Source organism: Pristiophorus japonicus, chromosome 5, assembly GCF_044704955.1.
Source record: "Pristiophorus japonicus isolate sPriJap1 chromosome 5, sPriJap1.hap1, whole genome shotgun sequence".
NCBI classification, from domain to species: domain Eukaryota; kingdom Metazoa; phylum Chordata; class Chondrichthyes; family Pristiophoridae; genus Pristiophorus; species Pristiophorus japonicus.
In genome coordinates, this window is record NC_091981.1 from 302,408,317 (window position 1) to 302,480,405 (window position 72,089).

General features: G+C 48.1%; 1 long non-coding RNA gene across 2 annotated transcripts; it reads right to left on the reverse strand.

Moving 5' to 3' along the window:
* Positions 1-16,341: 16,341 nt before the first annotated feature.
* LOC139264043 (uncharacterized) lies at positions 16,342-58,769 on the reverse strand. 2 transcript variants are annotated; one of them, XR_011593288.1, is made up of 4 exons: positions 58,547-58,769; positions 52,109-53,957; positions 20,617-20,724; positions 16,342-16,891 (listed from the first exon to the last, which is right to left on the reverse strand). It is a non-coding gene; the product is annotated as an uncharacterized lncRNA (long non-coding RNA). The 2 variants fall into 2 exon arrangements; XR_011593287.1 differs by lacking the exon at positions 20,617-20,724.
* Between the last annotated feature and the right edge of the window lie 13,320 nt (positions 58,770-72,089).

The following is a 72,089-nucleotide window of genomic DNA, read 5'->3' on the forward strand; positions in this document are numbered from 1 at the left end:
TGCTCATGTCTGACTGACTTACATCCGTGTCCAGTTCCATGGATACTGGAAATCCTTCCAATTCGACTTTTAGCATGATCGGTGGACATTTTCTGGTGAAGGTGTGTACCCCGTACACTTCTGTCTCATTGGTTCGAGTCTCCAGTTCAGCCTGATCCACCATGGATCTGCCCTCCTCTGCAACTGGTGCTTTGCAGGGTTTGCAGCTTGTCTGCACATTCACTGGAGGTGTCACATTGTTCCACAGCCTTTGCACACAGTGTTTAAAACGGCATTGATGGGCTCGATGATCACCTCCACAACGCCAACAACGGTTAGGAACAAAAAATATTGGAGATGTACTCCAGTTGGTAGGATGTGACTAATGGTTTTCCCCAGGAATCAATACTAGGTGTTGTGACCCGGCTTTACACTATTTATCACCTGGATAAAGGAACTTGAGCTGTATAATCCATGTTTACACTTAGCACTAAGTGAGGTGGCAGTGAGTTGTGTAGATGGGGAGCCGAGAAGTTGCAAAGGGACAGAGTAAGTGTGTTTAAATCTGTGGCGATGGCAATCAATGTGTGGCATTGAGACCATCCATTTATAGCTAAAGATCGTTCAGAGTAAGTTATAAATTGTCAGCTTGGAATTGTGTGGGGATTTGGGGATAGCAGTCACTACAAGCAGTGGGGAGCTGCAAACCATGATTGAAAAGGCTAACGGAATGTTCACCACTGTATCTCCGGGTCTGGAATACAAAGTGGTTGGATAATGGGATCTATAAAGTTCCAGTTAGACTGCATCAGTTCAGGGCACCACACCTCGGGAAGGGGATATCGGCCTTGGAGGCGATGCAGTGCAGATTGACCAGAATGATCGCGGAGCTAAAAGGGTTAAATTGAGTTGCAAAGACTCGGTTTGTGTTCTCTCCAGGATAGAAGATTAAGAAATGAGCTAGAAGCTTTTATGTGGTAGGCCAAGGAAAGTGTTTCTAACCGTATTATAGGAAGGACGAAGGTGCAGAGGAGATTAGAAACATAGAAACATAGAAAATAGGTGCAGGAGTAGGCCATTCAGCCCTTCTAGCCTGCACCGCCATTCAATGAGTTCATGGCTGAACATGAAACTTCAGTACCCCCTTCCTGCTTTCTCGCCATAACCCTTGATCCCCCGAGTAGTAAGGACTTCATCTAACTCCCTTTTGAATATATTTAGTGAATTGGCCTCAACTACTTTCTGTGGTAGAGAATTCCACAGGTTCACCACTCTCTGGGTGAAGAAGTTTCTCCTCATCTCGGTCCTAAATGGCTTACCCCTTATCCTCAGACTGTGACCCCTGGTTCTGGACTTCCCCAACATTGGGAACATTCTTTCTGCATCTAACCTGTCTAAACCCGTCAGAATTTTAAACGTTTCTATGAGGTCCCCTCTCATTCTTCTGAACTCCAGTGAATACAATCCCAATTGATCCAATCTTTCTTGATAGGTCAGTCCCGCCATCCCGGGAATCAGTCTGGTGAACCTTCGCTGCACTCCCTCAATAGCAAGAATGTCCTTCCTCAAGTTAGGAGACCAAAACTGTACACAATACTCCAGGTGTGGCCTCACCAAGGCCCTGTACAACTGTAGCAACACCTCCCCGCCCCTGTATTCAAATCCCCTCGCTATGAAGGCCAACATGCCATTTGCTTTCTTAACCGCCTGCTGCACCTGCATGCCAACCTTCAATGACTGATGTACCATGACACCCAGGTCTCGTTGCACCTTCCCTTTTCCTAATCTGTCACCATTCAGATAATAGTCTGTGTCTCTGTTTTTACCACCAAAGTGGATAACCTCACATTTATCCACATTATACTTCATCTGCCATGCATTTGCCCACTCACCTAACCTATCCAAGTCACTCTGCAGCCTAATAGCATCCTCCTCGCAGCTCACACTGCCACCCAACTTAGTATCATCCGCAAATTTGGAGATACTGCATTTAATCCCCTCGTCTAAATCATTAATGTACAATGTAAACAGCTGGGGCCCCAGCACAGAACCTTGCGGCACTCCACTAGTCACTGCCTGCCATTCTGAAAAGTACCCGTTTACTCCTACTCTTTGCTTCCTGTCTGACAACCAGTTCTCAATCCACGTCAGCACACTACCCCCAATCCCATGTGCTTTAACTTTGCACATTAATCTCTTGTGTGGGACCTTGTCGAAAGCCTTCTGAAAGTCCAAATATACCACATCAACTGGTTCTCCCTTGTCCACTTTACTGGAAACCTACTCAAAAAATTCCAGAAGATTTGTCAAGCATGATTTCCCTTTCACAAATCCATGCTGACTTGGACCTATCATGTCACCATTTTCCAGATGCACTGCTATGACATCCTTAATAATTGATTCCATCACTTTACCCACTACTGAGGTCAGGCTGACCGGTCTATAATTCCCTGTTTTCTCTCTCCCTCCTTTTTTAAAAAGTGGGGTTACATTGGCTACCCTCCACTCCATAGGAACTGATCCAGAGTCAATGGAATGTTGGAAAATGACTGTCAATGCATCCGCTATTTCCAAGGCCACCTCCTTAAGTACTCTGGGATGCAGGCCATCAGGCCCTGGGGATTTATCGGCCTTCAATCCCATCAATTTCCCCAACACAATTTCCCGACTAATAAAGATTTCCCTCAGTTCCTCTTCCTTACTAGACCCTCTGACCCCTTTTATATCCGGAAGGTTGTTTGTATCCTCCTTAGTGAATACCGAACCAAAGTACTTGTTCAATTGATCCGCCATTTCTTTGTTCCCCGTTATGACTTCCCCTGATTCTGACTGCAGGGGACCTACGTTTGTCTTCACCAACCTTTTTCTCTTTACATACCTATAGAAACTTTTGCAATCCGCCTTAATGTTCCCTGCAAGCTTCTTCTCGTACTCCATTTTCCCTGTCCTAATCAAACCCTTTGTCCTCCTCTGCTGAGTTCTAAATTTCTCCCAGTCCCCAGGTTCGCTGCTATTTCTGGCCAATTTGTATGCCACTTCCTTGGCTTTAATACTATCCCTGATTTCCCTAGATAGCCACGGTTGAGCCACCTTCCCCTTTTTATTTTTACGCCAGACAGGAATGTACAATTGTTGTACTTCATCCATGCGGTCTCTAAATGTCTGCCATTGCCCATCCACAGTCAACCCCCTAAGTATCATTCGCCAATCTATCCTAGCCAATTCACGCCTCATACCTTCAAAGTTACCCTTCTTTAAGTTCTGGACCATGGTCTCTGAAATTACTGTTTCATTCTCCATCCTAATGCAGAATTCCACCATATTATGGTCACTCTTCCCCAAGGGGCCTCGCACAATGAGATTGCTAATTAATCCTCTCTCATTACACAACACCCAGTCTAAGATGGCCTCCCCCCTAGTTGGTTCCTCAACATATTGGTCTAGAAAACCATCCCTTATGCACTCCAGGAAATCCTCCTCCACCGTATTGCTTCCAGTTTGGCTAGCCCAATCTATGTGCATATTAAAGTCACCCATTATAACTGCTGCACCTTTATTGCATGCACCCCTAATTTCCTGTTTGATGCCCTCCCCAACATCCCTATTACTGTTTGGAGGTCTGTACACAACTCCTACTAACGTTTTTTGCCCTTTGGTGTTCTGCAGCTCTACCCATATAGATTCCACATCATCCAAGCTAATGTCTTTCCTAACTATTGCATTAATCTCCTCTTTAACCAGCAATGCTACCCCACCTCCTTTTCCTTTTATTCTATCCTTCCTGAATGTTGAATACCCCTGAATGTTGAGTTCCCAGCCCTGATCATCTTGGAGCCACGTCTCCGTAATCCCAATCACATCATATTTGTTAACATCTATTTGCACAATTAATTCATCCACCTTATTGCAGATACTCCTTGCATTAAGACACAAAGCCTTCAGGCTTGTTTTATTAACACCCTTTGTCCTTTTAGAATTTTGCTGTACAGTGGCCATTTTTGTTCTTTGCCTTGGGTTTCTCTGCCCTCCACTTTTCCTCATCTCCTTTCTGTCTTTTGCTTTTGGCTCCTTTTTGTTTCCCTCTGTCTCCCTGCATTGGTTCCCATCCCCCTGCCATATTAGTTTAAATCCTCCCCAACAGCACTAGCAAACACTCCCCCTAGGACATTGGTTCCAGTCCTGCCCAGGTGCAGACCGTCCGGTTTGTACTGGTCCCACCTCCCCCAGAACCGGTCCCAATGCCCCAGGAATTTGAATCCCTCCCTGCTGCACCACTGCTCAAGCCACGTATTCATCTGCGCTATCCTGCGATTCCTACTCTGACTATCACGTGGCACTGGTAGCAATCCCGAGATTACTACTTTTGAGGTCCTACTCTTTAATTTAGCTCCTAGCTCCTTAAATTCGTTTCGTAGGACCTCATCCCTTTTTTTGCCTATGTCGTTGGTACCAATGTGCACCACAACAACTGGCTGTTCTCCCTCCCATTTCAGAATGTCCTGCACCCGCTCCGAGACATCCTTGACCCTTGCACCAGGGAGGCAACATACCATCCTGGAGTCTCGGTTGCGGCCGCAGAAACGCCTATCTATTCCCCTCACAATTGAATCCCCTATCACTATCGCTCTCCCACTCTTTTTCTTGCCCTCCTGTGCAGCAGAGCCAGCCACGGTGCCATGAACTTGGCTGCTGCTGCCCTCCCCTGATGAGTCATTCCCCTCAACAGTACCCAAAGCGGTGTATCTGTTTTGCAGGGGGATGACCGCAGGGGACCCCTGCACTACCTTCCTTGCTCTACTCTTCCTGCTGGTCTTCCATTCCCTATCTGGCTGTGGACCCTTTCCCTGCGGTAAGACCAACTCACTACACGTGATACTCACGTCATTCTCAGCATCGTGGATGCTCCAGAGTAAATCCACCCTCAGCTCCAATTCCGTAACGCGGTCCGTCAGGAGCTGGAGGCGGATACACTTCCCGCACACGTAGTCGTCAGGGACACCGGAAGTGTCCCTGAGTTCCCACATGGTACAGGAGGAGCATAACACCCGACCGAGCTCTCCTGCCATGTCTTAACCCTTAGATACACTTAAACTGGTAATAACAATGTTAAAAGTTACTGACCAATATAAGAAGAAAAAGAAAAACTACTCGCCAATCACTTACCCCCTAGGCTGTGACGTCACCTTTGTTTTTTTGCCTTCTCCCTGTAGCTGCACCGGTACGCCTCTCGCCGACCCCGGACTCGCGCTGCTCCGAGCTCCCGCCTCCTCGACTGACTGCTCGAACTGCTCGACTCCCGCTGGCCTTTATAGGCCTCTCGCCGACCCCGGACTCGCGCTGCTCCGAGCTCCCGCCTCCTCTAGGATGCTACTTGAAATGGATTATGACGACAGATTGGATAGGTTGGGTTTGCTCTCATTGGAAGAGAGGAGGTTGAGGAGAGATCTCATCGAGGTGTACAAAATATTAAGGGGCCTGGACATGTAGATACTGGATTCTTTTCCCTTCAATCTGCTTCACGAATTCACTGACACACGAACACTTTTAGTCTTAGCAACATAAGACCTTTATTCTGTAGATTCTCCCGGCCGGGACCTGTTAAGATAAAGGGGAACACACTCGAGTCGAGTTTGTCCACCTCTGTCCTGACAAGCTACGTAACAGTACAAAAGCTCAACACTTATACATTGTTGCAGCAGAACACATTTGAGTGACACTTAGTTTATACAATCATTGGTCGATTTCCCCCATAGCATACCCAATTGCAGGCTAACAACTCTTTGACATAGGGCGGGCTCCAGGGATGTGTTTATTGTTTCGATTTCCCTATTTCATGGCTGGATATAGCAGCTCTTCATCTGACTCATGTCTGACTTTTGCTTTTTCACGTAACTCGTGTTTGACCACAACTCTGAGTAATCCTTTGTTTGTGTCGACAGGGCAAATATCGCAGCTGGACAATTTCTCTTGGCCATTTTCCCATGATCCCTTACTAACACATTCGCAAACCTTCCATCTACATTCTCAGACAGAGTGGATAATAAGGGTCTATTACCATTGGTGGAGGTGTCTATTACCAGGGGACATACTTTTAACGTGGTCGGTGGAAGGATTAGAGGATTTGGGGGCGGGAGAGGCGTTTCTTTATGCAGAGGGTTGTGGGGATCTGGAACTCGCTGTCTGGAAGAGTGGTGGATGCAGAAACCCTCACCACCTTGAGATAGTTGAATGGGCACTTAAAGTGCAGTAACCTGCAGGGTTACTGACCTAGAACTGGCCATTGGGATTCAACTGGATGACCTCGTGTTGGACGGTGCAGATATAATAAGTATTGCGGGAACTAGAATATGGTCAGGGTGATCTCTTGGACTAGTTTCGATTGCCTGGATGGGTCGGAGAGGAATTTTCACTTTTTTCTCCCTAAATTGGCCTGGGTTTTTATCTGGTTTTTGCCTCTCCCAGGAGATCACATGGCTCCGGTTGGGGTGGAGTGTAGAATGTTTCAGTATAAGGGGTGTCACAGTTGTGTGGGGCGGACTGGTTGGGCTGGGTGCTCTTTATCTTTCCGTCATTGTTCGTAGGTTTATATGTAACCTTCAGGGCTGCTGACCGAGGGCTGTGCAGCTTAGTCTGCTGCGCGGACACAATGGACTGAAATGACCTCCTGCGATGTAAGTTTGTTTCTAGTGGAGAGTCCCGATCAAGGAGCAGATCAATAAATAGAGCTCAGCGATTCGGTGATGTCAGGAGCTTGGTGGGAATCTGGAACTGTCTCTGAAATAGCTGAGGCTAGATCCATTAAATTTCCGAACTGATTGAGATTTTCTTAGGCAGGGTAGTAAGGGTTACAGAACCAAGGTAATTTGATGGAGGTAGTCAGCCGTGGTCTAATTGGAAGGCGGAACAGTGTCGAGGGGTTGAATGGCCTACTCCTGTCTCTCTGTACTGATGGTCTTCTGTCTCTTGTAGCTGGACGGGGTGAATGCCGTGTATGAAACGGATGTGTTGGGTCAGTTTGAGATCTTGGATGGAGCTTTGGGATCGGTGACCCGGGACAGCCCCTTCAGGTGAGAATGGGAGCACATTGAGCGGGGAGAGAAGGTGAGGAGCTGAATTCTCCAGCCGTGTCCGTTCTCTTGCAGGCTCCATGTCCAGTGCAGTTACAAGGGAAGCCAGGAGTCGGAACTGCAGGTGAAGCCCCGAGTTTACACCCTTTCTCCACCACTGCCTGCCACTGAGGCCGGGATCCTGGTTCTGGAGCTGAGAATAGCACGAGGTAGCGAGTGCTGCTGATGGCTAGTGTCCAACTTCAGGCTCTCTCCAAATAGTGCCCGTCCTTCATCTTTCTCTTTTCAGATGGTGGCTACCGGAGCTGGTACGTGGCCAGTGACTACCCGATCCTGAGTGTGCTCCGGGACCCCGTGTTTGTGGAGGTTCGTGTCCTGAATCGGAACGATCCGTCCCTTGTGCTGGTGCTCAATGCCTGCTGGGCGACCACCATCCCCGAGCCGTATTCGGGCCTCCGATGGGACCTCCTGGTGGGCAGGTAAGGCAGCGAGTGAAGGAGCTTGGGGCAGGCTGGGGATTGGGGAGGTGGCAACATGGACTGGGTAGGATCGAACGGGGCGATATTACAAATCTGAGATCTGGCTTTATTGGTTTAAATGTTCTTTGGAATGTACTATAATTTCTGATCTAGTCTAATCTCGGGACATTGGTTTGATGTACTGTTATAACCCCCTCTTTCTCTGTTCCAGGTGCCCATTTGTGGGCGACAATTACAAAACCCTCCTCCTCCCGGTAGACGGCGCTTCCCATTTGCGGTTCCCAACTCACCATAACCGGTTTGTAGTCAGCACTTTCACTTTCTGGGACCGAGTTTCGGGCCGGGCTCTGAGCGGGGAGGTGAGCTTCCTTCAGTGTTTCTCTGTCACTTGGTTGAACTTGTTCCCGGGGTGTCACTAACAGTGAGGAGACCCCTGTTGACCCTTTGAATGTAGAAGCATTAATCGCCTGACTGGGAGCTGTGGGACTGACCAGACCGCACTGTCTCTTTCCAGGTTTACCTCCACTGCAGTGCTGAGGTTTGCTGCCCATCCACCCGAGAGAACTGCACGGCTCCCTGCAGCCTCAGTAAGTAGCTGGGATCTGACTGGAAACTGAGCCTTGATGGGGAGGGTTGAGTGAGGGTCATTCAGCAGTGTAAACTTTAACCATAGGTTGAGTCGGGAGCTTTGAACCATTCCATGGCGTTTTATTGACGTGCAGGTACAGCAAGCAAACAGTTTGACCTTTATTACAAAAGAATTGAGGTAGCAGTAAAGAAGTCTTACTATAATTATCGAGCTTTGGTGAGAAGATACCCGGTGTACTGTATGAAGTTTTCTTGCCTAAGGAACGATGTAACCCCACTTTTTTAAAAAGGAGGGAGAGAAAACAGGGAATTATAGACTGGTCAGCCTGACATCGGCAGTGGGTAAAATGATGGAATCAATTATTAAGGATGTCATAGCAGCGCATTTGGAAAGAGGTGACTGGACCATGTCCAAGCCAGCACGGATTTGTGAAAGGGAAATCTTCTTGAATTTTTGAGGATGTTGCCAGTAGAGTGGACAAGGGAGAACCAGTTGATGTGGTGTATTTGGACTTTCAGAAGGCTTTTGACAAGGTCCCACACAAGAGATTAATGTGCAAAATTAAAGCAAATGAGATTGCGGGTAGTGTGCTGACGTGGATTGAGAACTGGTTGTCAGACAGGAAGCAAAGAGTAGGAGTAAATGGGTACTTTTCAGAATGGCAGGCAGTGACTAGTGGGGTACTGCAAGGTTCTGTGCTGGGGCCCCAGCTGTTTACATTGTACATTAATGATTTAGACGAGGGGATTAAATGCAGTATCTCCAAATTTGCAGATGACACTAAGTTGGATGGCAGTGTGAGCTGCGAGGAGGATGCTATGAGGCTGCAGAGTGACTAGGATAGGTTAGGTGAGTGGGCAAATGCATGGCAGATGAAGTATAATGTGGATAAATGTGAGGTTATCCACTTTGGTGGTAAAAACAGACAGATTATTATCTGAATGGTGACAGATTAGGAAAAGGGAAGGTGCAATGATACCTGGGTGTCATGGTACATCATTCATTGAAGGTTGGCATGCAGGTACAACAGGCAGTTTAGAAAGCAAATGGCATGTTGGCCTTTGTAGCTAGGGGATTTGAGTCCGGGGCAGGGAGGTGTTACTACAGTTGTACAGCGCCTTGGTGAGGCCACACCTGGAGTATTGTGTACAGTTTTGGTCTCCTAACCTGAGGAAGGACATTCTTGCTATTGAGGGAGTGCAGCGAAGGTTCGCCAGACTGATTCCCGGGATGGCGGGACTGACATATCAAGAAAGACTGGATCAACTGGGCTTGTATTCACTGGGGTTCAGAAGAATGAGAGGCGATCTCATAGAAATGTTTAAAATTCTGACTGGTTTAGACAGGTTAGATGCAGGAAGAATGTTCTCAATGTTGGGAAAGTCCAGAACCAAGGGTCAGTCTAAGGATAAGGGGCAAGCCATTTCGGACTGATGAGGAGAAACTTCTTCACTCAGTGGTGAATCTGTGGAATTCTCTACCATAGAAAGTTGTTGATGCCAATTCACTAAATATATTCAAAAAGGAGTTAGATGTAGTCCTTACTACTCGGGGGATCAAGGGGTATGGTGAGAAAGCAGGAATGGGGTACTGAAGTTTAATGTTCAGCCATGAACTCATTGAATGGTGGTGCAGGCTCAAAGGGCCAAATAGCCTACTCCTGCACCTATTTTCTGTTTCTCAGACAACATGAATCCTTGAGCCTGCTCCACCATTCAATAATATCATGGCTGATCTGATCATGGACTCAACTCCATTTCCCTGCCTGCTCCCCATAATCCCTTATTTAAGAAACTGTCTATTTCTGTCTTAAATATATTCAATGTCACAGCTTCCACAGCTGAGGTAGTGAATTCCACAGACTTAAAACCCTCAGGAAATTTCTCCTCCCCTCAGTTTAAAATGGGTGGCCCCTTATTTTAAGTTCATGACCTCTCATTCTAGTCTCCCCATCAGGCTGTACTTGCCTTGGAGGGAGTGCAACCAAGGTTCAATCGATTAATTCCTAGGATGGGGGATTTCTCATTAAACAGGCCTAATTTCAGAGTTTAGAAGAATGTGTTCAAATTGAAACTTAATTCTTGAGGGGCCTGATGGGAGGATGGCTAGCTTAGAACTAGGGTCAGTCTCTAAGTGTTCAACCCTTAATGAATGAGATGGACTATTGTTTCACTCAAAGGAGTTGTAAGAATTCTCCACCCCAGCGGGCTGTAGATGCTCAGAGTATATTCCAGACAGGTCAATAGATTTTTGGATTTGAAAGCGTAACCATATTTTTGAATGGCCTAATCCTGCTCCTGCTCCTATTGTGAAGTTTGACTTGTAGGGTGACAATTTACACCTCTTGAAACAAACATGAAATTAATATGGCAAGTGTTTTAATAGATTAAACACACTATTCAATAAAGTAATATACTTAGTAAGGAAGTCCGATTAAATTGTCTTTGTCTACAATGCCCATCAGTTACAGAAGGCATCAACTGTACCAGTGGGCATGGTGTGCTCCCTCCAAGGCCACCAGGCATGGAAACATGCAGCTGAAGGCAACCAGACCACCCCAACTTGTCTGGGTTCCCTGGACCTATAAATTGATATTTACAGAAGGCCAGGGGCAGCCTGAACTGTTCCAGGAACTTTCCCAATTCCATTAGGTGCAAGGCTATTTATTGATCCTGGGTGTATTGCTTGCTTTTGAGATTGTGGTGGAGGAAGTGACTAGTTATTCATGCTGCTCCATCAGATGTGGGGCAGGCTTGCTGGACCAGCTGATCTTGCTTGCCCAGCAATTTCATGTCTTTGGAATTGGGGCTTTCAAGACTGATTTTGTTGGGCAAGGGATATGACAGTGGTGCAGATTACCTGCCATCAAATACAATTGCTGAGCCATCTTGAGGGGCAGAATTGCTTACTCTTTGTCCTGCCTTCAATCCACCTGAAACTCTCTCCTTTCCCCAGAGAAACACAGAAGCTTGGATGCATGGGCTGGGACCCTGTTGACTGCTGATGATGGACCCATCATGTTCCTAGACGATGAAAAATCTGATGTCCTCTTCAACCAGGAAGGTAAAGCAGAAACTGAGTTACTTTGCTAGAGTTACTATCAAGATCCTTCTAGATGAGGAAAGTCACTTGATTGACAATCTATCACTTAGCCCAGATTAACCCTAAAGCCCCACCATTGTCTCATCCAATTGTTGAATAATTTTTATACCTTTGGTACTCAGTCCATTCCAGTTGGTAACTCATTGTAAAAACAAACTTGACCAGTGCTAAATATCCTTTACTGGTTTGAACTGGAGGCCTCATGCCCTATTTCTGTTTCAAGTGAACTCCTACCTTTTGCTTTTTCCATACTAATACAATCTAAAATTTGGAGGATGATTAGTGGGAATCCTTTACCTCAAGTGATCTAATTGGCCTGTCCCACTTGCAGAACCTCAGCACTACTTTAACCATTGGGATGTTTCCCTTGACTGGTCTGACCAGTGATTTTAATCACCACATCCTCTGAGTTTCTGACAAAGTAATTCAACATGTTGGTGGTCGATGATGGTTTGACTTAAACATGCAGCTCAGTCTTAATGTTTCAGCTATTTGTATATTGCACATTTTCTAATGTAGTAATTTTTTGTTTTGTGGACTCACTTTGTCCAACTAATCTATTATGTGCTTTCCCATTCCTCCTAAAATACCAAATTGGACTCTGGTCATGTAACCCTGAAACCCCTCCTATCATTGACCTCTTTCTGATCCATACCCAATATTTACACTGAATTCCCCATAGCTTTGAATTTCAGTAGAAGTCTTTCATGTGGAACATTCCTGTGCCTTGCAGTCTAGATAGAGCACAAGATTCTTGACATTCACTTGGTCAAGGAATTGGGAACTTCCTTCCCCCAATAGATGCTCCTTGCTGGCCAATCTGACATTGTTCAGTGACTCCTTATGCCAAAACTTCAAATCTGTGGTACTCAAATAACACACTTTGCTGCACTTGGACTTTGAACCTTTAACCAACTTTAACTTGTATTGGTCCTTATTTTGCCCAATTTAGCCAAGAGGGAATAGTGCTCATCTTCCCATGCAAATACTTGTGTCCTGCTGCAGAATATGTAGCAGACAGCTCTCTTGCTCTTGCTGTTCAAGTACTGAATGCGCTGCTCTGTCTGCTAATGTCCTTCTCCAGTCTTGTTGAAAATGTTCAGAGGGACAATATCAATTTCCCCCAATCTCTTCCCCTCAATAGGATGTGTTCAAAATCACTTGCCTTTAATTCCCCTGGCCCGTGCCAGCTCGTGTCAGTTTGCTGGTCTGGTTATGTTTCCTGCATGCTCAACATTGTGGCTTCAAAATCCCCTCTAACCCTGGCTTCTCTCCACAGATACTGCTGCTGATACCCCCTCCCGTGTCCTTCCTGGAGTAGCGGTTGGGGTAGCACTGCTCTCCGTGGCCCTGTTGGTCGGGACTGTCGCCATGTGGAAAATGGACCATGGCCGCAGGGTGGGCTCAGAGTGCAGCTCTCAAACTGTAGATGTGTCTGTTGGATAATAAACCGTTAGATAAACCCTGGTCTCATCATTGTAATAGTTTGATAATCTAACACCACCTGTCGGTGCTTAATCAGCTTTGTGTTTTCTGGTTGTGGGTAACTGAGCTCACCAGCTGTACCACACCAAGATTTCCTTTCCTGCCCATTGGTTGTTCTTAGCCCTTACTGCAATGCTGTGATCTTGGCCATGAGCAGCGTGTAGGCCGAACCTGTTGTATTTATTGTGAAAGTTTGGGGAGGGGGGGGGTTGACAGTTGCAGGGAGAGACCTCGAGCACAGCTCACTGCCATCTCAGGAGAGCAGTTACATCAACGCTCTTCCAGGAGGTGGCCGTGAGTTTGGTCTGAGCATTAGAATCAGTCTTGGCTGAAGCTGATGGACACATTGGGCTTTTGGTTGCGGCCACCCTGTGACAAAAATTCCAGACCTCCTGTAGTACAAGTGTTTTTCTGTATTATACTTTGTTTTAATTAACCCAACCCTTAATTCAGTCAAAATGCAAGATATGATCTGAAGCAGGGCCTAAACACCAGCAGTACTTGAGGCCACATGTGTGGTGGGGGGGCGGGGGGGTGGGGTTTGTAGAGGAAGGTCCCCTTTGGTGACTTGTATTACAGCTGGTTATCATTCACTGGCTGCCTGGATTGATTGATCTGCTATCTTTCTAATCATAGAAGTTTACAGCACAGAAGGAGGCCATTTCAGCCCATGTCCACGCTGGCCAACAAGAAGCTATCAAGCCTAATCCCACTTTCCAGCTCTCCGTCTGTAACCTGCAGGTTACGGCACTTTAAGTGCACATAAAAGTATTTTTAAATGTGGTGAGGGTTTCTGCCTCTACCACCCTTTCAGGCAGTGTGTTCCAGACCACCCCCTCCCCCCCACCCCCCAACAACTCTCTAGAAATTCCCCCCTCATATCTCCTAAAGCTTCTATAAATTTCTTAATTTATGCCTCCTGGTTGTTGACCCCTCTGCTCAGGGAAATATGTCCTTTTCTAGCCACTAGATTCTAATGGAAATAAACCCAACCTATTCAATCTGTCCTCATAGCTAAGATTCTCAACTCCAGGCAACATTCTTGTAAATCTCCTCTGTACCCTCTCTAGTGCAATCATGTCCTTCCTGTAATGTGCTGACCAGAATGGTACTGTACTCCAGCTGTGGCCTAACCAGTGTGATACATTTCAAGCATAACCTCCCTGCTCTTCTATGCCTTAGCAATAAAGGCAAGTATTCCGTATGCCTTCTTAGCCACCTTATCTACCTAGCCTGCTACCTTCAGGGATCTGTGGACATGCACTCAAGTCCCTTTGTTCCTCTACATTTCTCAGTATCCTGCCATTTAATGTGTATTCCCTTTCCTTGTTAGCCCTTCCAAAATTAATTAACTCACACCTCTGGATTAAATTCCATTTGCCACTGTTCTGCCCACCTGACCAGTTGACATATCTTCCTGCAGTCCATGGCTTTCTTATCAACCATGCAGCCAATTTTAGTATCTGCAATCATAATTATACCCCCTATATTCAAGTCTAGATCATTGATGTATATCACAAAGCAAGGGTCCCTGCAGAACCCCACTGGAAACATCTTTCCAGTTGCAAAAATACCCATCAACCATTACCCTTTGCTTCCTACCTCCAAGCCAATTTTGGATCCAACTTGTCACTTTGCCCTGGATCCCATGGGCTTTTACTTTCTTGACCAATCTGCCATGAGGGACCTTATCAAAAGCTTTGTTAAAATCCATATACACTACATTGTACGCACTGCCCTCATCAACTTTCCTTGGTTACCTCTTCGAATTTTATGTTAGTCAGACACGACCTTACCTTAACAAATCCATGCTGACTGTCCTGGATTGATCCATGTCTTAGTGAAGATTTATCCTGATGCTGCTGGTGATAACTTCAATGTACTTGCTGTTAGCTCAGTCCTAGTGTCTCTATCCACCCCCACTGTTGGCTCAGTCCTGGTCCATCCCTCCACCACTGCCCCCCAGTGTTAGCTCAATCCTGATCTTCCCCTCCACCCCACCTGCAATTGCTGTGCTGATTGGCTTCCCATTACCCAGTGCAAAGCACCAAATGGCCAGATTGGCCATATCTTACCCAGAAGGGAAAGTTAGTCCAAGATAATTGGCCAGGACGGTGGTGGATTGAGATGGAGTTTCTATTGATTGGTGGGTGGGGGGCTCAGACTTTGGAACAAAAGAATAATCTGGTTAATTGACAAGAGGGTAAATCGGGATTTCAATTGGTTTCATTGAAGAAGCCAGGAGAAATGATTGGGTTAACTTGGGTTAGTGTTACTTTGGCAGAGCCCTTGAAACCTTACTGGGTGTCTACCCACCCCTCCTTCCTTGAGAACTCCTGCTCTAGTTTCCTCCATCGGCCTGATTTATTTCCTTTCAAGGGTTACCTGCAATCCAGGTACGCAGGTGTCTTGAGGGTAGTTGTCCAATAATAGCAACCCGAGAGGTGAGCTTGAATGCTGTTGAGGCAGTTTGTGAAATAAAACCTAATCTAACTCGAGTGTGGGGATGGACCAGTGAAGCAAGGGGCTGCCGGAACCTAACTGGATCACTCTCCCCCACTGGAGAGGGGGACTTCCTGCCCCTCCGTGTCTGGCTTGCACAGGACTCCAGAGCCAGTGTGGTTACCTGCTCAAGCCCTGTGACGTTGCCGAGCAAACCATCCAGCAGTAAAAGCAGTCACTATAAAGCATTCCATGGGGTGGTGCTGTGAGCCCAAGGGTGCAGGTGCTTTCCATGGATGTGCAATGCATCATGTATACTCTGGGTGTCGTGCCTGTTCCTGTCCTAGCCAGGTTCGGTAAGGAGTACTTTCCAATTGTGGTCTCTGGGATGGGAAATGATTGGTTCAGAGGATACTTGATGAATTGATGCTAAAACAGTGTTCTTTAGCTCGCTCCTTAAACTGGATAATATTGCAGCTCCGTATTAGTGGGAAGTGGCCTGCACTGGAACAGTAGGACTCGCGCAATGTTCAGCTTGCTTCAATATTTGGACAACTAGCACAACATGAGGGGGCAACATTTCTGCTTCGGCCTGCGACAGTGACCAGGGAGAGAGATGGAAAGGTGGTAATGGGATAGAGTTCATGGCAGGAGCCAAGACAATGCAGCCAGTGGTGGGTTGGAGGAGAGGAAGAGCATATGTGGAAGCTGATATGTCACTGGATATGAGGCAACATGTAGATAAGTCTAAGGCAGGGGTGGGAGAGTCTCCTTGGAGACAAGTGTTTACTTGTGTGGGAACTGAAGACCCTCTCTCAACCCCCCAGCCCCTCACTGCACCCCTCTCCCTCCCCCGGACCCTCATTGCACCCCTCCCCAGACCCTCAATGCCCCCCCACCCCCACCTCCGACCTAAGTTTGGCAAAGGGAAGGGAGATTGGGCAGAGGCCGCTGAACAGATGATCTCAATGGCCAAGTAATCCCTGATCTTGTTGGTGAGGGCATGGGGCAGTTGGGGTCTGAGCCAGAGATGAGTTTCGCTATCCACCCTGATCAGAGTCGCGAGTTTAGTTATGTGGTTTGCAGATTTTAAATTATTTAAAGAGGAGTGAGATTGGAGCAGAAAATAAGGGAATCAGGTTTTGAGTCCAGTGAGTGTTAGTGTAAAGAACAGACACAGCAACAAGGATCGGCAGTCAGCTATTTTATTGCTTTATTCAGGCAGAAATGGCAGAAAAGTTACAGGTCACACACACAGCCTCACAGAACAGCAACTCTCCAATGCAGACAGTGAATGGAGAGTCAGTACAGGGGCCCTATCAGACAGGCAGTGATGGGGATAAACTGCACGGACTCCAGGATTAATCCTGGCTCGGCTCGGAACAGCAGATGTTACATTGGAGCAGGAATTGGATGAAAGGAGTGGGGCAGTCAGTGGGATGGGCCTGGGACTATGCCATCAGTCTGTACCCGATGTCCTGGGCACAGTGTTGTACAGACACTTTCCCCACTCACTGGTTCCCTTTCACTGACCACTGCCCCCGTGTCCGTGATTTCTCCACCAATGATGTTTTACTGATAGTCCATGTACTGTTTGTTCGCGGATGTGTTGCACAAACCCTTAAAGGGAGCCTCGTTGTGTAAAATCATTGCTGAAAGCAGGTTTGTCCAGAGCTGTGCCCAGGATCAGAAGCTGGAAGCACTAAGTGGATATTCCCCAACAAGCGGCGGTTTCAGTTTGGATCAATCTGGAAAACAAAATCACAGGACAAGCGTTAAGTTCGTGTGGGAATGAATCCTTCACATTGTGCACAACATATTCTTGCTGGGATTCTGGGCCCAACAGTCAGCCCATCCCCACTGCTCCCAAGAGTGTGTCACAGTCCTAATATCTGCCCATTGCTTCTCACAACCCTCCTGTGGGACCCCAAGGCACCCACCCTCAGATTTGTCCCCCCCCCCCCCGTCCTCCTCACTCCCCAGCTCTCCCATCCCACCTCCCTCACCCTCTCACCCTGACTCCCACCCCCGTCCTCCTCACCCCTCCCACCCCCGACCCCCCCCCTCACACCACCCAGTCCTCCCACCCCCCCCCCTGTCTTCCCACCCCCAACCTGCTCTCCCACCCCACCCCCCATAAACTCTCCACTGCATTTTTTGTCCTTTTCAAGTATATTATGAGGTGGGATCTGAGAGTTAGAACAGATCATTAGGCCCAACAAGCTTGCCACAGCTTCATAGAGACCTCTCTTCTCGCCTCCACCTCACCCTCTCTCAGCCCCACTGGGTCACTCCCAGTAATCTGAATGTCTAATCATAGAATCCTGTATAACAACAGTAACCACCTTCAAAAGTACCTTATTGGCTGTAAAGACTTTGAGATGTTCAGAGATCATGAAAGTCTTTATTTCCGTTAATAGTACAGCACAGAAGGACACCATTTGGCCCATCGAGTCTGCACCTGTCCTGTCGAAGAGCAACCCAGTCAGCCCCACTCCCCCCACTCTTTCCCCATAATTCGGCAACTTTTCTCCAAGTATTTATCCAACTTGTTTTTTTGAACGCTACTATTGCATCTGCATCCACCGCCCAATCCTAACCACTCGCTGAGTAAAAAAGGTTTTCCTCGTGTCGCCTCTGGTTCATTTGCCAATCACATTAAATCTGTACCCTCTCCTTATAAGAAGATAACAATATAATAAATAGAAGCAGGAGTAGGCCATTTGGCCTCTCGAGCCTGCTCCGCCAATCAATAAGTTCATGTCACTGTTGTTATACAGGATTCAATGATTAGACATTCAGATTACTGGGATTGACCCAGTGGGGCTGAGAGAGGGTGGGGCGGAGGTGAGAAAGGAGATCTCTATGAAGGAGTGGCAAGCTTGTTGGCCTCAGCTCCACTTCCCTGCCCGCTCCACTTCCCTGCCCACTCCCCATAAACCTTGGCTCCCTTAAGATTCAAAAATCTGTCTATCTCCACCATAACCATATTCAGGGATCCAGCTTCCACAGCTCTCTGGGGTAGAGAATTCCACAGATTCACAACCCTCAGAGAAGAAATTCCTCCTCATTTCTGTTTTAAATGGGCGATCCCTTATTCTGAAACTATGCCCCCTAGTTCTAGATTCCCCCGCGAGGGGAAACATCCTCTCTGCATCAACCCTGTCAAGCCTCCTCAGAATCTTATATGTTTCAATAAGATCACCTCTCATTCATCTAAACTCCAATGAGTAAAGGCCCAAACTGCTCAACCTATCCTCATAAAAGAACCCTCTCATCTCAGGAATCAACCTTCTGAACCTTCTCTGAACTGCCTCAAAAGCAAGTATATCCTTTTTTAAATAAGGAGAACAAAACTACGCAGTACAGTTGCAGCAGGACTTCTCTGCTTTTATACTCTATCCCCTTTGCAATAAAGGCCAACATTCCATTTATCTTCCTGATTACTTGCTGTACCTGCGTACTAACCTTTTGTGTTTCATGCACAAGGACCCCCAGGTGCATCTGTACTGCAGCATTTTGTAATCGTTCCCAATTTAAATAATAAAAAAATTTAAATTTTTCCTACCAAAGTGAATAACCTCACATTTTACCACATTATACTCCATCTGCCAAATTTTTGCCACTCACTTAGCCTGTCTATATCCCTTTGCAGATTATTTGTGTCCTCCTCACAACTTGTTTTCCCACCTATCTTTGTATCATCACCAAATTTGGCTGCTTTACATTCGGTCCCTTCATTCAATTCATTAATATAAATTGTAAATAGTTGAGGCCCCAGCACGGATGCCTATGGCACCCCACTAGTCACTGTTTGCCAAACAGAAAATGACCCATTTATCCCGACTCTCTGTTTTCCGTTAGTTAGCTAATCCTCTATCCACGCTAATATATTACCCCCAACCCGTGAACCTTTATCTTGTGCAGTAACCTTTTATGTGGCACCTTCTGGAAATCCAAATACATGACATCTACAGGTGACTCTTTATCCACTCTGCTCAAAGAACTCCAGCAAATTGTCAAACATGATTTCCCTTTCATAAAACCATGCTGTCGCTGCTTGACTGCATTATCGTTTTCTAAATGTCCCGTGACAGCTTCCTTAATAATGGACTCCAGCGTTTTCCCAATGACAGATGTCAGGCTAATTGGTCTGTCACTTCCTGCTTTCTGTCTCCGTCCTTTCTTAAATTGGTGCGTTACATTTGTGGTTTTCCAGTCCGCTGGTTATTGTTTTATAAAGGTTTAGCATGACTTCCAAGCTTTTGTACTCTATGCCTCTATTTATAAAGCCCAGGGTTCTATTTGCCAAAACATCCTCAGATCTAACATCTGGCAATCCATTTAACATTGTACCATGTAATATGCTTTGTCTCTCCTCATTCTTCCAACCAAAATGTATCACCTCACACTTTCCTGCATTGAATTTCCCCTGCCACTTGACCATTTATTTCACTAGCCTGTATATATCCACCTGAAATATTATACTATCTCCTTTGCTGTTTACTACACTTCCAAGTATCGTCTTAAATCTCTTATTTAAAGTCTCGTCATCGAGTGCAACCAGAAATCAAGCGCAGGCAGCAGAAAGAGCAAAGAAACCCAAGGCAAAAATAAAAAAGGGCCACATTACAGCAAAATTCTAAAGGGCAAAGTGTGTTAAAAAGACAAGCCTGAAGGCTCTGTGCCTCAATATGAGGCATATTCACAGTCTAAGGATAAGGGGTAAGCCATTTAGGACCGAGATGAAGAGAAACTTCTTCACCCAGAGAGTGGTGAACCTGTGGAATTCTCTACCACAGAAAGTTGTTGAGGCCAATTCACTAAATATATTCAAAAAGGAGTTGGATGAAGTCCTTACTACTAGGGGGATCATGGGGTATGGCGAGAAAGCAGGAATGGGGTACTGAAGTTGCATGTTCAGCCATGAACTCATTGAATGGCGGTGCAGGTTAGAAGGGCCAAATGGCCTACTCCTGCACCTATTTTCTATGTTTCTATATTTCTATATATTTGTAATAAGGTGGACAAATTAATTGCACAGGCAGCAATTAATGAATATGATATAATTGGCATCAAAGAGACGGGGCTCCAGGGTGACTAAGGCTGGGAACTCAACATCCAGGGGTATTTAACATTCAGGAAGGATAGACAGGCTGGGAACTCAACATCCAGGGGTATTTAACATTCAGGAAGGATAGACAGAAAGGAAAAGGAGGTGGCGTAACATTGCTGGTTAAAGAGGAAATTAACGCAATAGTAAGGAAGGACGTTAGCTTGGATGATGAATCGGTATGGGTGGAGCTATGGAATACCAAAGGGCAGAAAACGCTAGTGGGACTTGTGTACACACCACCAAACAGTAGTAGGGAGGTTGGGGACAGCATCAAACAAGAAATTAGGGATGCATGCAATAAAGGTACAGCAGTTATCATGGGTGACTTTAATCTACATATAGATTGGGCGAACCAACCTGGTAGCAATACAGTGGAGGAGGATTTCCTGGAGTGTATTAGGGATGGTTTTCTAGACCAATATGTTGAGGAACCAACTAGAGGGCTGGCCATCTAGACTGGGTGAGCTGTAATGAGAAAGGACTAATTAACAATCTTGTGCGAGGCCCCTTGGGGAAGAGTGACCATAATATGGCAGAATTCTTTATTAAGATGGAGAGTGACACAGTTAATTCAGAGACTAGGGTCCTGAAGTTAAGGAAAGGTAACTTCGATGGTATGAGACGTGAATTGGCTAGAATAGACTGGTGATTGATACTGTCATGTATTCAACCAGCATTGTAACCCATTTATAATATGAGCTAAGTTGTACACTGTGAGAACAATGACCACTAGGTGGTGAACTTGTGGGTGACACTCCTGACCTGGACCTTCAGGTATAAAAGGGGACGCTCCATCCACTTTCATCACTTGAGTGCTAAGGAAAAAAGGACAGGTCACAGATTGACCTTCTCTCAAGCATGGGCCTCTTGTGCTTTTATACTGTATAGTAAGGACTTATCAATGGGGACGAGAAACTGGCATTTAAACCATGCAAGCATGTCCACTAGCAGAACAGACGAGAGTTGGGACAGAGATTCAACATTGTTAAAGCAGCACGCAGTTCTCCAGGCAGACAAGGGCAATCGGGCATGCCCCACATGTAGTCGAACCCAGAGGGGGAGTTCGACAGAGACAGTGGCAAGCTGAACGGTGATTCACGCCATTGCAAGGGACAATGCGGCCAGTAATGGGGCCATCAACACCTGTTAATGGCGCACTCAAGGACAGTCACAGGGGCAGTCAGGGACGATCAACTGGCAAGGGACCTTTTGTTTCCAACAACAGCTCATGCGTGGAGGCACACACTCAGCTGGAGTTTGCAGAGATGAGCAAAATACCTGCAGAAATTGCAGAAATGGACACTGGGGGAAATCGCTGGAAGCTGAAGTTCAGCGAGATCATGTGGAGCACATATACAGTTCATACACCAGGACGACACTGATAATGATGAAAGTGCTCCTCAATGCCATCCCAGTATCAATGGAGCTAGACACGGGGGCCAGCCAGACCCTGATGGGTACCAAACAGTTCGAAAGGTTGTGGGCGTCCAAGGCCAGGAGGCCAAAATTATCGCCGATTGACGCACAGCTACGGACTTACACAAAGGAGATCATTCCGGTGCTAGGCAGCACCACGGTAGTCATGACCCACAAAGATTCGGAGAACAGGTTGCCACTCTGGCTTGTCCCGGGTATGGTCCCGCACTACTGGGGAGGAGTTGGCTTGCTGTCATGAACTGGAAATGGAGCGATGTCAATGCAATTTCCTCTGTGGAGCGAGTATCATGCTCACAGATCCTGGACAAATTTGACTCATTATTTCAAACCGGCATTGGCACTTTCATGGGGGCCAAGGTATTGATTCACATAAACCCGGACGCCAGGCCAGTACACCACAAGGCCAGAGCGGTGCCATACGTGATGCGGGAAAAGAAAGAAGGCGAATTGGACCGCCTGCCTGCTGAGGGAAGGCATCATCTCGCCAGTCGAATTCAGTGACTGGGCGAGCCCGATTGTGCCGGTGCTCAAGGCGGATGGGTCGGTCAGGATATGTGGTGATTACAAGGCCACCATCAATCGGGTGTCACTCCAAGACCAGTACCCGCTACCGAGAGCGGAGGACCTCTTTGCGACGCTATCCGGTGGCAAACTTTTTTCAAAATTGGACCTGACCTCAGCTTACATGACCCAGTAGCTGGCGAGTGAGTCGAAGAAGCTGACCAACATTACGACACACAAGGGGTTGTTTGAGTACAACAGATGTCCGTTCGGGATTCGCTCGGCCGCCGCGATCTTCCAACGAAATATGGAAAGACTCCTCAAGTCGATTCCAGGGACGGTGGTTTTTCAGGACGACATCCTCTTCACGTGTTACGATACTGAAGAACACCTCCACAACCTGGAGGAGGTGCTACGCAGACTGGACCGGGTAGGGCTGTGACTGAAAAAGGCGAAGTGCGTCTTCCTAGCTCCAGAGGTAGAATTCCTGGGGATGAGGGTAGCAGCAGACGGGACCAGCCCTACTGCGTCCAAGACGGAAGTGATCCAGAGAGCACCCAGACCCCGTAACACGATGGAGCTGCGTTCGTTCCTGGGGCTCCTGAACTATTTTTGTAACTTTCTTCCCAAATTTAGCACGCTGCTAGAACCGCTACACATGCTCCTACGCAAAGGTCACGAATGGGTCTGAGGGGACAGCCAGGAAAGGGCTTTAAATAGAGCACGCAATTTGTTATGTTCCAACAATCTGTTAACGCTATATGACCTATGTAAGAAACTTGTGTTAACGTGCGATGCGTCGTCCTATGGTGTTGGGTGTGTGTTGCAGCATGTTAATGCCAAGGGTCAGTTACAGCCAGTAGCTTATGCCTCCAGAAGTCTGTCCCAGGCAGAAAGGGGCTACGGGATGGTAGAAAAGGAGGCTATCGCATGTGTATATGCGGTAAAGAAAATGCACCAGTACCTGTTTGGCAGGAAATTTGAGCTGGAGACACATCATAAACCCTAATGTCCCTTTTGGCCAACAACAAGGCCATTAATGCAAATGCATCGGCCCGCATACAGAGGTAGGCACTCACATTAGCCGCCTATGACTACACAATTTGGAACAGACCAGGCACCGAAAACTGCACCGATGCACTCAGCAGGCTCCCACTAGCCACCACTGAGGGGGCTACCGAGCATGCTACTGAGACGGTCATGGCTGTTGAAGCTTTCGGAAGCGAAGGCTCACCCGTGACAGCCCGTCAGATTAAAGTCTGGACAAATAGAGACCCGTTATTGTCTCTAGTCAAGAAATGTGTGCTGAGAGGGGACTGGGCAGCCATGTACAGGGCATGTCCTGAGGAATTTAAACAATTTCACGGACGCAGGGATGAACTCTCGATTCAGGCCGATTGCCTATTGTGGAGAAAGCGCATAGTCACGCCCCAGATGGGCAGAGAGATGTTCATCAGAGAACTCCACAATGAGCACCCAGGCATTGTCACGATGAAGCCAATTGCCAGGTCACACGTTTGGTGGCCAGGGATAGACGCAGATCTGGAACTTTGTGTTCGCAGGTGCAACACGTGAGCCCAGCTGGGCAACGCACCCAGGGAAGCCCCCGTTAGCCCCTGGCCATGGCCCGCCAAGCCTTGGCCACGCATCCATGTGGACTCCGCAGGTCCTTTCATGGGAAAAATGTTTTTGGTTGTAGTAGACGCCTACTCCAAATGGATCGAGTGTGACATTTTAAATTCAAGCACATCCTCTGCCACGGTTGAAAGTCTATGGGCAATGTTCGCCGCCCATGGTCTACCGGACATCTTGGTCAGCGACAATGGCCCGTGATTCACAAGCACTGAATTCCAGGACTTCATGGCAGGCAATGGAATTAACCATGTCAGAACGGCACCGTTCAAGCCGGCCTCAAACGGCCAGGCAGAATGAGCAGTGCAGATAATCAAACAGGGGATGCTCAGAATCCAAGGGTGTTCCCTACAAAGCCGCTTATCATGCTACCTGTTGGCCTACAGATCCCAACCACACTCGCTCACAGGGGTTCCACCCGCAGAGCTGCTAATGAAAAGGATGCTCAAAACCCAATTATCCCTTATACACCCCACCATGAAAGAAATTGTCGAGAGCAGGCGTGAGTCACAATGTGACTACCATGATAGGAATGCGAGGGAGCGATGTATTGATGAAAATGACCCTGTTTTTGTCCTCAACTACGCTGCAGGACCCAAATGGCTCGCAGGCACTGTAATTGCCAAAGAGGGAAATAGGATCCTGGTAGTTAAACTTACCAATGGACAAATCTGCCGCAAACACGTGGATCAAACTAAAAGGAGGTTCAGCAACCCCATAGAAGAAGCAGAGGAAGAACACGACATAGAGTTTACTCCACCACAGGTGACCGAACACCGGAACCAAAGGGAGGAGAGCCCAGTCACTGTGGGCAGTCTGGATAGGCCTGAGGCACCGCAAACAGCAGACACTCAGGCCAGCGCCCAACAACCGGAGCCCCAACTCAGGCGCTCTACAAGGGAGCGTAAACCACCAGAGAGACTCAACCTGTGATCCCAATAAGACTTTGGAGGGGGAGGTGATGTCATGAATTCAACCAGCATTGTAACCCATGTATAATCTGAGCTAAGTTGTAAACCTTGCGAACAATGACCATTAGGTGGTGAACTTGTGGGAGACACTCCTAACCTGGAACTTCAGGTATAAAAGGGGAAGCTCCACCAACTTTCATCACTTGAGTGCTAAGGAATAAAGGACAGGTCACATAAGAACATAAGAACATAAGAATTAGGAACAGGAGTAGGCCATCTAGCCCCTCGAGCCTGCTCCGCCATTCAACAAGATCATGGCTGATCTGGCCATGGACTCAGCTCCACTTACCCGCCCGCTCCCCGTAACCCTTAATTCCCTTATTGGGTAAAAATCTATCTTCCTGTGATTTGAATATATTCAATGAGCTAGCCTCAACTGCTTCCTTGGGCAGAGAATTCCACAGATTCACAACCCTCTGGGAGAAGAAATTCCTTCTCAACTGGGTTTTAAATTGGCTCCCCCGTATTTTGAGGCGGTGTCCCCTAGTTCTAGTCTCCCCGACCAGTGGAAACAACCTCTCTGTCTCTATCTTGTCTATCCCTTTCATGATTTTAAATGTTTCTATAAGATCACCCTCATCCTTCTGAACTCCAACGAGTAAAGACCCAGTCTACTCAATCTATCATCATAAGGTAACCCCCTCATCTCCGGAATCAGCCTAGTGAATCGTCTCTGTACCCCCTCCAAAGCTAGTATACCCTTCCTTAAGTAAGGTGACCAAAACTGCACGCAGTACTCCAGGTGTGGCCTCACCAATACCTTATACAGTTGCAGCAGGACCTCCCTGCTTTTGTACTCCATCCCTCTCGCAATGAAGGCCAACATTCCATTTGCCTTCCTGATTACCTGCTGCACCTGCAAACTAACTTTTTGGGATTCATGCACAAGTACCCCCAGGTCCCTCTGCACCGCAGCATGTTGTAATTTCTCCCCATTCAAATAATATTCCCTTTTACTGTTTTTTTCCCCCAAGGTGGATGCCCTCACATTTTCCGACATTGTATTCCATCTGCCAAACCTTAGTCCATTCGCTTAACCTATCTAAATCTCTTTGCAGCCTCTCTGTATCCTCTACACAACCAGCTTTCCCACTAATCTTTGTGTCATCTGCAAATTTTGTTACACTACACTCTGTCCCCTCTTCCAGGTCATCTACATATATTGTAAACAGTTGTGGTCCCAGCACCGATCCCTGTGGCACACCACTAACCACCGATTTCTAACCCGAAAAGGACCCATTTATCCCGACTCTCTGCTTTCTGTTAGCCAGCCAATTTTCTATCCATGCAAATACATTTCCTCTGACTCCGCTTACATTTATCTTCTGCAGTAATCTTTTGTGTGGCACCTTATCGAATGCCTTTTGGAAATCTAAATACACCACATCCATCGGTACACCTCTATCCACCATGCTCGTTATATCCTCAAGGAATTCCAGTAAATTAGTTAAACATGATTTCCACTTCATGAATCGATGCTGCGTCTGCTTGATTGCACTATTCCTATCTAGATGTCCCACTAATTCTTCCTTAATGATAGCTTCAAGCATTTTCCCCACTACAGACGTGAAACTAACCGGCCTATAGTTAACTGCCTTTTGTCTGCCCCCTTTTTTAAACAGAGGCGTTACATTTATAATGGGGAACAAAGAAATGGCAGAACAGTTGAACAAATATTTTGGTTCTGTCTTCACGAAGGAAGACACAAATAACCTTCCAAAAGTACTCGGGGACCGAGGGTCTAGTGAGAAGGAGGATCTGAAGGAAATCCTTATTAGGCGGAAAATTGTGTTGGGGAAATTGATGGGATTGAAGGCCGATAAATTCCCGGGGCCTGATAGTCTGCATCCCAGAGTACTTAAGGAAGTGGCCCTAGAAATAGTGGATGCATTGGTGATCATTTTCCTACAGTCTATTGACTCTGGATCAGTTCCTATGGACTGGAGGGTAGCTAATGTAACACCAGTTTTTAAAAAAGGAGGGAGAGATAAAACGGGTAATTATAGACCGGTTAGCCTGACATCGGTTGTGGGGAAAATGTTGAAATCAATTATTAAGGATGAAATAGCAGCGCATTTGGAAAGCAGTGACAGGATCGGTCCAAGTCAGCATTGATTTATGAAAGGGAAATCATGCTTGACAAATCTTCTCGAATTTTCTGAGGATGTAACTAGTAGAGTGGACAAGGGAGAACCAGTGGATGTGGTGTATTTGGACTTTCAAAAGGCTTTTGACAAGGTCCCGCACAAGAGATTGTTGTGCAAAATTAGAGCGCATGTTATTGCGGGTAATGTATTGACGTTGATAGGGAACTGGTTGGCAGACAGGAAGCAGAGAGTCGGGATAAACGGGTCCTTTTCAGAATGGCAGGCAGTTACTAGTGGGGTGCCGCAGGGCACAGTGCTGGGACCCCAGCTATTTACAACATACATTAATGATTTGGATGAAGGAATTGAGTGTAATATCTCCAAGTTTGCAGATGACACTAAGCTGGGTGGCTGTGTGAGCTGTGAGGAGGATGCTAAGAGGCTGCAGGGTGACTTGGACAGGTTAGGTGAGTGGGCAAATACATGGCAGATGCAGTAAAATGTGGATAAATGTGAGGTTATCCATTTTGGGGGCAAAAACACGAAGGCAGAATATTATCTGAATGGCGGCAGATTAGGAAAAGAGTAGGTGCAACGAGACCTGGGTGTCATGGTTCATCAGTGATTGAAAGTTGGCATGCAGGTGCAGCAGGTGGTGAAGAAGGCAAATGGTATGTTGGCCTTCACAGCTAGAGGATTTGAGCATAGCAGCAGGGAGGTCTTACTACAGTTGTACAGGGCCTTGGTGAGGCCTCACCTGGAACATTGTGTTCAATTTTGGTCTCCTAATCTGAGGAAGGACGTTCTTGCTATTGAGGGAGTGCAGCGAAGGTTAACCAGGCTGATTCCCGGGGTGGCAGGACTGACATATGAGGAGAGACTGGATCAACTGGGCCTGTATTCACTGGAGTTTAGAAGGATGAGAGGGGATCTCTCAGAAACATAAAATTCTAATGGGACTGGACAGGTTAGATGCAGGAATAATGTTCCCGATGTTGGGGAAGTCCAGAACCAGGGGACACAGTCTAAGGATAAGGGGTAAGCCATTTCGGACTGAGATGAGGAGAAACTTCTTCACTCAGAGTTGTTAACCTGTGGAATTCTCTACCGCAGAGAGTTGTTGATGCCAGTTCATTGGATATATTCAAGAGGGAGTTAGATATGGCCCTTACGGCTAAAGGGATCAAGGGGTATGGAGAGAAAGCAGGAAAGGCGTATGATCAGCCATGATTTTATTGAATGGCGGTGCAGGCTCGAAGGGCCGAATGGCCTACTCCTGCACCTATTTTCTATGTTTCTATGTTTCCATGTTCGTCCAAACCAGTCCCACCCATCCCTTCCCTCAATGACTGTCTGTCCCACCTGTGACAGGGACTGTGGTTCTCGTATTGGACTGTACAGCCACCTAAGGACTCATGTTAAGAGTGAATGCAAGTCTTCCTTGATTCCGAGGGACTGCCTATGATGATGATGATTTAAAGTGAATACTGGAGAAATTGAGGCCATGGCTTTCAACTTTGAGCATTGGGCCCGAGAGAGGAGTAGCTGAGAGACTATGTAATGTGATTAGCTGTGAAGTGTCAGCTGTGGCTCAGTGGGTAGCATTCTCGCCTCTGAGTCAGAAGGTTGTGGTCCCACTCCCGAGACTGGAGCACAAAAATACAGGCTGACATGCCAACGCAGTACTGAGGGAGTGCTGCAGTGTCAGAGGGGCAGTACTGAGGGAGTGTTGCAGTGTCGGAGGGGCGGTACTGAGGGAGTGCTGTACTGTCAGAGGGGCAGAACTGAGGGAGTGTTGCAGTGTCGGAGGGGCGGTACTGAGGGAGTGCTGTACTGTCAGAGGGGCAGTACTGAGGGAGCGCTGCACTGTTGGAGGGGCAGTACTGAGGGAGTGCTGCACTGTCGGAGGGACAGTACTGAGGGAGTGCTGCACTGTCAAGAGACAGTACTGAGGGAGAGGCACTGTTGTAGGGGCAGTACATAAGAATATAAGAACATAAGAAATAGGAGCAGGAGTAGGTCATACGGCCCCTCGAGCCTGCTCCGCCATTTAATACGATCATGGCTGATCTGATCATGGACTCAGGTCTACTTCCCTTATCGGTTAAGAAACTGTCTATCTCTGTCTTAAATTTATTCAATGTCCCAGCTTCCACAGTTCTCTGAGGCAGCGAATTCCACAGATTTACAACCCTCTGAGAAATTCCTCCTCATCTCAGTTTTAAATGGGCAGCCCCATATTCTAAGAATATGCCCCCTCATGCTAGTCTCCCCGATCAGTACTGAAAGAGTGCTGCACTGTCAGAGGGGCAGTACTGAGGAAGCGCCGCACTGTCAGAGGGGCAGTACTGAGGGAGTGTTGCACTGTCAGAGGGGCAGTACTGAGGGAGTGTTGCACTGTCAGAGGGGCAGTACTGAGGGAGTGCTGCACTGTCAGAGGGGCAGTACTGAGGGAGTGCCGCACTGTCAGAGGGGCAGTACTGAGGGAGTGTTGCACTGTCAGAGGGGCAGTACTGAGGGAGTGCTGCACTGTCAGAGGGGCAGTACTGAGGGAGTGCCGCACTGTCAGAGGGGCAGTACTGAGGGAGTGTTGCACTGTCAGAGGGTCAGTACTGAGGGAGCGCCGCACTGTCAGAGGGGCAGTACTGAGGGAGTGCTGCACTGTTGAAGGGGCAGTACTGAGGGAGTGCTGCTCTGTCGGAGGTGCAGTACTGAGGGAGTGCTTCACTGTTGGAGGGGCAGTACTGAGGGAGTGCTGCACTGTCGGAGGGGCAGTACTGAGGGAGTGCTGCACTGTCGGAGGGTCAGTACTGAGGAAGCGCTGCACTGTCGGAGGGTCAGTACTGAGGGAGCGCCGCACTGTCAGAGGGGCAGTACTGAGGGAGTGCTGCACTGTCGGAGGGTCAGTACTGAGGAAGCGCTGCACTGTCGGAGGGTCAGTACTGAGGGAGCGCCGCACTGTCAGAGGGGCAGTACTGAGGGAGTGCTGCACTGTCGGAGGGTCAGTACTGAGGAAGCGCTGCACTGTCGGAGGGGCAGTACTGAGGGAGTGCTGCACTGTCGGAGGGTCAGTACTGAGGGAGCGCCGCACTGTCGGAGGGTCAGTACTGAGAATAAGAACATACGAAATAGGAGCAGGATTGGGCTATATGGTCCCTCGAGCCTGCTCCGCCATGCAATAAGATCATGGCTGATCATCGACCTCAACTCCACTTTCCCCCCGATCCCCATCTCGCTTGATTCCAGTAGACTCCAAAACTGTATCTGTCTCAGCCTTGAATATATTCAGAGACCCAGCCTCCTCAGGTCTCTGGGGCACAGAATTCCACAGATTTACAACCCTCTGAGAGAAGAAATTCCTCCTCAGCTCACTTCTAAATGGGCAGCACCTTATTCTTAATAAGATGCTCTCTACATCCACCTTGTCGAGCCCCTTCATTATCTTATATGTTTCCATAAGATCACCTCTCATTCTTCCGAACTCCAATGTGTATAGGCCCAACCTGCTCAACCTATCCTCATAAGTCAACCCCCTCATTTCCGGAATCAACCGAGTGAACCTTCTCTGAACAGCCTCCAATGCGAGTATATCCTTCGTTCGAAGCCAGACACGAGATTCCCAAAGCAAGCGCTCTACTCATAACTCCTTCACGGCAAACGAGCCAAAGGTGGGCAGAGGAAACGTTACAAGCACACCCTCAAATCCTCCCTGATAAAGTGCAACATCCCCACCAACACCTGGGAGTCCCTGGCCCAAGACCGCCCTAAGTGGAGGAAGTTCATCCGGGAGGGCGCTGAGCACCTCGAGTCTCATCGCCGAGAGCATGAGAAACCAAGCGCAGGCAGCGGAAGGAGCGTGCGGCAAACCTGTCCCACCTTCCCTTCCCTCAACGACTATCTGTGCCACCTGTGACAGGGATTGTGGCTCTTGTATTTGGCTGTTCAACCACCGAAGGACTCATTTTTAGAGTGGAAGCAAGTCTTCCTTAATTCCGAGGGACTGCCTATGATGATGATGGTGCTGTACCGTAATGTTACAGCTGAACAAATGCTTTGGAATAAGTTGAAAGCCTCCAATACAATGTTTGATTTGACTGGAGAAGTATGAAGTAAGCTTTGTTGTAGGAACCTTTACAAAGGCTGTCTCATATCAATGTTGCTGTAACCTGTTGAGCACAGCCTGCCGTGCTGCCTGGCATTCTGCCTATACTGGGGAGTAAAGCACTAATTGTTGGACCATTAAAAGGTTTGGAAGCAGAGAATATGTAAATCCCAGGCCGTGTGGAACAGTGGGAGTTACAATCGGTGCGTGGTATTGAGAGCTGCCTTCAGGGGCTCAGAGAGAATGAGCATGGGAAAGGCTATCTGTTGAGTGGCCTGGACACGGTGCTGAAACAGGGGCCTTCACCAGTAAAACCTCTCAAACATCAACTAGCCCAATACAATGGGATTGGGCTCAACGTCCCTTTTGTTAGATCTGTGGATGGACAACGGTTGTTTTACCAGTGACTGCTGATGGCCTCACACAAAGTGACCCAGATCAAGGTCGGCAGAAGCTGAATTTACATCCACCCGCTCAGGGCAGGGGTACAATGACTCACAAAATAAGCGTTCTACTCAGTGCTCCGACACGGCAAGGAATCACACCCTGTCCCATTTAACACACACTCTCACCCCTCCCCCGATCACACCCTGTCCCATTTAACACACACTCTCACCCCTCCCCCGATCACACCTTGTCCCATTTAACACACACTCGAACCCCTCCCCCGATCACACCCTGTCCCATTTAACACACACTCTAACCCCTCCCCCGATCACACCCTGTCCCATTTAACACACACTCTAACCCCTCGCTCTCTCCCGGTTACACGCAAACCCTTGTTCACATTTCTGATATTTGTAATCAATTTTTCCATGTTTCCCTTACATCATAATCCTTCCAAATCTGCTGAATGCCTCATTATTTCTCTGGCTAATTTCTGCCTGCCTTTCAGTGTTGGCACAAACATCTCATTCAGTCACTATCGGTAAAACAGTCGCTCTGTTTTAACTGCTGATGCAAATTAACGATTGGATTGAGAGATTGCATTCAGAGTGTCAGTTCCAGGGAACGCCTGAGTCAGGGCCACTCCCCACAGTGGAACTTATTCTCATTATCCTCTCTACAGATCAGGCATTGACAGTTGGAGCTGGACCAAATCAACATTGTATTTCATTAGTGATCAGATCCAAGAACTGTATCAAAGGCATCTCCCCAACCTGTGGAAGGAATGAATGAGATTGAAATGGATTGTAGTCAGCAGGGGAATTCTGCAATGTGTCTCAGTGAGCATGGTCAGGTGGGAGAGCTCAGTCTACTTGGGAGCTGATTGGTCTCCAGTGAGTCAAGCTGTAACTGCCCATGTTTCATTCAGTAACCTGGGCACTGCCATGTGCTATTAGCTCACACTGGGCACTGCCATGTACTGTTAGCCCACACTGGGCACTGCCATGTACTTTGGCCCACACTGGGCACTGCCATTTACTGTTAGACCACACTGGGCACTGCCATGTACTGTTAGCCCACGCTGGGCACTGCCATTTACTGTTAGTCCACACTGGGCACTGCCATGTAATGTTAGCCCACACTGGGCACTGCCATGTAATGTTAGCACACACTGGGCACTGCCATGTAATGTTAGCCCACACTGGGCACTGCCATGTGCTGTCAGCCCACACTGACCATGATCATCAACAGGTAGACTACTACATCACCAAGTGAAACACAACCAGAGGGGGGGACCGCATTCAACAAGGGCAATGGATCAACAGGGAATCTACACACACACAAAGGGTCATACAGCAACAAGCGAGTCTATACTCAAAAAGGACCATGCATTCAAAGCTGCATTGCATTCAACAAGGTCAGTACCTTCACCAGAGAGACTCGAGTCAACAAGAGGAATAGAGTCAGAGAGACTGTTCTCATCATAGCATTAGGCAGTCCCTCGTATTGAGGAAGACCCACTTACACACCAAAAAGGGATGAGCTCACAGGAGTTTGTGAGGGACCTGACATTCCAGGACCCGAACTACATGTTGAAGGGTGGAAGGTGCCTGTGCGTGGATTTTTTTTAACATGGGGTGGCCGTTGTACACCAGCCACCACACGGGCTTGACAGAGCTAGGTCTTGGTCCAGTGGCAAGGGTTAACCAAGATGACTGGAGACCAGCTCTGCTGCACGGACCGAGTGCACACACATAGCACAGTGTGGGCTGGGCACGTGCTGCCCCTGGGCCCTAGCCTCTTCGGGGCCCTGAACACGCGCCTCTACTCGGCTCCTCGGCACTGATCATAATGCTCCTGGGCCCCGATCTCTCACTGTTCCTCCGCCCCGATCTCTCACCGCTCCTCCGCCCTGAACCCTCGCCACTCCTTGGCTCCAATCTATCACCTCTCCTGGGCCCCGATCATGACGCTCCTGGGCCCCGATCTCTCACCGCTCCTCCGCCCCGATCCAAAATGGAGCAGTCAGTAAAAGGACATCAATTAGTCTCCTCATATCTTGGAGACATCAAATATCGACACACTGTTATTTGAGATATCAAAATATTAAACTTCAGTCTAGTTGAAGGATTATTAACATCAGCAGAAACAAATGGCAGCTAACAGAATGAACACGATTCAGTCGGGATGTGAATAACAGCAGCAATAACAGCAGAGTCCAACCCCTGCAGTCACCTGTGAACTCGCTGGTGTGTCAGCAGGTTGGGTGACTGAGTGAATCCCTTCCCACACACAGAGCAGGTGAAGGGTCTCTCCCCAGTGTGAACTCACTGGTGTGTCAGCAGGTTGGGTGACCGAGTGAATCCCTTCCCACACACAGAGCACTCATCAAAGGCAACACAGCCAACAGAGAGACTTCATTCAGCGAGCAAAATATAATCAAAAGGGAGACAATACTTGTCAAGGAGCCGCAGTAAAACTGGAGTCAATGGGAATCAGGGGGAAACTCTCCAGTGGCTGGAGTCAGACCCAGCACAAAGGAAGATCAGAGAATCATAGAATGGTTACAGCACGGAGGAATGCCAGTCAGCCCATCGAGCCCGTGCCGGCTCTCTGCAGGGGCAGCTCAGTTAGTCCCATCCCCCGCCCTTTCCCTGTAGCCCTGCTATTTTTTATCTTATCCAAATCCCTTTTGAAAGCCATGATTGAATCTGCCTCCACCTCCCTTTCAGGCCGTGCATTCCAGATCCTAACCACTCTCTGTGTAAAAACATGTATGTCGCCTTGTTGGTTGTGGTGGTTGGAGATCAATCATCAGCCCCAGCACATCGCTGCAGGAGTTCCTCAGGGCAGTGTCCCAGGCCCAACCATCTTCAGCTGCTTCATCAATGACCTTCCCTCCATCATAAGGTCAGAAGTGGGGATGTTCGCTGATTGCACAGTGTTCAGTTCCATTCACAACTCCTCAGTTAATGAAGCAATCCGTGCCTGCATGCAGCAAGACCTGGGCGACATTCAGGCTTGGGCTGATAAGTGGCAAGTAACATTCATGCCACACAAGTGCCGGAAACGAGTGAGACTGTAACCCCCACCCTTACATTCAACGGCATTACCATCGCCGAATCCCCCACCATCAACATCCTGGGGGTCACCGTTGACCAGAAAATTAACTGAACCAGCCACATAAATACTGGGGCCACGAGCAGGTCAGAGGTTGGGTATTCTGCGGCGAGTGCCTCACCTCCTGACCCCCCAAAGTCTTTCCACCATTTACAAGGCACAAGTCAGGAGTGAGATGGAATCCTCTCCACTTGCCTGGATGAGAGCAGCTCCAACATTCAAGAAACTTGACACCATCCAGGACAAAGCAGGCCACTTGACTGGCCCCCAATCCACCTTCAACATTCACTCCCTCCACTACCGGCGCACCGTGGCTGCAGTGTGCCCCATCTACAAGAAGCACTGCAGCAACTCGCCAAGGCTTCTCTTGGAGCACCTTCCAAACCCACAACCTCTACCATCTGGAAGGCCAAGGGCAGCAGGCGCATGGGAACACCACCACCTCCAAGTTCCCCCTCCAAGTCAATTGCCGTTCATTCATCGTTACTGGGTCACAATTCCGGAACTCCCTCCCTAACAGCACTGTGTGAGCACCTTCACCACACGGACTGCAGCGGTTCAAGACGGCGGCTCACCACCACCTTCTACAGACTTTGACAAGGTTGACCACTCCATCCTTCTCCAATGCCTCTCCTCCATCGTCCAGCTGTGAGACTGCACTCGCCTAGTTCCATTCTTACCTATCTAATCGTAGCCAGAGAATCACTGCAATGGCTTCTCTTCCCACACCCGCATCGTTACCTCTGGTGTTCACAAAGGCATTGCTTAACCAGGAGCTAATGTAGGTCAGCGAGCACAGGGGTGATGGGTGAACGGGACTTGGTGCGAGTTAGGACACGGGCATTTGAGTTTTGGATCATCTCATGTTTACATAGGGTAGAACATGGGAGGCCAGCCAGGAGTGATTGGATTAGTCAAATCTAAAGGTATCAAAGGCATCTATCCTTGTCCCCCTCCTATTTCTCATCTACATGCTGCCCCTTGGCGACATCATCTGAAAACACGGTGTCAGTTTCGACATGTACGCTGATGACATCCAGCTCTACTTCTCCACCACTTCTCTCCACCCCTCCACGGTCTCTAAATTGTCAGAATGCTTGTCCCACATCCAGTTCTGGATGAGTAGAAATTTTTTCCAATTGAATATTCGGAAGATCAAAGACATTGTTTTCGGTCCACGCCACAAACTCCGTTCCCTAGACACAGTCTGCATCCTGCTCCCCAACTTCTGTCTGAGGCTGAACCAGACTGTTCGCAACCTCAGTATCATATTTGACCCTGAAATGAGCTTCCGACCACATATCCATGGTATAACTAAGACTGCCTATTCCCACCTTTGTAACATCACCCTCAAGTCAACCTGTGCTGAAACCCTCATCCATGCCTTTGTTACCTCTAGATTTGACTATTCCAACATACTCCTGGTTGGCCTCCCACATTCTATCCTATGGAAACTTGACATCATCCAAAATTCCACTGCCCATGTCTTATCTCGCACCAAGTTCCGTTCTCTCATTGCCCCTCCCAACGCAATAGTGAGGAAGGACATTGGTATGGATGATGTGGAATCTATATGGGTAGAGCTGCGAAACACCAAAGGGCAGAAAACGTTAATGGGAGTTGTGTACAGACCACCAAACAGTAGTAGGGAGGTTGGGGATGGCATCAAACAGGAAATTAGGAATGCGTGCTATAATGGGTACAGCAATTATCATGGGTGGCTTTAATCTGCATATTGATTGGGCTAACCAAACTGGTAGCAATACTGTGGAGGAGGATTTCCTGGAGTGTATAAGGGATGGTTTTCTAGACCAATATGTCGCGGAACCAACTAGAGAGCAGGCCATCCTAGACTGGGTCTTGTGTAACGAGAGAGGATTAATTAGCAATATGGTCGTGCGGGGCCCTTGGGGAACAGTGACTATAATATGGTAGAATTCTTCATTAAGATGGAGAGTGACACAGTTAATTTAGAGAGTACGGTCTTGAACTTAAAGAAAGGAAACTTCGATGGTATGAGATGTGAATTGGCTAGGATAGTCTGGAGAATGATACTTAAAGGGTTGACTGTGGATAGGCAATGGCAGACATTTAAATATCAAATGGATGAACTACAAGAATTGTACATCCTTGTGTGGCGTAAGAATAAAAAAGGGAAAGTGGCTCAACTGTGGTTAACAAGGGAAATTAGGAAAAGTGTTAAATCCAAGGAAGAGGCATATAAATTGGCCAGAAAAAGCAGCAAATCTGAGGACTGGGAGAAATTTAGAATTCCGCAGAGGAGGACTAAGGGTTTAATTAGGAAGGGGGAGATAGAGCATAAGTGTAAGCTTGCAGGGAACATAAAAACTGACTGCAAAACTTTTACAGCTATATGAAGAGAAAAAGTTTAGTGAAGACTAATGTAGGCCCCTTGCAGTCAGAATCAGGGGAATTCGTAATGGAGAAAAAAGAAATGGCAGACCAATTGAAAAAATACTTCGGTTCTGTCTTCACCAAGGATGACATGAATAACCTCCCGAAAATACTAGGGGACCGAGGGTCTAGCGAGAAGGGGGAACTGAGGGAAATCCTTATTAATCAGGAAATGGTGATAGGAAAATTGAAGGGACTGAAGGCCGATAAATCCCCAGTGCCTGATAGTCTGCATCCCAAAGTATTAAGGAAGTGGCCCTAGAAATAGTAGATGCATTGGTGGTCATTTTCCAACATTCCATGGAAGCTGGTTCAGTTCCTATGGATTGGAGGGTAGCTAATGTAACCCCACTTTTTAAAAAAGGAGGGAGAGAGAAAACAGGGAATTACAGACTGGTTAGCCTGACACCGGTGGTGGGGAAAATGCTGGAATCAATTATTAAAGATGTAATAGCAGCTCAGTTGGAAAGCAGTGACAGGATCAGTCCAAGTCAGCATGGATTTATGAAAGAGAAATAATGCTTGACAAATCTAGAGTTTTTTGAGGATGTAACTAGTAGAGTGGATTAGGGAGAACCAGTGAATGTGGTGTATTTGGACTTTCAAAAGGCTTTTGACAACATCCTACACAAGAGATTAGTGTGCAAAATTAAAGCACATAGTATTGGGGATAATGTATTGACGTTGATAGAGAACTGATTGGCAGACAGGAAGCAAAAAGTGGGAATAAACGGGTCCTTTTCAGAATGGCAGGCAGTGACTAGTGGGGTGTCACAGGGTTCAGTGCTGGGACTCCAGCTATTTACAATACACATTAATGATTTAGACGAAGGAATTGAATGCAATATCTCCAAGTTTGCAGATGACACTAAGCTGGCGGTGTGAGCTGTGAGGGGGATGCTAGGAGGCTGCAGGGGGACTTGGACAGGTTAGCTGAATGGGAAAATACGTGGCAGATGCAGTATAATGTGGATAAGTGTGAGGTTGTCCAATTTGGTGGCAAAAACAGGAAGGCAAATTATTATCTGAATGGTGACAGATTAGCAAAAGTGGTGGTGAAACGAGTCCTGGCTGTCATGGTACATGGGTCATTGAAGGTAGGCATGCAGGTACAGCAGGCAGTAAAGAAAGCAAATTGCATGCTGGCCTTCATATTGATGGGATTTGAGTATAGGAGCAGGGAGGTCTTACTGCAGTTGTACAGGGCCTTGGTGAGTCCTCACCTTGATTATTGTGTGCAGTTTTGGTCTCCTAATCTGAGGATGGACATTCTTGCTATTGAAGGAGTGCAGCGAAGGTTCACCAAACTGATTCCAGGGATGGCAGGACTGACATATGAAGAAAGACTGGATCGGCTAGGCTTATAGTCACTGGAATTTAGAAGAATGAGAGAGGATCATATAGAAACATATAAAATTCTGACGGGACTGGACAGGTTAGATGCAGGAAGAATGTTCCCAATGTTGGGGAAGTCCAGAACCAGGGGACACAGTCTAAGGATAAGGGTAAGCTATTTAGGATTGAGATGAGGAGAAACTTCTTCACTCAGAGTTGTTAACCTGTGGAATTCTCTACCGTAGAGAGTTGTTGAGGCCAGTTCGTTGGATATAATCAAGAGGGAGATATGGCCCTTACGGCTGAAGGGATCAAGGGGTATGGAGAGAAAGCAGGAAAGGGGTACTGAGGGAATGATCAGCCATGATCTTATTGAATGGTGGTGCAGGCTCAAAGGGCTGAATAGCCTACTCCTGCACCTATGTTTCTATGTTTCTGTGTTCGCTGACCTACATTGGCTCCTGTTTAAGCAACAACTCCATTTTATGAAGCTGGTTTCACATGGGACGTCTATAGCCCTAATTGCAATTTGCATTATGATGCCAATGATACCCCCAATCACACCCTGTCCCATTTAACACACACTCTAACTCCTCGCTCTCTCTCGATTACACGCAAACCCCTGTTTACATTTCTGATATTTGTAATCAATTTTTCCATGTCTCCCTTACATCATAATCCTTCCAAATCTGCTGAATGCCTCATTATTTCTCTGGCTAATTTCTTGCTATCACCTGCCTGCCTTTCAGTGTTGGCACAAACACCACATTCAGTCACGACAGGTAAAACAGTAGCTCTGTTTAAACTGCTGATGCAAATTAACAATTGGATTGAGAGATTGCATTCAGAGTGTCAGTTCCAGGGAACGCCCGAATCAGGGCCACTCCCCACAGTGGAACTTATTCTCATTATCCTCTCTACAGATCAGGCATTGACAGTTGGAGCTGGACCAAAACAGCATTGTATTTCATTAGTGATCAGTTCCAAGAACTGTATCAAAGGCACCTCCCCAACCTGTGGAAGGAACGAATGAGATTTAAATGGATTGTAGTTAGCAGGGGAATTCTGCAATGTGTCTCAGTGAGCATGGTCAGGTGGGGGAGCTCAGTCTATTTGGGAGCTGATTGGTCTCCAGTGAGTCAAGCTGGAACTGCCCATGTTTCATTCAGTAACCTGGGCATTGCCATGTACTGATAGCCCACACTGGGCACTGCCATGTACTGTTAGCCCACACTGGGCACTGCCGTGTACTGATAGTCCACACTGGGCACTGCCATGTACTGATAGCACACACTGGGCACTGCCATGTACTGTCAGCCCACACTGGGCACTGCCATGTACTGTTAGCCCACACTGGGCACTGTCATTTACTGTTAGTCCACACTGGGCACTGCCATGTACTGATAGCACACACTGGGCACTGCCATGTGCTGTCAGCCCACACTGGGCACTGCCATGTACTGTCAGCCCACACTGACCATGATCATCAACAAGTAGACTACTACATCAACAAGCGAAACACAATCAGAGGGGGGGAACGCATTCAACAAGGGCAATGGATCAGCAGGGAATCTACACACACACAAGGGGTCATACAGCAACAAGGGAGTCTATACTCAAAAAGGACAATGCATTCAAAGCTGCATTGCATTCAACAAGGTCAGTACCTTCACCAGAGTGACTCGAGTCAATAAGAGGAATAGAGTCAGAGAGGCTGCTCTCATCATAGTATTAGGCAGTCCCTCGTATTGAGGAACACCCACTTCCACACTAAAAAGGGATGAGCTCACAGGAGTTTGTGAGGGAACTGACATTCCGGGTCCTGAACTACATGTTGAAGGGTGGAAGGTGCCTGTGCGTGGATTTTTTTAATGTGGGGTGGCCGTTGTACACCAGCCACCACACGGGCTTGACAGAGCTAGGTCTTGGTCCAGTGGCAAGGGTTAACCAAGATGACTGGAGACCAGCTCTGCTGCACGGACCTAGTGCACACACATATCGCAGTGTGGGCTGGCCCCGTGCTGCCCCTGGGCCCTAGCCTCTTCGGGGCCCTGAACACGAGCCTCTACTCGGCTCCTCGGCACTGATCATAATGCTCCTGGGCCCCGATCTCTCACTGTTCCTCCGCCCCGGTCTCTCACCGCTCCTCCGCCCTGAACCCTCGCCACTCCTTGGCTCCAATCTATCACCTCTCCTGGGCCCCGATCATGACGCTCCTGGGCCCCGATCTCTCACCGCTCCTCCGCCCCGATCCAAAATGGAGCAGTCAGTAAAAGGACATCAATTAGTCTCCTCAAATCTTGGAGACATCAAATATCGACACACTGTTATTTGAGATATCAAAATATTAAACTTCAGTCTAGTTGAAGGAATATTAACATCAGCAGAAACAAACGGCAACTAACAGAATGAACACGATTCAGTCGGGATGTGAATAACAGCAGCAATAACAGCAGAGTCCAACCCCTGCAGTCCCCTGTGAACTCGCTGGTGTGTCAGCAGGTTGGGTGACTGAGTGACTCCCTTCCCACACACAGAGCAGGTGAAGGGTCTCTCCCCAGTGTGAACTCACTGGTGTGTCAGCAGGTTGGGTGACCGAGTGAATCCCTTCCCACACACAGAGCACTCATCAAAGGCAACACAGCCAACAGAGAGACTTCATTCAGCGAGCAAAATATAATCAAAAGGGAGACGATACTTGTCAAGGAGCCGCAGTAAAACTGGAGTCAATGGGAATCAGGGGGAAACTCTCCAGTGGCTGGACTCAGACCCAGCACAAAGGAAGATCAGAGAATCATAGAATGGTTACAGCACGGAGGAATGCCAGTCGGCCCATCGAGCCCGTACCGGCTCTCTGCAGGGGCAGCTCAGTTAGTCCCACTCCCCCGTCCTTTCCCTGTAGCCCTGCTATTTTCTATCTAACACGTGCTTATCCAACTCCCTTTTGAAAGCCATGATTGAATCTGCCTCCACCTCCCTTTCAGGCCGTGCATTCCAGATCCTAACCACTCTCTGTGCAAAAATATTTTCTTCTTATGTCGCCTTGTTGGTTGTGGTGGTTGGAGACCAATCATCACAGCCCCAGGACATCGCTGCAGGAGTTCCTCAGGGCAGTGTCCCAGGCCCAACCATCTTCAACTGCTTCATCAATGACCTTCTCTCCATCATAAGGTCAGAAGTGGGGATGTTCGCTGATGACTGCACAGTGTTCAGTTCCATTCGCAACTCCTCAGATAATGAAGCAATCCATGCCCGTATGGAGCAAGACCTAGACAACATTCAGGCTTGGGCTGATAAGTGGCAAGTAACATTCATACCACACAAGTGGCAGGCAATAACTATCTCCAACAAGCGAGACTCTAACCCCCTCCCCTTACATTCAACGGCATTACCATCGCCGAATCCTCCACCATCAACATCCTGGGGGTCACCGTTGACCAGAAAATTAATGGACCAGCCACATAAATACTGTGGCCATGAGCAGGTCAGAGGTTGGGTATTCTGCGGCGAGTGTCTCACCTCCTGACTCCCCAAAGCCTTTCCACCATTTACAAGGCACAAGTCAGGAGTGAGATGGAATCCTCTCCACTTGCCTGGATGAGTGCAGCTCCAATATTCAAGAAACTTGACACCATCCAGGACAAAGCAGGCCGCTTGATTGGCTCCCCATCCACCTTCAACATTCACTCCCTCCACCACCGGCGCACCGTGGCTGCAGTGTGCACCATCTACAAGAAGCACTGCAGCAACTCGCCAAGGCTTCTCTTGGAGCACCTTCTAAACCCACAACCTCTACCACCTAGAAGGCCAAGGGCAGCAGGCGCATGGGAACACCACCACCTCCAAGTTCCCCCTCCAAGTCAATCGCCGTTCATTCATCGTTACTGGGTCACAATCCTGGAACTCCCTCCCTAACAGCACTGTGTGAGCACCTTCACCACACGGACTGCAGCGGTTCAAGACGGCAGCTCACCACCACCTTCTACAGACTTTGACAAGGTTGACCACTCCATCCTTCTCCAATGCCTCTCCTCCATCGTCCAGCTGTGAGACTGCACTCGCCTAGTTCCATTCTTACCTATCTAATCGTAGCCAGAGAATCACTGCAATGGCTTCTCTTCCCACACCCGCATCGTTACCACTGGTGTTCACAAAGGCATTGCTTAACCAGGAGCTAATGTAGGTCAACGAGCACAGGGGTGATGAGTGAACGGGACTTGGCGCGAGTTAGGACACGGGCATTTGAGTTTTGGATCATCTCATGTTTACATAATGTAGAAAGTGGGAGGCCAGCCAGGAGTGATTGGAATAGTCAAATCTAAAGGTAACAAAGGTAACAAAGGCATCTATCCTTGTCCCCCTCCTATTTTGCATCTACATGCTGTCCACGCCACAAACTCCGTTTCCTAGACACTGTCTCCATCCTGCTCCCCAACTTCTGTCTGAGGCTGAACCAGACTGTTCGCAACCTTGGTATCATATTTGACCCTGAAATGAGCTTCCGACCACATATCCATGGTATAACTAAGACCGCCTATTCCCATCTATGTAACATCGCCCTCAAGTCAACTGTGCTGAAACCATCATCCATGCCTTTGTTACCTCTGGATTTGACTATTCCAACACACTCCTGGTTGGCCTCCCACATTCTATCCTATGGAAACTTGACGTCATCCAAAATTCCACTGCCCATGTCTTATCTCGCATCAAGTCCAGTTCTCTCATTGCCCCTCCCAACACAATAGTGTGGAAGGACATTAGTATGGATGATGTGGAATCTATATGGGTAGAGCTGCGAAACACCAAAGGGCAGAAAACGTTAATGGGAGTTGTGTACAGACCACCAAACAGTAGTAGGGAGGTTGGGGATGGCATCAAACAGGAAATTAGGAATGCGTGCTATAATGGGTACAGCAATTATCATGGGTGACTTTAATCTGCATATTGATTGGGCTAACCAAACTGGTAGCAATACTGTGGAGGAGGATTTCCTGGAGTGTATAAGGGATGGTTTTCTAGACCAATATGTCGCGGAACCAACTAGAGAGCAGGCCATCCTAGACTGGGTCTTGTGTAACGAGTGAGGATTAATTAGCAATATGGTCATGCGGGGCCCTTGGGGAACAGTGACTATAATATGGTAGAATTCTTCATTAAGATGGAGAGTGACACAGTTAATTTAGAGAGTACGGTCTTGAACTTAAAGAAAGGAAACTTCGATGGTATGAGATGTGAATTGGCTAGGATAGACTGGAGAATGATACTTAAAGGGTTGACGGTGGATAGGCAATGGCAGACATTTAGAGATCACATGGATGAACTACAACAATTGTACATCCCTGTGTGGCGTAAGAATAAAAAAGGGAAAGTGGCTCAACCGTGTCTAACAAGGGAAATTAGGGAAAGTGTTAAGTCCAAGTAAGAGGCATATAAATTGGCCAGAAAAAGCAGCAAATCTGAGGACTGGAAGAAATTTAGATTTCCGCAGAGGAGGACTAAGGGTTTAATTAATTTCAGGGAGCGCAGCGAAGATTCACCAGACTGATTCCCGGGATGGCGGGACTGACCTATCAAGAAAGACTGGATCAACTGGGCTTGTATTCACTGGAGTTCAGACGAATGAGAGGGGACCTCATAGAAACGTTTAAAATTCTGACGGGGTTAGACAGGTTAGATGCAGGAAGAATGTTCCCAATGTTGGGGAAGTCCAGAACCAGGGGACACAGTCTAAGGATAATGGGGAAGCCATTTAGGACCGAGATGAGGAGGAACTTCTTTACCCAGAGAGTGGTGAACCTGTGGAATTCTCTACCACAGAAAGTTGTTGAGGCCAATTCATTAAATATATTCAGAAAGGAGTTAGATGAAGTCCTTACTACTAGAGGGATCAAGGGGTATGGCGAGAAAGCAGGAATGGGGTACTGAAGTTGCATGTTCAGCCATGAACTCATTGAATGGTGGTGCAGGCTAGAAGGGCCGAATGGCCTACTCCTGCACCTATTTTCTATGTTTCCATGTTTCTATTAGAAGGGGGGAGATAGAGCATGAGTGAAAGCTTGCAGGGAACATTACAACTGACTGCAAAAGCTTTTACAGCTATGTGAAGAGAAAAAGTTTAGTGAAGACTAATGTAGGTCCCTTGCAGTCAGAATCAGGGGAATTCATAATGGGGAAAAAGGAAATGGCATACCAATTGAAAAAATACTTCGGTTCTGTCTTCACTAAGGAAGACACGAATAACCTCTCGAAAATACTAGGGGACCGAGGGTCTAGCGAGAAGGGGGAACTGAGGGAAATCCTTATTAATCAGGAAATGGTGATAGGAAGGCCGATAAATCCCGAGGGCCTGATAGTCTGCATCCCAGAGTATTAAGGAAGTGGCCCTAGAAATAGTAGATGCATTGGTGGTCATTTTCCAACATTCCATGGACGCTGGTTCAGTTCCTATGGATTGGAGGGTAGCTAATGTAACCCCACTTTTTAAAAAAGGAGGGAGAAGGAAAACAGGGAATTACAGAATGGTTAGCCTGACACCGGTGGTGGGGAAAATGCTGGAATCAATTATTAAAGATGTAATAGCAGCTCAGTTGGAAAGCAGTGACAGGATCAGTCCAAGTCAGCATGGATTTATGAAAGGGAAATCATGCTTGATAAATCTAGAGTTTTTTGAGGATGTAACTAGTAGAGTGGATAAGGGAGAACCAGTGGATGTGGTGTATTTGGACTTTCAAAAGGCTTTTGACAAGGTCCCACACAAGAGATTAGTGTGCAAAATTAAGGCACATAATATTGTGGGTAATGTATTGACGTGGATAGAGAACTGGTTGGCAGACAGGAAGCAAAGAGTGGGAATAAACGGGTCCTTTTCAGAATGGCAGGCAGTGACTAGTGGGGTACCGCAGGGTTCAGTGCTGGGACTCCAGCTATTTACAATATACATTAATGATTTAGACGAAGGAATTGAATGTAATATCTCCAAGTTTGCAGATGACACTAAGCTGGGTGGCGGTGTGAGCTGTGAGGGGGATGCTAGGAAGCTGCAGGGTGACTTGGACAGGTTAGCTGAGTGGGAAAATACATGGCAGATGCAGTATAATGTGGATAAGTGTGAGGTTGTCCAATTTGGTGGCAAAAACAGGAAGGCAGATTATTATCTAAATGGTGACAGATTTGTAAAAGGGGTGGTGAAACGAGTCCTGGCTGTCATGGTACATGGGTCATTGAAGGTAGACATGCAGGTACAGCAGGCGGTAAAGAAAGCAAATGGCATGCTGGCGTTCATAGCGAGGGGATTTGAGTACAGGTGCAGGAAGGTCTTACTGCAGTTGTACAGGGCCTTGGTGAGACCACACCTGGAATATTGTGTGCAGTTTTGGTCTCCTAATCTGAGGAAGGACATTCTTGCTATTGAGGGAGTGCAACCAGGGTTCACCAGACTGATTCCCAAAATGGCAGGACTAACATATGAAGAAAGATTGGATCGGCTAGGCTTATAGTCACTGGAATTTAGAAGAATGAGAGGGGATCACATAGAAACATATAAAATTCTGACGGGACTGGACAGTTTAGATGCAGGAAGAATGTTCCCGATGTTGGGGAAGTCCAGAACCAGGGGACACAGTCTAAGGATAAGGGATAAGCCATTTCGGACTGAGATGAGGAGAAACTTCTTCACTCAGAGAGTTGTTAACCTGTGGAATTCCCTGCCGCAGAGAGTTGTTGATGCCAGTTCGTTGGATATATTCAAGGGGGAGTTAGATATGGCCCTTACAGCTAAAGGGATCAAGGGGTATGGAGAGAAATCAGGAAAGGGGTACTGAGGTGAATGATCAGCCATGATATTATTGAATGGTGGTGCAGTCTCAAAGGGCCGAATAGCCGACTCCTGCACCTATGTTCTATGTTTCTATGTTTCTATGTGGAGAAACTTCTTCACTCAGAGAATTGTGAACCTGTGGAATTCTCTACCACAGAAAGTTGTTGAGGCCAGTTCGTTGCATATATTCAAGAGGGAGTTAGATGTGGCCCTTACGGCTAAAGGGATCAAGGGGTATGAATAAAAAGCAGTAATGGAGTACTGAAGTTGCGAGATCAGCCATGATCATATTGAATGGTGATGCAGGCTCGAAGGGCAAAATGGCTTGCTCCTGCATGTGTGTTTCTATGTTTCTGTGCTCGCTGACCTACATTGGCCCCTGTTTAAGCAACAACTCCATTTTATTTAGCTGGCTTCACATGGGACGTCTATAGCCCTAATCGCACTTTGCATTATGATGCCAATGATACCATGTCAGCCGTGAGTAGGTTGCTGTACCATAATGTTACAGCTGAACAAATGTTTGGAAGAAGTAGAAACCATCCAATACAATTTTTGATTTGACTGGAGAAGTTTGAAGTAAGCTTTGTTGTCAGAACCTTTACAAAGGCTGTCTCATACCAATGTTGCTGTAACCTGTTGAGCACAGCCTGCCGTGCTGCCTGGCGTTCCGCCCATACTGAGGAGTAAAGCACTAAATGTTGGACCATTAAAAGTTTAAGGCCCTTCCGCCACGGTAAACCAAGGGGATGGATCCAGAACCCCCCTCGGGCTGTACTTGTTAATCTGCTTGTGTACATAGAGCACCATGTACTGAAAAAGACCTGTGCTGTGCCATGTATAAAGTCTCTGCACTGTTTAGTAACTTGTAAAGAAATGTAAATGTATTCTCATCCAGTCCATGTACTGGTTTTATCTGCATAGTGCTACATGTAACGTGATTGGTGATCGGTATTGAACTGTATCCTGGAATGTAATGTAAATCTGTACCCATCTGCTCCATGTAATACCCTTATTTGCACAGTGCTACATGTAACGTGATTTGCGGATTGTACTAAACTGTACCTTGAAATGAAATGCACGCTAGTATGGAACTGCTGCCAGCATCCAAACTAATTGTATGGGATTGCTGACCGCAATATACTGAACTATTTTCCAATGTATTGTGAAAAATTTATATGAATAAAGTAAATTTTTTGAAAAAAAATATTGAAAGGTTTGGAAGCAGAGAATATGTAAATCCCGGGCCGTGTGGAACAGTGGGAGTTACAATCGGTGCTTGGTACTGAGAGTTGCCTTCAGGGGCTCAGAGAGAATGAGCATGGGAAAGGCTATCTGTTGAGTGGCCTGGACACGGTGCTGAAACAGGGGCCTTCACCAGTAAAACCTCTCAAACATCAACCAGCCCAATACAATGGGATTGGGCTCAATGTCCCTTTTGTTAGATCTGTGGATGGACAACGGTTGTTTTACCAGTGACTGCTGATGGCCTAACACAAAGTGACCCAGATCGAGGTCGGCAGAAGCTGAAATTACATCCACCCGCTCAGGGCAGGGGTACAATGAATATTTATTCAGCTCCTTGGAGTGAGTGGTCCAGTGATGTAACTTACAATCACTGCTTAAACAGCAGGAAATTCAAGTTCAAGTCGCTCATTGATCTAATCGTTAGATGTTGAAATGGGATAAGGTGATGAGAATTTTTCAGTTAGAGAATATATAAGTAACGTTTGGACCTTTGGGAAGGTTTGTTCTGGAAGATAATTTATATCAATGACATGGAATTATCTGCCAGCAATGTCCCTGCCACTTGGAGAGCGATGTTCCCTCGGTTTGGGCCGCGGTACAACTTGTTTACCCTGATGACTATCAGGCCGGTTTGGGTAAGGAATTTACCAGCTGCACCACAGGATTCCAATACTGAATGTGATGGGTTCAAACTAAGACACTGCACGAATTGTTCCTTTAATAGTTCAAAGTACAACGTTTCACACTTTCAATCTGTATTAGAATGTCTCACACAGAAAATGTCTTAAAAAATAGAAAATAAAAACCAGCTGGATGGGCTGAAGGATCTCCTTCTGTGCTGTAATCATTCTGTGATTCTAGATTTTAAAATTCTCATCCTTGTTTACAAATCCCTCCATGGCCCTCGCCCCTCCCTATCTCTGTAATCTCCTCCAGCCCCACAACCCCCTGAGATATCTGTGCTCCTCTAATTCTGCCCTCCTGAGCATCCCTGATTATAATCGCTCAAACGTCGGTGGCTGTGCCTTCTGTTGCCTGGGCCCCAAGCTCTGGAACTCCCTCCCTAAACCTCACCACCTGTCTTTGCACATTCAAGACGCTCCATAAATGTACCTCTGTGACCCAGCTTTGGGTCATCTCGGCTAATTTCTCCTGGGGTAATAAAGTCAACCGGGGCAATACAATCAACTGGGGCAACGCGGTCCCCTGGGGCAACGCGGTCCCCTGGGGCAACATGGTCTACTGGGGCAACATGGTCTACTGGGGTAGTCCAATGAACAGGGGCAATACAGTCAACTGGAGAAATACAGTCAAATGGCATAATGCGGTCCACTGGGGCAATACGGTCCACTGGGGCAATACGGTCAACTAGGGAAATACAGTCAACTGGGGCAATACAGTCAACTGGGGCAATACAGTCAACTGGGACAATACAGTCAACCGGGGAAATGCAGTCAACTGGGACATTGCAGTAAACTGGGACAATACAGTCAGCTGGGGAAATATAGTCAAATGTCATAATACAGTCAACTGGGGCAATACATCAACTGGGGCAAAACAGTCAACTGGCGAAATACAGTCAACTGGCGAAATACAGTCAACTGGCGAAATAGATTGAATTAGGGAAATACAGTCAACTGGGATAATACAGTCAACTGGGATAATACAGGCTTCTGGGATAATACAGGCAACTGGGGAAATACAGTCAACTGGTGTAATACAGCCCACTGGGGAAATACAGCCCACTGGGGAAATACAGCTCACTGGGGAAATACAATCAACTGAGTTAATACAGTAAACTGTGGCAATACAGTCAACTGTGGCAATACAGTCAACTGTGGCAATACAGTCAACTGGGCTAATGCAATAATCAGAGGTCTAATAATAAATAGGGCTATATATTCAAGAAGGGCTGTACAAGGATTGGGTTTCAGGGTGTATTTGTAGTTGGGGTTGGGTTTAGTGCTATATTTGAGGTTGGGGATGGATTTAGGGGTTTATTTATGGTTGGGGTTGTGTTTAAAGGTGTATTTGGGGTCAGGGCTGGGTTTAGGGTTGTATTTGGGGTTAGGGCTGCATTTAGTGGTGTATTTGGTGTTGGGTTGGGTTTGTGTTTAGGTGTGTATTTGGGGTTGGGTTTAGGGTGTATTTGGGGTTGGGTTTTGGGGTGTATTTCGGGTTGGGGTTGTGTTTAGGGATGTGTTTGGTGTTGGGGTTGTGTTTAGGGGTGTATTTGGGATTGGGGTTGCATTTAGTGTTGTATTTGGTGTTGGGTTGGGTTTGGGTTTAGGGGTGTATTTGGGGTTGGGGTTGGGTTTAGGGGTACATTTGGGGTTGGGGTTGGGTTTAGCGGTGTATTTGTGATTGGGGTTGGGTTTAGGGGTGTATTTGGTGTTGGGGTTGGGTTTAGGGGTGTATTTGGGCTTGGGGTTAGGTTTAGGGGTGTATTTCAGGTTGGGGTTAGGTTTAAGGGTGTATTTGGGGTTGGGGTTGGGTTTACAGGTGTATTTGGGGTTGGGTTTGAGAGAGTTGAGGGGTTATCGTTGAGTTGAGTTGGGCTCTGAGCTTTGCTGGTTATTGTGCGGATTAGGGTTAGAGTTTGTTTGGGTTTCGGGTTGAAGTCACGGTTTGGTGTCGACTGGGGCTGCTTTTGATTCTTGCTTTTTAGTAAATATTTATCTGATTTGACTCCGCCTCCTGTCACTGAGTTACCTGGAATGGAAGCTGCTGACGGAATCATTGTTTAAATGTCAGGGCGGGGTCTCTGTTCTAGAAAAGGCTCAGCTCAGAGCGGGAGAGATCACAGAACCCGGAGCCGGAGCAGAGCGAGAGAGACCCGGAGCCGGAGCAGAGAGAGAGAGACCCGGAGCCGGAGCGGAGTGAGAGAGAGAGACCTGGAGCCGGAGCAGAGCGAGAGAGACCCGGAGCCGGAGCAGAGAGAGAGATCACAGAACCCGGAGCCGGAGCAGAGCGAGAGAGACCCGGAGCCGGAGCAGAGAGAGAGATCACAGAACCCGGAGCCGGAGCAGAGCGAGAGAGACCCGGAGCCGGAGCAGAGTGAGAGCCGGATCCGGGCTGACCTTCCCCAGGACAGAGCAGTGCGTCCAACAGTAGACAGATGAAGTCCAACTCCTTTCAATCGCTCTTGTTCCTCGATCGCTATCCAATCGGTTGCACCGTATAATGTGGGAAATGTGAGGTTATCCACTTTGGTAGCAAGAATAGGAAAGCAAAATATTATATAAATGGAGCGAGACGACAGCATGTTGCTGAACAGAGGGATATTGGCATCCTCGTGTATGAAACACAGAAAGGCCCAACCTGCTCAACCTTTCTTCATTTGACAACCTCCTCATCTCAGGAATCAACCGAGTGACCTTTCTCTGAACTGCCTCCAATGCAAATATCTCCTTCCTTAAATACGGAGACAAAAACTGTACGCAGTACTCCAGGTGTGGCCTCACCAATACCCTGTACAGTTGTAGCAGGACTTCTCTGCTTTTATACTCTATCCCCCTTGCAATAAAGGCCAACATTCCATTTGCCTTCCTGATCACTTGCAGTACCTGCATACTAACTTTTTGTGTTTCATGTACAAAGACCTCCAGATCCCTCCGTACCGCAAAATTTTGTAATTTCTCTCCATTTAAAGAATAATTTGCTTTTTCATTCTTCCTATCAAAGTGCATAACCTCACATTTTCCCACATATACTCCATCTGCTAAGTTTTTGCCCACTTACTTAGCCTATCTATATCCCTTTGTAGATTATTTGTGTCATCTTCACAACTTGCTTTCCCACCCATCTTTGTATCATCAGCAAACTTGGCGACATTACACTCGATCCCTTCATCCAAGTCATTAATATAGATTGTAAATAGTTGGGGTCCCAGCACTGATCCCTGCGGCAACCCACTAGTTACTGTTTGCCAACCGGAAAATGACCTATTTTTCCCGACTCTCTGTTTTCTGTTCATTAGCCAATCCGCTTTCCATGATAATATATTACCCCCAACCGCGTGTGCTTTTATCTTATGCAGTAACCTTTCATGTGGCACCTATCGAACACCTTCTGGAAATCCAAGTAAACCACATCCACTGGTTCCCCCTTATCCACGCTGCTTGTTACATCCTCAAAGAACTCTCGCAAATTTGTCAAACATGATTTCCCTTTCACGGTGACTCTGCTTGACAGTATTTTGATTTTCCAAATGTCCTGCTACTACTTCCTTAATAATGGACTCCAGTATTTTTCCAATAATAGATGTTAGGCGAACTGGTCTATAGTTTCCTGCTTTCTGTCTCCCTCCTTTCTTAAATAGGGGCATTATATTTGCAGTTTTCCAATCCACTGGGACCTCTCCAGAATCCAGGGAACTTTGGTTGATTAGAACCAATGCATCCACTATCCCTTCAGCCACTTCTTTGAAGACTCTAGGATGCAGGCCGTCAGATGCACGGGATTTGTCCACCTTTAGTCTCATTAGTTTGCCCTTTACTTTTTCTCCAGTGATAGTGATTATTTTAAGTTCTCCCCTTCTTATTGCCCCTTGATTATCAACTATGGGGATGTTTTTAGTGTCTTCTACCGTGAAGACTGATACAAAATATTTGCTCAAAAATCTCTGCCATTTCCCTGTTCCCCATTATTAATTCCCCAGTCTCATCCTCTAAGAGACCAGTGCTTACTTTAGCTACTCTCTTCCTTTTTACACACAGTGACTTCTTTCCCTTATCGGGGCTGAAATTGCGATCCTACGGGCAATTGCCTCCGACCTGAAACATTGCTACAAAAGTACCTGGTGGTCCCGGAGGAGCGTGGGATTCCGGTGGGGAGGCCTTCTCTTCCCGCGCTGCGAAGCGAGCTCCCGTCCTCCAGGTTCCCACAGAGACGGTGCAGTCACGTGTAGAGAAAAAAACATTTCTGAGTTTTTTAAAGTTTTTTGAATTGTAGTTAAAAATAAATTTAATGTGGTGGCAGGGTTTTAAAAAATAATATCTGTATTTTAAATTTAATTTAATTATGTTTTTGTATGTTTTCAAACTCTTACACCTGTAAAAGTTGGCTCTGCACCTGCTTTTATCAGGCACAAGAATTTTGAGGACATTTGCTGGGCATGAGATGGGTAAATACCGAAATCTTGCCCTTGCAAATGTACTCGCTCCCGATATGCGTGAGTCTGAAAAGCCAGATCTGAAAAGCTGGCTTTCAGTACATGAGCATTGTGTGCTGAAAACCAGCTTTTGCCATGCCTTCCGGGGTCCGTACATACTCTGTACGCCCTCCGTACACACCCCGTACGCACCCTGTGCACACCCCGTACGCCCTCCGTACACACCCCATACACACACTGTACGCACCCCATACGCCCTCCGTACACACCCCGTACGCACCCTGTGCACACCCCGTACACACTCCGTACACACCCCGTACGCACACCGTACACACCCCGTACGCACACCGTACACACATCGTACACACCCCGTACACACACCGTACGCACACCATACGCACACCCCGTAAGGCCGGGATTTCAGCGCCATTATTTGTTATCTCCACCCAAACTGATTCTACACCTTGATCTTCTGAGCCAATATCATTTATAACGACAGCACTGATCTCATCCCTGATAAAGAGAGCTAGCCCACCTCCTTTACCTTTCTGCCAATCCTTCCAAAATGTCAAAAACCCCGAATATTCAGTTCCTAGCCTTGGTCACCTTGCAACCACATCTCTGTAATAGCAATCAGATCATACATTCTCGACTCCAGGACTGATCCAGTATCAGTGACTCCACACACCCTCTCCGCACCATTGGAGGACAGTACTGAGGGTGTGCTGCACTGTCGGAGGGGCAGTACTGAGGGAGTGCTGCACTGTCGGAGGGGCAGTACTGAGGGTGTGCTGCACTGTCGGAGGGGCAGTACTGAGGGAGCGCCGCACTGTCGGAGGGGCAGTACTGAGGGAGTGCTGCACTGTCGGAGGGGCAGTACTGAGGGAGTGCAGCACTGTCGGAGGGGCAGTACTGAGGGAGTGCTGCACTGTTATAAGTGCGGTCTTTCGGATGAGACATTAAACTCTCAGCTGGTTGTAAAAGATCATAATGGCACTATTCGAAGAAGTTACTGGGAAGAGTTATCCCAGGTGGCCTGAGGCCAATATTTATCCATCAATCAAGACCACAAAAAACATTATCTGGTCAGTATTACATTGCTGTTTGTGGGATATTGCTGTGTGCAGATTGGTTGCTGCGTTTCAACAGTGACTCCATTTGGATCTGAAGGACTTTGGGATGTTCTGAGGTTATGAAAGGCGCGATAGAAAGGCAAGCTTTTCTTTCTCATACATTTGATGATTGAATAAACCCAGAATGTCTATTTGACCAATGCCGAATGCTGGCCGAATGAAGAATGATTACTGTTGGTTGAGGATGTAGGTTTGTGTGACAACTATCGGCTTGTTCATAACCTCGCTGTCCAATTTGACCCCAAGCTGAGCTTCTGACCCCATATCCTCTCCATCACCCAAGTCCGCCTACTTCCACCTCCGTAACATCGCCCGTCTCCGTCACTGCCTCAGCTCCTCTGCTGCTCAACCCGTCATCGTAGAAACATAGAAATTTACAGCACGGCCCTCGGTCAGCAGCCCTGAAGGTTACATATAAACTTATGAACAATGAACAATGCCGGAAAGATAAAGAGCACCCAGCCCAACCAGTCCGCCTCACACAACTGCGACACCCCTTATACTGAAACATTCTACACTCCACCCCAACCGGAGCCATGTGATCTCCTGGGAGAGGCAAAAACCAGATAAAAACCCAGGCCAATTGGGGAATATAAAATCTTGGAAAATTCTTCTCCGACTCATCCAGGCGATCGAAATTAGTCCAGGAGATCACCCTGGCCGTATTCGATTCACTGCAGTACTGACCATCATGCCTCTGTTTCCTCTAGACTTGACTGTTCCCACACTCTCCTGGCTGGCCTCCCATGTTACAGCCTCCATAAACTTCAGCTGATCTGTATCTCCTTGCCCTCAACTCATAAGAACATAAGAACATAAGAATTAGGAACAGGAGTAGGCCATCTAGCCCCTCGAGCCTGCTCCGCCATTCAACAAGATCATGGCTGATCTGGCCGTGGACTCAGCTCCACTGACCCGCCCGCTCCCCGTAACCCTTAATTCCCTTATTGGTTAAAAATCTATCTATCTGTGATTTGAATACATTCAATGAGCTAGCCTCAACTGCTTCCTTGGGCAGAGAATTCCACAGATTCACAACCTCTGGGAGAAGAAATTCCTTCTCAACTCGGTTTTAAATTGGCTCCCCCGTATTTTGAGGCTGTGCCCCCTAGTTCTAGTCTCCCCCACCAGTGGAAACAACCTCTCTGCCTCTATCTTGTCTATCCCTTTCATTATTTTAAATGTTTCTGTAAGATCACCCCTCATCCTTCTGAACTCCAACAAGTAAAGACCCAGTCTACTCAATCTATCATCATAAGGTAACCCCCTCATCTCCGGAATCAGCCTAGTGAATCGTCTCTGTACCCCCTCCAAAGCTAGTATATCCTTCCTTAAGTAAGGTGACCAAAACTGCACGCAGTACTCCAGGTGCGGCCTCACCAATACCTTATACAGTTGCAGCAGGACGTCCCTGCTTTTGTACTCCATCCCTCTCGCAATGAAGGCCAACATTCCATTCGCCTTCCTGATTACCTGCTGCACCTGCAAACTAACTTTTTGTGATTCATGCACAAGGACCCCCAGGTCCCTCTGCACCCCAGCATGTTGTAATTTCTCTCCATTCAAATAATATTCCCTTTTACTGTTTTTTTTTTCCAAGGTGGATGAACTCACATTTTCCAACGTTGTATTCCATCTGCCAAACCTTAGCCCATTCGCTTAACCTATCTAAATCTCTTTGCAGCCTCTCTGTGTCCTTTACACAACCCACTTTCCCACTAATCTTTGTGTCATCTGCAAATTTTGTTACACTACACTCTGTCCCCTCTTCCAGGTCATCTAAGTATATTGTAAACAGTTGTGGTCCCAGCACCGATCCCTGTGGCACACCACTAACCACCGATTTCCAACGCAAAAAGGACCCATTTATCCCGACTCTCTGCTTTCTGTTAGCCAGCCAATTCTCGATCCATGCTAATACATTTCCTCTGGCTCCGCGTACCTTTATCTTCTGCAGTAACCTTTTGTATGGCACCTTATCGAATGCCTTTTGGAAATCTAAATACACCACATCCATCGGTACACCTCTATCCACCATGCTCATTATATCCTCAAAGAATTCCAGTAAATTTCCCCTTCATGCATTCATGCTGCGTCTGCTTGATTGCACTATTCCTATCCAGATGTCCCGCTATTTCTTCCTTAATGATAGCTTCAAGCATTTTCCCCACTACAGATGTTAAACTAACCGGCCTATAGTTACCTGCCTTTTGTCTGCCTCCTTTTTTAAACAGAGGCGTTACATTAGCTGCTTTCCAATCTGCTGGTACCTCCCCAGAGTCCAGAGAATTTTGGTAGATTATAACCAATGCATCTGCTATAACTTCTGCCATCTTTTTTAATACCCTGGGATGCATTTCATCAGGACCAGGGGACTTGTCTACCTTGAGATCCATCAGTCTTCCAGCACTACCCCCCTAGTGATAGTGATTGTCTCAAGGTCCTCCCTTCCCACATTCCTATGACCAGCAATTTTTGACATGGTTTCTGTGTCTTCCACTGTGAAGACCGAAGCAAAATAATTGATTACGGTCTCAGCCATTTCCACATTTCCCATTATTAAATCCCCCTTCTCATCTTCTAAGGGACCAACATTTACTTTAGTCACTCTTTTCCGTTTTATATATCTGTAAAAGCTTTTACTATCTGTTTTTATGTTTTACTCAAGTTTACTTTCGTAATCTATCTTCCCTTTCTCTATTGCTTTCTTAGTCATTCTTTGCTGTCGTTTAAAATTTTCCCAATCTTCTAGTTACCCACTAACCTTGGCCGCCTTATATACATTGGTTTTTAATTTGATACTCTCCTTTATTCCCTTGGTTATCCACGGCTGGTTATCCCTTCTCTTACCGCTCTTCTTTTTCACTGGAATATATTTTTGTTGAGCACTTTGAAAGAGCTCCTTAAAAGTCCTCCACTGTTCCTCAATTGTGCCACCGTTTAGTCTGTTTTCCCAGTCTGCGTTAGCCAACTCTGCCCTCATCCCACTGTGGTCCCCTTTGTTTAAGCATAGTACGCTCGTTTGAGACACTACTTCCTCACCCTCAATCTGTATTACAAATTCAACCATACAGTGATCACTCATTCCGAGAGGATCTTTTACTAGGAGATCATTTATTATTCCTGTCTCATTACACAGGACCAGATCCAAGATAGCTTGCTCCCTTATAGGTTCTGTAACACACTGTTCTAAGAAACAATCCCGTATGCATTCTATGAATTCCTCCTCAAGGCTACCCCGTGCGATTTGATTTGACCAATCGATACGAAGGTTAAAATCCCCCATGATTACTGCCGTTCTTTTTTCACATGCCTCCATTATTCCCTTGATTATTGTCCGCCCCACCATGAAGTTATTATTTGGGGGCCTATAAAGTATGCCCACCAGTGACATTTTCCCCTTACTATCTCTAATCTCCACCCACAATAATTCAACATTTTGTTCATTAGAACCAATATCGTCTCTCACAACTGCCCTGATATCATCCTTTATTAACAGAGCTACCCCACCTCCTTTCCCTTCTTGTCTATCTTTCTGAATTGTCAGAAACCCCTGTATGTTTAATTCCCAGTCTTGGCCACCCTGCAACCACGTTTCTGTAATGGCCACCAAATTATAGCCATTTGTAATGATTTGTGCCGTCAATTCATTTACTTTGTTTCGAATGCTGCATACGTTTAGGTAAAGTGTTTTAATACTAGTTTTTAAACCATGATTTTTAGTTTTGACCCCTCCTGCAGCCCCTTTATATTCATACATATTGTCCCTTCATATCACCTTGTGGTTTACACTTACCCCAGTGCTATTCTGCTCTGTTGCCTCCTGCCTTTTGCATCCTTTCTTGGGGTTCTGTTCATCTGAGCTCTCACCCACTCTAACTAGCTCAGAGCCCTCTCCTGCATTCGCATCCCCCTGCCAAGCTAGTTTAAAGCCCTCCCAACCACACTATCAACACCATCCACGAGAACATTGGTCCCGTCTCTGTTGAGGTGTAACCTGTCCGACTTGTACAGGTACCACCTACCCCAGAAGCAGTCCCAATTGTTCAGGAAACTAAATCCCTCCCTCCTACACCAATGCCCCAGCTTCATATTTATCTGACTAGCCTTCCTATTAGTACGTGGCACTGGCAGTAATCCCGAGATTACCACCTTTGAGGTCCTGGCTTTCAATCTTACTCCTAGCTCCCTAAACTCAGCTTACAGGACCTCACCCCTCTTTCTACCGATGTTGTTGGTACCAATGTGGACCACAACCACTGGCTGTTCCCCTTCCCTCCCAGAATGCCCTGCAGTCGCTCAGTGACATCATTGACCCTTACACCAGGGAGGCAACACACCATCTTGATGTCACTTTTGCTGCCGCAGAAGCGCCTATCTGCTCCCCTAACTGTTGAATCTCCTATCACCCTATAGCCCTTCCCGTCTTCTTCCTCCCCCCTTGTGCAGCTGAGCCACCCACGGTGCTGTGGACTTGGCCCTGCCTGCACTCCCCAGAGGCATCACCGCCCTCGCCAGTAGTCAGAATAGAGTACCGGTTGGAGAGCGGGATAGCCTCAGGGGACTCCTGCACTACCTGCCTCACCATACTCTTGTGTGCGACCCATTCCCTATCCTCCTGTACCCTTTTAATCTGTGGGGTGACCAACGCCTGAAACGAGCTATCCACGTACCTCTCGTTCTCTCGGATGCTCCTCAGTGCCTCCAGTCCTCGCTCAAGCTCCGAGACTCGGCGCTCGAGTTGGAGGAGCTGGAGACACTTTCTGCACATGTGGTCATCCCCGTTGCGGGAAGCATCCAGGAATTCCCACATGGCACAGGTGTTGCATTCCATTTGAACGAGCTGCCCTGCCATCCCACTAGTTACCCTTAAATTACCCAGCAAAAACACTGACTCCCACTACACACACTAAACAGCTATTTAGTCATTTATCCTCTTATCTATTAGAACACAAAATCAAAGAGATACACTCACCAGCCGATCACTTACCAGCTTGGCTGTGACGTCACTTTTTGATTTCTTGTCCCTCCTCCCCGCACTGCTCGCTCACTGACTGCCGCTGGGCCTTCGTAGGCCGCTGACCCCGGACTGCCGCTGGGCCTTTGTAGGCCGCTGGCCCCGGACTGTCACTGGGCCTTTGTAGGCCCCAGACCCCGGACTGCCGCTGGGCCTTTGTAGGCCGCTGGCCCCGGACTGTCACTGGGCCTTTGTAGGCCCCAGACCCCGGACTGCCGCTGGGCCTTTGTAGGCCCCAGACCCCGGACTGCCGCTGGGCCTTTGTAGGTCGCTGACCCCGGACTGCCGCTGGGCATTTGTCGGCCGCTGACCCTGGACTGTCACTGGGCCTTTGTCGGCCCCAGACCCCGGACTGTCACTGGGCCTTTGTAGGTCGCTGACCCCGGACTGCCGCTGGGCCTTTGTAGACCACTGACCCCGGACTGTCGCTGGGCATTTGTCGGCCGCTGACCCCGGACTGTCGCTGGGCATTTGTCGGCCGCTGACCCCGGACTGCCGCTGGGCCTTTGTCGGCCGCTGACCCCGGACTGCCGCTGATGCTGCTCCTCCCCGCACTCTGACGTCACCTCTCGATTTCTCACCCCTCTATCTTTGTCTGCAGCTGGTCGGGCTGGTCTCTGGGCCTCCGTCTCCTACTCTTGCACTTCTTATCAGCTGCTCTACTGTCAGCACTGGTCGGAAAAACAAGACAAAACAGCACCTGCCACTCCGGCTTGCCCGAACTCACCCACTTACAAAACTCACAAATCCCACTCTATGCTGCTGCACTCCGTACTCTGCACGAGCTGCCTCTTTTTAAACTATATCTAGGTCAGATGACTCACGACTGGTCAGTCGTTTACAGAACTGGTTTTAAGTAGCTGCTAATTGCCTCCTACTGGAGAGTTACCTTGTTTTTCTCTGCCTAAACCTGAAAGAATCCCAACTATTTAACTTTTCCCCTTTAAATTAAACTGCTACTTACTGGAAATTGCCACTAACAATTTACTCCAGCCTCCAAATGGTTCAAAGAGAATAACCCTTAAAACTCACCCACTTACCGAACTCACACATGCCACGCCATGCTGCTGCACCTGTTCATCGATGCTGCAGGTACCAGCATACGTGAGCCATGACATTGCCACTGAGCAGGTCAGACCTACTGTGCTCCAATTCCCCCTCCCTGTGAGGAAAGCTTGGGTTTTATACATTTAACTCCTTATGTGCTGATCGTAGAGCACAAAACATTAGGGCCCAGAGATTGGTCTGCGCTGAGCCCGTTTAACAAGCTCTACTCAGACTACGCGGGCCTCAATATGGCAGGCAGGAACCGTGTGCACATTTACAGCCAGAAATGCTATTATTGGGTCATCATCATCGGCAGTCCCTCGTATCGAGGATGAAATGCTTCCACGCCAAAAAGGGATGAGTTCCCAGGTGTTTCAATGAGTGACCTAATATTCCAGGTCCCGAACTACATGTTGAAGGGTGGAAGATGCCTGTGCGTGAATTATTTTAACGTGGGGTGACCGTTGCACACCAGCCACCACATGGGCTTGACAGAGCTAGGTCTTGGTCCAGTGGCAAGGGTTAACCAGGATGACTGGAGACCAGCTCTGCTGCACGGACCTAGTGCATACACATATCTCGCAGTGTGGGCTGGGCTCGTGCTGGCCCTGGGCCCTCGCCTCCTCTGGGCCCCGAACTCATGCAATCTCTCGCCGCTCCTTCACCCCAACTGTGCCACTCCTGCTGTATCTACCCATGCTCCAATCAGCAACCTGCAAGGACTATCAGCAGGTTGGGGCCCAACCCAACATTTGGTGTGGTGGCTCCGACCTGCAATATGTAAGCAGTTACTGATCAGTTCAAGTTTATGGAGGGTAGAAGATGGGAGGCCGGGTTGAATTATGAGAAAAGGTTGAGTAGGTTGGGCCTCTACTCATTGGAATTCAGAAGAATGAGAGGTGATCTTATCGAAACATATAAGATTATGAGGAGGCTTGACAAGGTGGATGCAGAGAGGATGTTTCCACTGATAGAGGAGACTAGACCTAGAGGGCATAGACTTAGAATAAGGGGTCGCCCATTTAAAACTGAGATGAGGAGAAATTTCTTCTCTCAGAGGGTTATAAATCTGTGGAATTCATTGCCTGAGAGAGCTGTGGAAGCTGGGACATTGAATAAATTTAAGACAGAAATAGACAGTTTCTTAAACAATAAGGGGATAAGGGGTTATGAGGAGCGGGCGGGGAAGTGGAGCTGAGTCCATGATCAGATCAGCCATGATATTATTGAATAGCGGAGCAGGCTCGAGGGGCTGTATAGCCTACTCCTGTTCCTATTTCTTATGTTCTTATGTTCTTATGTAAGATAACCTGCCGCCCCGGTTGGTTCCATTACATAATGCTCAAGGAACACATCCCTTATGCACTCTATGAACTCTTGCTCAAGGCTACCCTGACCAATTTGATTTGTCCAATCAATACGGAGGTTAAAATCACCCATGATTATTGCTGTTCCCTTTTTACAAGCCCCCACTATTTCCTGGTTTATGCTCCGACCAACAGAGTTGCTGCTGTTAGGGGGCCTATAGACTACGCCCACCAGTGACTTTTTCCCCTTATTGTTCCTTATTTACACCCAAACTGTTTCAACATCCTGATCATTTGAGCCAATATCGTTTTTCACTATAGTAGTGATTCCATTCTTTATCAACAGAGCTACCCCACCTCCTTTTCCTCCTCATACATTGCTTTTCCTCCTAATTTTGTATCGTCAGCAAACTTGGTTATGTTACACTCGGTCCCTTCTTCCAAGTCATTAATATAGACCCAGCACTGATCCCTGCGACACCCCACTAGTTACTGATTGCCAACCCGAGAATGACCCATTTATCCCGACTCTCTGTTTTCTGTTAGTTAGCCAATCCTCTATCCATGCTAATATATTACCCCCAACCCCGTGAACTTTTACCTTGTGCAGTAACCTTTTACATGGCACCTTGTCAAATGCCTTCTGGAAGTCCACATCCACTGGTTCCCCTTTATCCACCCTATTCATTGCATTCTCAAAGAATTCCAGCAAATTTGTCAAACATGATTTCCCTTCATAAATCCATGCTGACTCTGCCTGACCGAATTATGCTTTTCCAAATGTCCCACTACTGCTTCTTTAATAATGGACTGCAACATTTTCCCAACCACAGATGTTAGGCTAACTGGTCTATAGTTTCCTGCTTTTTGTCTGCCTCCTTTTTTAAATAGGGGCGTTACATTTGCAGTTTTCCAATCTGCTGGGACCTCCCCAGAATCCAGGGAATTTTGGTAAATTACAACCAATTCATCCACTACTTCTCTTAAGACCCCAGGATGCAAGCCATCAGGTCCAGAGGATTTATCTGCCTTTAATCCCATTATCTTACTGAGTACCACCTCCTTAGTGATTGTGATTGTGTTAAGTTCCTCCCCCGCCATAGTCCCTAGACTATTCACTGTCGGAATATTGTTAGTGTCCTCTATCGTAAAGACTGATACAAAATATTTGTTCAGAGTTTCTGCCATCTCCATGTTTCCCATTACTAGTTCCCCGGTCTCATCCTCTAAGGGACCAACATTTATTTAGCCACTCTTTTCCTTTTTATATACCTATAGAAACTCTTGCTATCTGTTTTTATATTTCGTGCTAGTTTACTTTCAGGGTCTATCTTCCTTGCTTAATCATTTTTAAATCATTCTTTGCTGGCTTTTAAAAGCTTCCCAATCTTCTGTCCTCCCACTAGTTTTGGCCAATCTATGCAAAATCCCAATTTATCACATTCTGCTGTCCACAACGGTCCATCACTACAACCATTGCATTGCATCGCTGCTCTAGAGCTGTCCCATCGTGGGGTTCCACTGTTCTACAAGAGCTGGTTGGCTGCTTTTGATTTCCAATTAAACATAAACCCCATCTCAGATTGAAACAACAGTGAAGCTGATCCCAATAATGATATTGTTGTGACTTTGAATAACAGATACTGATACTCGTGTATTCTCTGCATCGCAGACACCAAGAGGACCTGCGGCAAACCGATACCTGGTCCAAGGTCCAGACTCAATCGGAGACAATGGAGAACACGAATGGTGCGGCCGTGTGCGAAGTCAAGGCGCTCCGCTCCTCCCTGAGCACAGGTAACCAGTCTAAGGCCGGCGACGTCAGCAAGGAATGTTTGATGATGACATGAACAAGGTTTCTCGAACCCCAGGGATGACAACAGAGGCTTCTTTGACCCCAACACCCAGGACAACCTCACCTACCTGGAGCTGAAGGAGCGATGTGTGAGTGACCCTAACACTGGCCTGTGCTTGTTGAAGATGACAGACCTGAGACTGAAGTATGAGCTGATGAGGAACTGACTGGGTTACGGACACAAAGCGGGGGGGAGTGGGATTGAGCATGACTGCTGTTTCACAGAGCCGGTACAGGCTGGACAGGATGCATGGCCTCCTTCTCTGCTGTAACTTTCTATCCATTGATGAATCCGAATGAGTCTGACTTTCATCGTCCCCTTCCTTTCTCTCAGGAATTGGTCACTGTTAACCTCCCAGCTGCTCTTCTTCCCGTGGGCGGGGCGCATTGCAAGAAACCTCCCAGGTCCAATTTCCATCCACAATGAACTGACAGAGATTGTGGAAGTTCTTCGTCTATCCGCTCGTCCCCTTGGCGTCCCAGTGCCTTCCATCTCCCAGTACTGTACTGGAACTCTCCCTGAGACAGTATGTCCTACACCTGCAATCTCCCAGTACTGTACTGGAACTCTCCCTGAGACAGTGTGTCCTACACCTGCAATCTCCCAGTACTGTACTGGTACATACCCTGAGACAGTGTGTCCTAACCCTGCAATTCCCCAGTACTGTACTGGTACACACCCTGAGACAGTGTGTCCTACACCTGCAATTCCCCAGTACTGTACTGAACACATCCTGAGACAGTGTGTCCTACACCTGCAATCTCCCAGTACTGTACTGGAACACATCCTGAGACAGTGTGTCCGACACCTGCAATCCCCCAGTACTGTACTGAACACATTCTGAGACAGTGTGTCCTACACCTGCAATCTCCCAGTACTGTACTGGAACATACCCTGAGACAGTGTGTCCTACACCTGCAATCTCCCAGTACTGTACTGGAACATACCCTGAGACAGTGTATCCTACACCTGCAATCTCCCAGTACTGTACTGGAACACTCCCTGAGACAGTGTGTCCTACACCTGCAATCTCCCAGTACTGTACTGGTACACACCCTGAGAGAGTGTGTCCTACACCTGCAATTCCCCAGTACTGTACTGAACACATCCTGAGACAGTGTGTCCTACACCTGCAATCTCCCAGTACTGTACTGGAACACATCCTGAGACAGTGTGTCCGACACCTGCAATCCCCCAGTACTGTACTGAACACATTCTGAGACAGTGTGTCCTACACCTGCAATCTCCCAGTACTGTACTGGAACATACCCTGAGACAGTGTGTCCTACACCTGCAATCTCCCAGTAATGTACTGGAACATACCCTGAGACAGTGTGTCCTACACCTGCAATCTCCCAGTACTGTACTGGAACATACCCTGAGACAGTGTGTCTTACACCTGCAATCTCCCAGTACTGTACTGGAACATTCCCTGAGACAGTGTGTCCTACACCTGCAATCTCCCAGTACTGTACTGGAACATACCCTGAGACAGTGTGTCCTACACCTGCAATCTCCTAGTACTGTACTGGTACACACCCTGAGACAGTGTGTCCTACACCTGCAATCTCCCAGTACTGTACTGGGACACATCCTGAGACAGTGTGTCCTACACCTGCAATCTCCCAGTACTGTACTGGGACACATCCTGAGACAGTGTGTCCTACACCTGCAATCTCCTAGTACTGTACTGGTACACACCCTGAGACAGTGTGTCCTACACCTGCAATCTCCTAGTACTGTACTGAACACATCCTGAGACAGTGTGTCCTACACCTGCAATCTCCTAGTACTGTACTGAACACATCCTGAGACAGTGTGTCCTACACCTGCAATCTCCTAGTACTGTACTGGTACACACCCTGAGACAGTGTGTCCTACACCTGCAATCTCCCAGTACTGTACTGAACACATCCTGAGACAGTGTGTCCTACACCTGCAATCTCCCAGTACTGTACTGAACACATCCTGAGACAGTGTGTCCTACACCTGCAATCTCCCAGTACTGTACTGGTACACTCCCTGAGACAGTGTGTTCTATACCTGCAATCTCCCAGTACTGTACTGAACACATCCTGAGACAGTATGTCCTACACCTGCAATCTCCCAGTACTGTACTGGTACACACCCTGAGACAGTGTGTCCTACACATGCAATCTCCCAGTACTGTACTGATACATACCCTGAGACAGTGTGTCCTACACTGCAATCTCCCAGTACTGTACTGGAACACTCCCTGAGACAGTGTGTCCTACACATGCAATCTCCCAGTACTGTACTGGTACACACCCTGAGACAGTGTGTCCTACACCTGCAATCTCCCAGTACTATACTGGTACACACCCTGAGACAGTGTGTCCTACACCTGCAATCTCCCAGTACTGTACTGGAACACATTCTGAGACAGTGTGTCCTACACCTGCAATCTCCCAGTACTGTACTGGTACACACCCTGAGACAGTGTGTCCTACACCTGCAATCTCCCAGTACTGTACTGGAACATTCCCTGAGACAGTGTGTCCTACACCTGCAATCTCCCAGTACTGTACTGGAACATTCCCTGAGACAGTGTGTCCTACACCTGCAATCTCCCAGTATTGTACTGGAACACTCCCTGAGACAGTGTGTCCTACACCTGCAATCCCCCAGTACTGTACTGGGACACATCCTGAGACAGTGTGTCCTACACCTGCAATCTCCCAGTACTGTACTGGAACACATTCTGAGACAGTGTGTCCTACACCTGCAATCTCCCAGTACTGTACTGGTACACACCCTGAGACAGTGTGTCCTACACCTGCAATCTCCCAGTACTGTACTGAACATTCCCTGAGACAGTGTGTCCTACACCTGCAATCTCCCAGTATTGTACTGGAATACTCCCTGAGACAGTGTGTCCTACACCTGCAATCCCCCAGTACTGTACTGGGACACATCCTGAGACAGTGTGTCCTACACCTGCAATCTCCCAGTACTGTACTGGAACACTCCCTGAGACAGTGTGTCCTACACCTGCAATCTCCCAGTACTGTACTGGAACACTCCCTGAGACAGTGTGTCCTACACCTGCAATCCCCCAGTACTGTACTGGGACACATCCTGAGACAGTGTGTCCTACACCTGCAATCTCCCAGTACTGTACTGGAACATTCCCTGAGACAGTGTGTCCTACACCTGCAATCTCCCAGTACTGTACTGGAAAACTCCCTGAGACAGTGTGTCCTACACCTGCAATCCCCCAGTACTGTACTGGGACACATCCTGAGACAGTGTGTCCTACACCTGCAATCTCCCAGTACTGTACAGGAACTCTCCCTGAGACAGTGTGTCCTACACCTGCAATCCCCCAGTACTGTACTGGTACACACCCTGAGACAGTGTGTCCGACACCTGCAATCTCCCAGTACTGTACTGGAACATACCCTGAGACAGTGTGTCCTACACCTGCAATCTCCCAGTACTGTACTGAACACATCCTGAGACAGTGTGTCCTACACCTGCAATCTCCCAGTACTGTACTGGTACACTCCCTGAGACAGTGTGTCCTACACCTGCAATCTCCCAGTACTGTACTGAACACATTCTGAGACAGTGTGTTCTATACCTGCAATCTCCCAGTACTGTACTGAACACATCCTGAGACAGTGTGTCCGACACCTGCAATCCCCCAGTACTGTACTGAACACATTCTGAGACAGTGTGTCCTACACCTGCAATCTCCCAGTACTGTACTGGAACATACCCTGAGACAGTGTGTCCTACACCTGCAATCTCCCAGTACTGTACTGGTACACTCCCTGAGACAGTGTGTCCTACACCTGCAATCTCCTAGTACTGTACTGGAACATTCCCTGAGACAGTGTGTCCTACACCTGCAATCTCCCAGTACTGTACTGGAACATTCCCTGAGACAGTGTGTCCTACACCTGCAATCTCCCAGTACTGTACTGAACACATCCTGAGACAGTGTGTCCTACACCTGCAATCTCCCAGTACTGTACTGGTACACATCCTGAGACAGTGTGTCCTACACCTGCAATCTCCCAGTACTGTACTGGTACACATCCTGAGACAGTGTGTCCAACACCTGCAATCCCCCAGTACTGTACTGAACACATTCTGAGACAGTGTGTCCTACACCTGCAATCTCCCAGTACTGTACTGGAACATACCCTGAGACAGTGTGTCCTACACCTGCAATCTCCCAGTACTGTACTGGAACACTCCCTGAGACAGTGTGTTCTATACCTGCAATCTCCCAGTACTGTACTGAACACATCCTGAGACAGTGTGTCCTACACCTGCAATCTCCCAGTACTGTACTGGTACACACCCTGAGACAGTGTGTACTACATATTACCCAGTCCCAGGAGTTGATCAGACTCTGCTCCAGTTGCTCGCTTCGGACTCGAGGTCCCTCTGTGGGGGTCCCAGGTCTAAACCTGTCTGTGGGGGTCCCAGTTCTAACCCTGCCTGTGGGGGTCCCAGGTCTAACACTGTCTGTGTGCATCCCAGGTCTAACCCTGTCTGTGGGGGTCCCAGGTCTAACCCTGTCTGTGGGGGTCCCAGGTCTCCGCTAACCCTGTCTGTGGGGGTCCAAGGTCTAACCCTGTCTCTGGGGGTCCCAGGTCTAACCCTGTCTGTGGGGGTCCCAGGTCCCCGCTAACCTGTCTGTGGGGGGTCCCAGGTCTAACCCTGTCTCTGGGGGTCCCAGGTCTAACCCTGTCTGTGGGGGTCCCAGGTCTCCGCTAACCCTGTCTGTGGGGGTCCAAGGTCCCTGCTAACCTGTCTGTGGGGGTCCCAGGTCTAACCCTGTCTGTGGAGGTCCCAGGTCTAACCCTGTCTGTGGGGGTCCCAGGTCTAACCCTGTCTGTGGGGGTCCCCACTAACCCTGCCTGTGGGGGTCCTATCCTTATTCCCCATTATTCTGGTACCTACGTGCAGGAGCTCACACAAACGATCTATTTCCCCTATGGTCTTACAGATTTTCCGGCCTTGGTGCCTCGGTTATCTCTGTCTTGCAGTCATTCTCACCTCCCTTTCATGGGTCTGCTTTATGTCAACGGTCTCAGAATGCTCAGAATCAGCACAGTGGTGGTCGAGCTCCCCCTCCCCATGTCTCTTTCACAAGAACATGTTGTTTTGACACTCAGGCTTTAGCCCATGAAGCACACCACCTGGTACTGTGTGATAACATTCAATTGCCTAGGTGGCAGTTACTTAGCTTATTTCCACAGTCACTTATTGATTGACGGCCGGACCCGAGATCCCTGGACCCAGTCCCTCCCAGGGCGGGTGGGAAGCACGGTGGTCTCCCTGATAAAGTGCAACATCCCCACCCACACCTGGGAGTCCCTGGCCCAAGACCGCCCTAAGTGGAGGAAGTGCATCCGGGAGGGCGCTGAGCACCTCGAGTCTCATCGCCGAGAGCATGCAGAAACCAAGCGCAGGCAGCGGAAGGAGCATGCGGCAAACCTGTCCCACCCTCCCCTTCCCTAAACCACTGTGTGTCCCACCTGTGACAGGGACTGTGGTTCTCATATCGGACTGTTCAGTCACCTGAAAACTCACTTTTTGAGTGGAAGCAAGTCTCTCTCGATTCCGAGGGACTGCCTATGATGATGATGAATTATTCCCATCTCTCTTCCACGATACCAAAGTGCGAGTGTGTTTTCCGCTTGTGGGATACAAGATCTGAGCCCAACCTGCTCTCTTTCGTGACTCAGAGAGCCAACGCACCCAACCTAATGTTCCCGGCCAGTGTTCGAGGTCCACAGAGTGCTCCTGCTGTAATTTACCTAATTCCTGTTCGAAAGTCACTATTGAATGTGCTCCCACCGCCCTTTCAGGCAGCGTGTTCCCGATCACAACAACTCGCTGCGTAAAGAAATGTTTTCCTCGTGTCGCCTCTTTTGCCAATCACCTTAAATCTGTGCCCTCTGGTTACCGACCCCTTCTGCCACCGGAAACTGTTTCTCCTTAGTTACTCCATCAAAACCGCTCAGGATTTTGAACACCTCTATCAAATCTCCCCTTAACCTTCTCTGCCCCAAGGAGGACAACCCCAGCTTCTCCAGTCTCTCCAGTAACAGCCCTGGCACCGTATCAGGGTAAGACGCGGGCAATCCCAGCCCAGTCGACCCTGCAAAGTCCTCCTCACTAACATCTAGGCACTGGTGCCCAATGGGGGAGCTGTCCTACAGACTAGTCAAGCACCAGCCTGGCATAGTCATGCTCACAGAATCATACCTTTCAGCTAATGTCCTAGGCTCCTCCATCACCATCCCTGGGTATGTCCCGTCCCACCGGCAGGGCAGACCTACCAGGGGTGGTGGCACAGTGCGATACAGTCAGGAGGGAGTGGCCCTCGGAGTCCTCAACTTTGACTCCGGACCCCATGAAGTCTCATGGCTTCAGGTCATGCATTTGCAAGGAAACCTCCTGCTGATTACCACCTACGGCCCTCCCTCAGCTGATGACATCAAGTCCTCCATGTAAACAACTTGACAATAGCGAGGGTACAGAAGGCACTCTGGGTGGGGGAATTCAATATCAATTGAGTTCCCTGCCCTCCCATTTTCAACATCCTGAAGGTCTCCATTGGCCATAAACACAACTGAACCAGTTACATAAATACCGTGGTTACCAAAGAGGGTCAGAGGCTGGGTATTCTGCGGCGAGTGTCTCACCTCCTGACTCCCCAAAGCCATTCCACCGTCTACAAGGCACAAGTCAGGAGTGTGATGGAACACTCTTCACTCAGCACCATCCAGGACAAAGCAGCCGCTTGATCAGCACCCCATTCACCTCCTTCTACATTCACTCCCTCCACCACCAGCGCACCGTGGCTGCAGTGTGTACCATCTACAAGATGCACTGCAGCAACTCACCAAGGCTCCTTCAACAGCACCTCCCAAACCCGCGACCTCTACCGCCTACAGGTTGCTCAGCCGTACAGATCAGGAGGACCCCCTGTTCCCTCCTCAGTCTATTAGAGGATATCAGTTGGAGCAAAGATACATCAGAAAGTATCCAGCAGAGAGCCTGTCATAGCCTGGAGCTCTGTGTCTAACCCCGTGTACCCTCCCTGGGAGTGTTTGATGGGACAGTGTGGAGGGAGCTTTACTCTGTATCTAACCCCTTGTACCTGCCCTGGGTGTGTTTGATGGGGCAGTGTAGAGGGAGCTTTACTCTGTTTTCTAACCCCGTGCTATACCTGCCCTGGGAGTGTTTGATGGGGACAGTGTAGAGGGAGCATTACTCTGTATCTAACCCCACGTTGTACCTGCCCTGGGAGTGTTTGATGGGACAGTGTAGAGGGAGCTTTACTCTGTATCTAACCCATGCTGTACCTGCCCTGGGAGTGTTTGATGGGGACAGTGTAGAGGGAGCTTTACTCTGTATCTAACCCGTGCTGTACCTGCCCTGGGAGTGTTTGATGGGTACAGTGTAGAGGGAGCTTTACTCTGTATCTAACCTGTGCTGTACCTGCCCTGGAAGTGTTTGATGGGACAGTGTAGAGGGAGCTTTACTCTGTATCTAACCCGTGCTGTACCTGCCCTGGGAGTGTTTGATGGGATAGTGTAGAGGGAGCTTTACTCTGTATCTAACCCGTGCTGTACCTGCCCTGGGAGTGTTTGATGGGACAGTGTAGAGGGAGCTTTACTCTGTATCTAACCCATGCTGTACCTGCCCTGGGAGTGTTTGATGGGGACAGTGTAGAGGGAGCTTTACTCTGTATCTAACCCCACGTTGTACCTGCCCTGGGAGTGTTTGATGGGACAGTGTAGAGGGAGCTTTACTCTGTATCTAACCCGTGCTGTACCTGCCCTGGGAGTGTTTGATGGGGACAGTGTAGAGGGAGCATTACTCTGTATCTAACCCCACGTTGTACCTGCCCTGGGAGTGTTTGATGGGACAGTGTAGAGGGAGCTTTACTCTGTATTTACCCGTGCTGTAGCTGCCCTGGGAGTGTTTGATGGGGACAGTGTAGAGGGAGCTTTACTCTGTATCTAACCCCATGTTGTACCTGCCCTGGGAGTGTTTGATGGGAGAGTGTAGAGGGAGCTTTACTCTGTATCTAACCCCCTGTACCTGCCCTGGGAGTGTTTGATGGGACAGTGTAGAGGGAGCTTTACTCTGTATCTAACCCCCTGTACCTGCCCTGGGAGTGTTTGATGGATTTTCGGTATGAAATAAATAAAGATGGAGGCACGGGCGACTGGCTGGGTGGAGAAGGATGTAGTTTATTGAAGCTGGGAGAGGGGTGAGCGTGGGGAACAGCTCGGGATCAGAGTGGTGCTGAGGGGCATGAGCGGCTGGGTGGGAATGGTGCGCGTGTGTCCGCGGGTTCCCCCGGATCCTCCGACGTTAGTCACACTTCGTCAGCGGCCGCGAGGGCCCCGGAGATCCTTTCCCTTTGTGTTTGCTAAACGTGTCTTCCAGAAAATCGGCCAACTTCTGGCAGTCATCCTAGAGGGAGAGAGAGAGAGAAAACCAGAATTTTATGGAATAAGAGGGGAAGGAGGGGCGCGTTAAATGGGGAGACCTGGAATCAGGCAGAGGGAACTTGGTGGGGAGAATGTCGGGACCCTCTGATGGAATAGGACCCCGACCATCGGCTGTGGCAGCAGTGGGCTTCTGACAGGATCACCGGGGAAAGCTGGCCCGGGGATGGGGGAGGGAGGAGGAGAGGGGAGAGGAGAGAAGAGGGGGAAAGGGGAGGGTGAGAGGGAGGGGAGGGGGAGAGGTGAGGGGAAGGAGGAGGGAGAGAGGGGGAGGGTGGGTGGAGGGGGGAAGGGGAGAGAGGGGAGGAGGAGGAGGGGGAGAGGGGAGGGAGAGAGGGGAGGGGGAGAGCAGAGGAGGAGGAGGGAGGGGGAGGGTGAGGAGGAGAGGGGAGAGGGGAGGGGGAGATGGGAGGGGGAAGGAGGAGGGGAGAGAGGGGGGAGGGGGTGGGAGGAGGGGGAAGGGAGAGGAGGGGGAGGAGGGGGAGAGGGGAGGGAGAGAGGGGAGGGGAGAGAGGAGGAGGAGGAGGGAGGGAGGGGAGGGTGAGGAGGGAGAGGAGAGGGGAGGGGGAGATGGGAGGGGGAGGGGGAGAGGGGGAGAGGGAGGGGTAGAGAGAGGAGGGGGAGGGAGGGGAGGGAGAGGGGGAGAGAGGGGGGTGAGGGAGAGAGGGAGAGGGAGGGAGAGAGGAGGGGGAGAGGGGAGGGGGAGGGGAGGGGAGGAGGGAGAGGGGGGAGGGGGAGAGCGGAAGCGGAGAGGGGATGGGGAGGGGGAGAGGGGAGGGGGAGAGGGAAGAGGGGAGGG